Below are 68,753 nucleotides of genomic sequence, written 5' to 3' on the forward strand. Positions count from 1 at the left end.
CGTGTCAGAGTGCACACTTTTGAGTTCTGAGTCTGCTTGGGAGTCAAGCTTCCCGCTCACACACCCCCTGGGAGGCGGCCGCTGACGGCAGCTGGCCTCTCTGCCACAGGGAGGACCTACACCGAGTCCCGGCTCCTGGCTTAGGGCGCGCCCTTCCCCAGCTCTGTGGGCAGTTGGGAAGTGGACCAGCAGACGGAAGAGCTCTCCTTAGCTCTTTTTCTGTCTTTCAGATATAAGCAAACACACACATAAACACAAAATACTGTCTGACTTAAAAGCTACAAATGCGGAACAAATGCATGAAGGCAGAGATTTTAGAGAAAACTCGGGTTACACATCATCTGGCTACAAGGGACCTGCACAAGTTCATGGGAAACAAACATCAGCTGATTTTGGTGCGAAAAGCCTTCAGATCCACTCAAAGTTGCTTCACAGTAAACATCTGTACATGAATTTTTAAAGATTTATTTATTTTCATTGGAAAGTCAGATATACAGAAAGGAGAGACTGAGAGGAAGATCTGTCCACTGACAAGCTCTCCATATGGCTGCAATGGCCAGAGCTCAGCCGACCCGAAGCCAGGAGCAGGAGCCAGGAGCTTTTTCTAGGTCTCCCACGCAGATGCGGGGTCCCAAGGCTTTGGACCATCCTCGTCTGTTTTCCTAGGCTACAAGTAGGGAGCTGAATACGAAGTGGGGCCGCTGGGAAATGAACCTTTGTCCATATGGGATCCTGGTGTGTGCAAGGCAAGGACTTTAGCCAGTAGGCTACTGCGCTGGGCCCTGTACATGAATTTTTAAGGACCCTTTGTATGCAAGGATTTAAAAATGTTTTGGTGCCTGAATGGACTTGTCTTTTATTTTCCATGAACTTGAATGACGACTACCTTACCTGAGATACTTAGAAAAATTCTGTGTGTAAAATGCTTGTGAGCCCAGTCCCTCCTGCAACACTGCTACAGAACACAGGGCGTGCATCTGTGTGGCTCGTCTCAACAGAGACTGCATGCTTGCCTTGTCAAACAAACTCCACTCTTCACCGAGTTTGACCCAATGGCACTGACTTAACATCTGCTAGGGTGGGGGGCACCTGAAACACCTCCATCCTCTCCCAGTAGTAGGCAGACAGCCCAGAGAGCCATGGCTGGTCCCGCGTCGTCTGCCGTCTCACCGCAGCTGGTCCTTTGGGGCCCTGGGGACAGCAGCCACCGTTTACTGCTGGACTTGGTGCACAGCCGTGTCCAGTGGCAGGCACAGGTTCTCTGTTCCCGATGGATGGTGGGCTCACGTCTTCATGCATGGGAGGCAGACACAGTGAAGGTGGCCCTCCTAAGATGCCCAGGTGAAGCCAGGAGCCCATATGGGGGGGGACAGGGACGCGTGGTCTCGCCCGCTACCTCCCTGGGTGTGCACTGGAAGGAGGCTGGAGTCAGGAGCAAGTCCTGCTGGTCAGGCTAAGTACCACCCACCCCTGCTCCTTTGCAGTGATTTAATGGTTTGATTTTAAAATAGTCCGTAAGATGGCACGTTGGCTGGTGTCTGGCCGCATGTCCTAAGGATGCTCCTGAAGGATTGCTGGGAGAAAGGAACTCAGAACGCAGGGTGCAGCCCCCTCCAGCTGGCTGGCCAGCGAGCTGGCCTCCGCTGGGGAAGAGGAAGGTAGAGAGGGCCGCTGGTAAGATGGGCAGGACCAGTAACCATCCCCAAGTAAGGAAAAAAGTAACATTGTAGGTAACAGGAAGAAAAGCAGAGACACAAACAAAATAACTCCCTGGGGATTGCTTTTGATGGAACTGTAGGAAGCTGTTAAGTCTCGGCTTTCTGCCCTTCCCCCACCCCGCCAGGGGTCAAAGTTCTTGCCCATTTACAACCTCTGTATCTTACTTTTAATGTTTACTTACTTATTTTTTATCTCACTGAAAGGCAGAGTCACGGAGAGCTCTTTCTTGAGAAAGCTGAATCCGCGAAGGCCGAGGGGCATGGGAAGCGGCCCGCGACTGCGGGGCCCACGCACTGCGTAATACCCGCTGCCTGCTGGCTGCACCACCCCAAGCAGAGGAGCACTCCGCCCAGCACGCAGGAGGCCCAGGTGGTGGCCGAACCTGTGCAGCCACAGGTCTGTCTCTCCACTTTCTTTTTCTTTTTGCATGTTTGATTTTTAAAACATTTTTATAATTAGTGAGAGACGTTCAGGTCTAGATGGCTTCACTACTAAATCTTTATCAAACCTACAAGGGTTTAAACATTAAATCACTGAAATTTATTTTAAGAATTTTGCTACATAGGCGAGGGGATTGCAGACCCATGCAGGTCTCTGGGTGGGCTGGGGTGGGGGTGAGACGGGTAAGAGGAAGGACCCCGCCCTCCTCCATGCACTAGCCTTGCTGTTGGACCACGCCAGCTCCAGGGCACAGAGCTGGTCCCCAATAGAGAGTCGCATGTCCAGAGGGTGTGTCAGACAAGCCCTTGGTGGCCCCATTCTGATCTGCTCCAAGTCCCTCCCGCCAGCAATGCCTGGTGGCAGCAATGGCAGGGGGGTGGCCTTGCTCGGGTGCACTCCACTCCTTTTCCCTCAGATCTTAAAAAAACGATAGAAAAAACAGGAGGGCAACACTGCAGGCACACTGGTGTCATCACAGAGTTGGCTTTCCCAGCCCAGGATGCCCAGCAGCCTCTGGCTGCTTTGTCCCAGCAGCGTAGCACTTGCCCAGGTGCAGGCGACCGAGGTGGCTGCCCACAGCTGGGGCCTCTACTCTGCAAAGGGGGCACCTTCACATGAACCTACACGCTATGCTACAGGGCAGCCACAAGGGCACTGTGCTAGGTAAAGTGATGCCAACTGCAGAAGCTGAGCTCCTGGGTGACCCACTTCTGCAGATACCGGGGCTCAGGTTCAGGGAGACAAGGCACTGGAGCGGTGGACGCCAGAGGCTGGGAGGGGCGACTGCAGGTGCAGTCCTGGGCACCACGGGAGATCCAGCAGCCGAGTGTGGAGATGGGTGTCCCACTCCGGATGGGACCCATGTTACCAAGCTGTGTCCCTGCCGAGAGCTCAAATGATCCGTTGTCACCCTGTGACTCCTTCCTCCCCAGCATCCTGGTCACGCCCTCCACAGCGACAGGGCAGTGCCTCCCTCACCAGCCGCTGTGAGGGCCGACTCCGGCGTCCCCGGAGCCGTGTGCTGGCGAGATCAGAGCCCGCGCTCGGAGCTCTGTGTTGTGTCCAGTGCACCTCATCTAGCCCGGGGGGCAGGGGTTTTACTTTCAGGTTAGAATGCCTGCATAAGCCTGCACCCTGCGTGGGCTCCGTGCCATGAAAGAGGTCCGACTGGACTGGAGCCGAGGCAGTCCACGGTCTTGTTGCAGGAACAACATGCAGCACTCATAGGCTACACGGCACCTGCTAAGTTCTGACTGCAAGGCAATGCGGAGCAGAGGGGACGACGCAGAGGGGACGAAGCAGAGGGGACGACGCAGGGTCCACTCCCTAATGAGGGAAACCTGCAAGGGGCGTCCTTGCTGGTGCTCTCTGCTCACCCACGGTCTTTGCTAACAGGAATTCTGCCCAAGGCCCAGCTACTGTGCAGTTCTATGGCGGCTCTTTCAAAGTGCCGACCAGCACACCACAGCCGTGGCTTTGTGCTTCCTCCATGTTTCTGCCTCACTGGAGGGGACCTGACAATATCCGTGAATGTACCCAAATTCTGCAGAAGAAAATCTGCATTGAGTGAGGGTGGCGGCGGAGCGACTGTTAGAACTGCTGGTTCCACAGGAAGGTCTGCTAGCGTCTGCCGTGGTGAGAAGTGAGGACATGCATCCTCTGTCACCCGTGGCTACATTGTGCAGCAGAACCCTGGAAGGGGGACTTGTTGATGAAATGGAAGATTCAAGGCTCTGCTGTAGTGAGGGGACACACACGGGCACATGGACAGCGTGCAAGGAGCAGCCAGGACTGAGCCCCGGTGCTGCCAGTCAGACCCCCATGTGATCCAGGGTGGACGGACAGCACAGACACAGTGTGAACGGGTAAGCACGGGGCAGCAGGGTGGGGTGGGCCACCATCGAGGCCACTGCACGCTTCTCCCTGATTCATCACCTTTAATATGAGACTTAGAATTTCAACAAACAGAAACAAGGTGTTTTTATACCGCAGGCTGAACATTTTCTGCTGGCTGGTTCCCGGTCCTGGCAGTCGTTAAGGACTCCACCTAAAACCTGCAGCGCCCACAAGGGGTCAGGATCACCTGTGAAATTCCCTCTCGGTGCACCCACACCCAAAAGTACCTATGCCCTCTTCCAGAGTTTCCAAGTTCTTCAGGGGAGGATGGCTGAGCCCACAGTGACGACCTGGTCTGTGTCCCCTGACACACTAACGGGCGTTCAGTCCGCAGTCCAGGTCCTGCTTCTCACAGCCTGCACCCCTGCCAGCCAACACCAGCCCTGGTCGCTCTCAGGCCAGGATCTTCAAATCTTTCAGAGAACAACAGCCCACCCTTGGCTTGGATGCACTATGCCATCCACCGTCCTCAGCACCAGGGCAGCAGGACCAGCGCTGCATGTCCGGACCAGCAGGGACTCTGCAGCTGCTGCCCTCATGGTCCAAGCTGCACACCTGCACCTGCTTGGTAGATCTCGGCTGCAGCTCGCAGACAGACCGGGCCTTGTGGGGGATTCCATTTTTGTATTTTGCTTCTTGCTCTTTATTTTCATAAGCACCTCCCCTAAACCTCTCCAGCCACTCTACACTGTTTCCAGAAAAACACTGCAAGGGGAGCCCCCAACACTAAACACCGAACCTGTTAAGCAGGAACAAGGGAAGAATGGTCATTTTCTTCCTCATCTACTTGATAAGCCTGAATTATGGTCTATTATCACATAATAAGCATCCAACACTCAAGCTTTAGTGCCGCCAGCTAACAGCACAAACTGATCTGAATTCACCATGGCTACTCGACCTGCTCCAAGACAAGCAGCAGTCACAACTTTGGCCGAGCTACAAACACGACAAGAGTAGTGTAGGATAAGCAGTCAAGGCTTTGTTTTCTACACTGTGCGGAACAAGAGCGTAACAGCGCGTCTCTGGATGAACCAGTGGCTTTGTGTACAACCAACGCCAGGACCCCTGCCCTCGGGGACCTGGCCACGTCCTGGGCGTGCTCCACCAGATTCCTCACCCTCTCGCCCATCTAGCAAGTCACGGTGTCAGCTGCCATACTCCTCGCTTCGTGGAGAGGCTTTGAAGAACGTTAAGTTCTTGAAAAGTGCAGTGTTACTGCAGACACACACAGCCCGGGGTGAGGTCACTGGTGGGCCACATAGGCAGGCTTACCCAGCAGGCTCCAGGCAAGGCAAGCCGCGCACACGACTCGATTTCCTGTGCAGGAGTTGGGAGGTTCTGCTTACCATTCGTGGGAGACTGCCCCGGCTTCTGTCACACGCACACGCTCAGAGCCACAGAGGTCTTCAGGGGAGCCAAGGGCTCAGAGGGATACAGTGGATGGACCACTCACAAACCTCCTTGAGACCCCCGCGTCCCTCCCACCCTCCACGCGGCTCACACCCAGGGACGGCCTGCTCTGGAGCTCTTCCCTGGGCAGGCAAGATGCAGAGACCGTGGTGAGCAAGCCCTTGAGTGGCGGGGCCCCACACTGCCAGGCAGGCTCCCGGCAGAGGTGACCACAGGAGCCGCGCTGCGGACCGGGAAGGCAGCGCCACGCCGTGCGTCCTGGCCAGACTCCACGCGGCCGCTGTACAGCGCTCACGCGCAGAGGCAGACCATGTGGCCTGGAGCCTGGTGGGAGCGGGCAGAGCCTCCCCCTCCCCCCGGGGGCGGGCCGTGGCGTCCCGGCCGCCCCCAGCCCCGCCCCGCCCCTCCCCCACGGTCTCTCCCCTCCGCGGACCCGGGCAGCTTCCCCGAGTTCGATTAGGATTTGCACTCCCGGACCCCACTTACTGCAGCTGGCCGCAGTCCCCTCCCCTCCGCGCATACAGGAGGCGAAGATGAAGTTTTAGAGACCAAGCAATTCGCGTGGAACTTCCAGAAGGTGGGGCCCCAGCAGCAGCCCATATCGCTTCCTGAGCTCCCCACGACCCCCCCACCCCAACTCGGCACCCGGCAAGAGGACAGCCCCCCAAGCCGCTGACCAGGAAGTTGGGTGGCCGGAAGGGGCCGCCCAGCTCGGCACGCAGCCAGCGCGGCGCCCAGGTGCGGGTCGGGGACCTGTACCCTGCGCACGCAGGCACGTGGGGTGCGTGCGTGAGTTCGCGCGGTGGCCGCTTCCTGGCTCGAGCTGCGGCGGCCGGGGGCCGAGGCGCGGGCGACGCGGGCCGCGGTTCGGGGGCCCCCGAGGGGCGGGGAAGCCATCCCAGGTCTGAGTCATCCCAGCGCCAGACTTTCTCCGCGGTAGGGTAGAACTTTGTGCTGATAAGACAATAGTGGATCCTGTGCGTTTCCTACAGGGTCGCCACTCCGGGCTGGGGGAAGCCAGGGGCCTGCACCGCACCGCGGCCGCCGGCCCCCTCCCCGCGCCGCGCGGCCCCCCTCCAGCGGCGCGGGCGCGTTCCGGGCGCGGGCGCGCGCGGCGCGGGGAGGGGGCCGGCGCGTGGCGCGTCTCCCGCGCCCGGGCGCAGCTGGCGCGGTCGGGCGAGTGCCGCGGGCGCTCGCTTTCACCTTCAGATGCGCGGGGCGCGCGCGTCCTCCTCCCTTGGCCGTGGCCACCCGCCAAGGTAGGGTCCGGCGGCCGCCGGGCGCAGGGGGGCCGCAGCGTGGTGGGCGGGCGGGGCGCAGGGGCCCGGGGCCGCGTCCTGCCTCTGCGCCGAGGCTGCGGGGTGTGGGGGGGTGAGCGCTTGGGAGGGGCTCCTGGGTGCGGGCCGGGCGACTTGCAGGGTCTGCTGCCGGGAGTTGCGAGCGCGGGGAGGGGGCTTTTACCGCAGTGGCGGGGCGGGGTGGCAGCGCGGAAGCGCTTTGTACCCTTCGTCACGGCGGCGCAGGCGGAGGGGCGCGGGGTGCGCTCTCCATCCATTAAGAGACAAAGAGCAAATTGCCTTACTTTAAAGTAAAACGCTGGGCTAATGAAGGTGGGTGATGGGGCCGCTTCAATTATTAAGGGTTTGGCAGATGGGATTGATCCCGAGCGCCGCCGCCTGGAGGACGTGTTTTTGTGTGTGTGCGTGTTGCGGGGGGGCTGTGCTTCCCCAGTTTCCTCCCCCAGCTCCTGCCAGGAGCCTTGAAGTGACCCTCAGGAGGAGGAGGAAGGGAGAGGTGGGGGCGGGGAGGCCGGGTGCGCGGCGTGGGGGGAGGCCCGGGTGTGTTTGGGGGAGGGGGGCTTAGGGGCGGCGGGTTGGGCGCACCGACCCCCCCCCCCCAGGGCCGTTAGGATCGGCGTGCCCCGGAAGCTGCGTCGCCCAGTTGTTGGGGAAACTTCGCGAGGACTAAGTTTGTTGGGAGTCGCCCGCTGCGGCACTGGAGGCTGCCGCGCTGTGACCCCCAGGCCGTGCGCCCCCGGCCGCGGGGTCCCTGCGCTCCGGGTCCCGGAGCGACGCGGGTCTGCAAAGTCCTCCCGGGGCTCCGGGGAGCGCGGCCGCGCGGAGACAGAGTCGCCCGGTGCCTGATTGAATGCAGATGCGGGGGCAGCCGCCGGGCGCTTCGCGGGCCGGGTGCTCGTGTTGTGTTTTGGAACAGGCGCCTGGTGTAACCTGTGGAATTTGAAATGCAAAAGCGAGCCCGTGGGAGTCGAGGCAGAACAAATCGGCATTGATAGAGTGGGCAGGACTCCGGGTCCGGGCTCCCCCACCGCGCGGGGCGCGGGCGTGACGTCAGGCCTGCGGGGAGGGAGGCTCCCGGCGAGGTCGCAGCCCGGGCTGGCGGGGGCGCGCGCGGCAGCGGGGATTACGCGGGGCAGCATCTGGTCCGCGGCCCCAAATAGGTCAGCTCGTGTGGGAGGCTTGCAGTGCCAGCCGAGCACTCCCAGTCATCTCCGGCCCGAGGCCGCTGTACCCCCGCAGCCTCCGCGCCCGACGGCCCTGCTCGAGGACGCAGGCTCTCGGCGGACGCGCCTAACTTGGCGAGCCGGGATGTTGTTAGCAGCAGAGCCCGCGGCGGGCAGGAGACCCTGGGAGCCAGCGGGCCGGGGAGGGAGGGCAGAAAGGAAACCGCCGGGCAGCGTCTCCCCGCCTCCCGCGGACCTGAGTGGCGGCCGCGCTGGCCAATCGGCGGCGGCCACCCCCGGCCCGGAGGGAAGGTGGGCGTGAGCGCGGACGCGCGCGGGCGGGCGGGCACGCGCCCGTGTGTCTGCCCGCGCGCTCCCGCTGACTGGCACGGCCGTGCGGCGACCGGCCAGGCACGCCGCAGGCCCGACCCTGGCCCAGCTCCCGAGTCTCCAGGACTGACCCGGGGGCCTGCGGAGTGGCGGGAGGGGGCGCCGCGACCCCGCTGCTCTCCGCCGGGGCGGGCAGAGCGCGCCGGGCTGGGGGCCACCCCCGAGAGGCGAGCGGCGCGCTCTGCCCGGCGCACGGTGACTCCTCCCGCGCCCCGCCAAGTTGGGACGCCCTCTGCCGCGGTCCTTGGACCTAGGGGGAGGCACTCTTGGCGGGCGGAGGGGGTCCCGGGTCCGCGCCCTGGGCTTCGGCCGCTCCCGGGACGGGTTAGGGACCCGCGGTGCGCGGGGTCACCTCCAGGGCATCCAGGCGTCCCCGGGGTTGCCGGCAGGGCTGCGCCTGCGGTGCTACCTCGGGGACCCTCAGCTTCCCGCGCCTCCGGCCGCTGCGGGGGCGCGCGGGCCGGGGGCGGGGCGCTCACCTGCCCGCCCCGGGGCGGGTCGGGGGCGCGGCCGCGGGTCGTCGGGCGCCCAGGGGGGCGGGCCGGGGACGGGGAGGCCCGGCCGCGAGGCGCGGACGTCACACCCGCCTTGGGACGCGAGGAGTGAGGCGGCCGGGGACCCGCAGCCCGACTAAGAAGCGTAACAAAGGCGGGGTCCGTGGGGCTCGCGCGCCGGGGGGCCGCGGGGGCGGGCGGGGCAGGCGCAGGGCCCTGGCGTGGCGCGGCGCGCAGGGTGCGGCGCAGGCTAAGTGCGGGGCTTCTGTTTGTAACTTTACTTTGTTCCGGTGCCCCGGCGCGGGGCAGGCGTGGCCGGCGCCCTTACGTAAGCGCTCGCACCTGAGCGGGGTCCGTGGGGACTCTCTGGGAGGCCCAGACGTACCAGCGGCCCAGGCCCGGCCTCTTCCTCCCCGGGGTGTCCACCATATAACAAAGGAGCAGGCCCGGACCCTCAGGTCCGGTGACTACGACTTGGCCGGCAAGTCACCAAAGGGACTTCCGACGGGGACCCTCGCGCGCGGCGTGTGGCCGCGGGCCTGCTCTGCGCCCTGGCCCAGGGGTGGGGGTCGCGTTGGGCTGGACGCGGGGCGGATAGCCCCGACGGCCGTCCTCCGTGGTATTTTTAACCAGCCTGTGGCTGCGAGGGGGTATTTTGGTGTAGGAATGCGTTCCTTTAAGGAACCAGGCGTGCCTTCAGGGCGACAGGATCCCGCTTCCTCCAGCACCTTTTTCTGACTGCTTTCCGGGTTGTTTGTGTGGGCCCTGCATGGATACTTGCGCCCCTCCCTCGCCGAGTGAGCCTGGAGATGGAGAGGAGGCGGCACGGGGTCCGGGGTCGGGTTCCTGGAGGAGCAGGGGGAGGCGGCGGCGGCTTGGGTTTCAGGGGGTGACCCCATGACCGTGTTGTGTTTGCTGGGCGGCCTGGGCCGGTGGAGGACGCTGCTAGCTGAGTGCGTGGGGGTTCCACTGCGTGCAGGCGGATGCGCGCCCTGTGCTTCTCATGCTGGCTTTTCCCCAGGGCTTGGAGTGTGACACCCGCTGGCGCACGGAAGGGCGGCGCTCTGCCTCTCAGGGCCCGGACCCGAGCATCCCCTGTGGAGCTCCTCGGGCGCTGGGAGGAAGTGGAACTCCGGAGCGGGCGCACGTGTGGTCAGTGGGTGGTACAGGGCTGAGGGCTGTGTGAGTTGTTGCTTCCTGGAGCTTGTGTTGAGTAGTGCCTGCAGTGGAGGGGACGTGTGGATTCTCCTGTTCTGCTCGCTTCTGCAGCAGATACTTGTGAACAAGCTGGGGAGCTCATTCTGAGGTCCCGCGTGGCTGACTTTGCTAGGTTCGCTTCTGGAGGTGGGCCCAGGGCTTGGTCAGGAGGCCAGCGTGTTAGTGCTTGGCCCTCACACCCCCCTGGGAAGGTTACGACTGCCCTTGCCTCGGTGACTCCTGCAAGGACGGGTTAGGGCTTTAGGAGCGAAGGACTGGCTGGGTGCGCTGGGTGGCAGATGGGTGAACATGGAGGGGGTGGTCCTGTGGAGGTCGTGGGTGCCAGCTGTGCCCCCACTGGCGGCTTGAGCTTCTTGGCATGGGCAGTCTTGGCTCCCTGGTCAGCTCTCTGGTTTTCCTTTGTATTCCTGTCCCAGGCTACGTGGTGGTTGTTGGCCGCTTGGGGCAGAGGGAGCTCTCGGAAGAGTCTGGTCGGAGTGGCTGCAGGTCTGGCCTGGGGAGTGTGTCTGGATTCTCACCGGCATTAATGCCGCAGCATTGGGAACCCAGGCGTGAGCCGGTGACCGTTGGCACAGGGAGGCTGGCTGACCTGAGCGCCTGCCTTTTGTGGTTTGCTTGTGTCCAGGGCCCAGATGGGGCCGCCGTTTGACCTTTCATTCCGTGTTCAAGGCAAGGATGTGTGCTAATTATCTAATCACCAGCAGCGTTCTGCTCAGACTGTAGCTGGGTTTATAACTGAGGGACACGCAGCTGGCAGGAGTGCTGGGAGGACCCATCAGCTCTCCCCTGGTTTTCCGTGGGTTGAAATTACCTGGAGATGGCTGAGCTGTTTTGGTGATGGGCAGGTTTTGTGGTGAGCCGCCGAGGTGGTGGGAGCAAGACGGTTTACTTGTCGAGATAGCTGCGCGCCCAGGGCTTGAGCTCAGCCCCAATGGGCTATCTTCAAAGGCAGCTATCCTCCATGCTGTAAATGTTTACGCACATGTTTGGGTAGAGCTAGCTGGATTGTTGCTCCATTCCTCTGGGGGCTACCCCCCGCCCTCCGCTGGGGTGCTGGCCGGAGAACACATCGAGGCCGTGTGGCTGTGGTGTGTGTGGCCGGCCCTTCGCACGTCCCTGGGCTGCATTCACTGCCCAGTGAGCCAGCCTCACAAGAGGCCTTGCCTGGAGCTGTTCGGCGAGGCCCATTGGCTTGCCTTGCAGGACTGAGACCGAATGCAAAGGGCCAGTTTAATGTCTGTGTTCAGCTCGCTGAAAAGTATGGGGCAGCCCTGCCTCTGTTGAGGGGATTTGCATGGCAGTGTGGGGGTGCGGCTTTTGGTTAGGCTGTGTGTGTAGGGGGGAGGATGTTGGGGCCCGTGGAGATCCTGGGAGGTATGTACAACATGTAGACCATGTTCTGGGGAGCTGGAGCCAGGGTTCCCTTTTTGGGCTGGGGGGACCTGACCTTGTGGCTGGCTCCTCCACTCCTGCTCCCCCTCTGCCCTCCCCTGCCCTGGGGGCCAGCAGCCTGGTATGGGTTGGAGTGTCTCTGGGGCCGGGGGAGCTGGTGTTTAGCTGCATCCCTGGCCTGAGTTTGGGCATGGGGGAGGGGCTGCGTTTTTCCTTGATAGGAGGGTGACCTCTGCCCCTGGTTAAGATCGCTGCCCCCCTCCCCCAGCAAGAGAGGTGTGGGGCTGAGCCCTCTTTCTTGCCTGTGACTTTCTGAGGGCCCGCAGGAGTTTGGGAATTATCAGAAACCCAGTTGGAGAAGGGAGCGGGCGAGAGTTGCCGAGTGAAGTTGTCTCGGTGACTGTGGGCTTTGAATCGATCACAGCATGCCGTTTCGTAAGAGTGTCTTTATTTCAAAACTGAATCTTCCCCTGATGAGGAACACTTCTGGGGCTTTGTGGCGGCATGTCTGTGGGGGCCGGGAGGGCCCGGCTGCCGCTGGTGGTGGTGCAGGCAGAGGCAGCAGTGGCAACTGTCCACTCTGTGTGTGGCGCGTCCCCCTCCCGCCCCCCGCATCTGGCTGCACGTGATGGGGACAGCTGACGGCTCTGCTCGCCGGGCCGGGCGCAGCCTGGCATGTCTTGCAGCGGTGGCCCTAAAGAGGCATTTTTCAGGAGGATGCGATGAATCTTTAGCTGCAGTGAGTCTAAAAAGACAGGCCCAGCAATTAGAAGCGTGCGCTATTTTTAGGAGGGAAGGTGTAAGTGAGCAGCTGTTCTGTGCAGTGCACGGGAGACTGGACAGAAGTAAGAGGGCCGCCTCGGGGCCAGCGCTCTGCTCCTCCGTCGTGGGAGACGTCGTTTATTTTTGGCCAGGAATTCGGTCAGGTCGCTGCAGTGCGAGGGGTTGTTGGTGGCAGCGCGTGTGTGGCTGAGGGAGCGCGGGGCCGCGCCCGTGTCGTGCGCTGGTGGCAGCGTGACCAGGTAGGCCTCACCCCGGGGACTGTGTGGCGCATCGCCCGCCCCTTTGGGACGTGGCTGCCCCGAGGAAGATGAGGTGTTGGCTTGCAGGAGGCGGCTGGAGAGTGAGCTGGCCTGTGGGAGCTGCATTTTGGGAGCATGGCTCCGAAGGGCCCCCTCCCGGCCCGGCGTTGTTCAGGCTGGGGAGACCTGCCCGTCTCCAGCCTTACGGTGAGAGGCAGGCATGCTTGCTCAGGAATCCCGGTCCTTTGTCTCGGCAGACGGCAACGTGTGTGTGTGTGTGTGTGCCGTATGGTACTGTTTAACCTACATTGCCGGAGCTGACAAGGCTCGGTGCCTGGGCCCTGATTTATTTCAGCATTCCAGAATATTCTTTGGTGTTTAGTGCACTGGAGGCTGTGCAGAGGGGCTGTTGGCGGCTCCATTAGGTTCTCTTTCAGAGAAGTAAGTAAGTTTTACTCTTTTTTAAATTTCTAAACTAGTTTTTTGTGAAACACAGTGGCTGGGATGGGCTGGGCTGGGTGGCTGTTACTTCAGGGACGTACACTGTTTGGTTCCCACACGGTCAGTGTCCTTCACCTGGAGCTTCAGAAGCACGTGGGGTTCTTTGTCCTCTCCTCCCTGGACGGGTGGGGGTCGGTGGGTACTCCGATCCCAGGCTCCTGCAGAGGTGGGGCTGCTTTGGGGTGTCCAGGGCGGCCCTGTGGTAGTGAGGTTGGCCTGTGTCCTGGGCATGTTGGTGGGGTCGGCCTGTGTCCTGGGCGTGTTGGTGGGGTCGGCCTGTGTGTGGGCGTGTTGGTGGGGATGGCCTGTGTCCTGGGCGTGTTGGTGGGGTCGGCCTGTGTCCTGGGCGTGATGGTGGGGTTGGCCTGTGTCCTGGGCGTGATGGTGGGATGGCCTGTGTCCTGGGCGTGTTGGTGGGGTCGGCCTGTGTCTTGGGTGTGATGGTGGGGTCGGCCTGTGTCCTGGGCGTGATGGTGGGGTCGGCCTGTGTCCTGGGCGTGATGGTGGGGTTGGCCTGTGTCCTGGGCGTGATGGTGGGATGGCCTGTGTCCTGGGCGTGTTGGTGGGGTTGGCTTGTGTCCTGGGCGTGATGGTGGGGATGGCCTGTGTCCTGGGCATGTTGGTGGGGTGGTCTGTGTCCTGGGCGTTTTGCTGGGGTCGGCCTGTGTCCTGGGCGTGTTGGTGGGGTCGGCCTGTGTCCTGGGCGTGATGGTGGGGTCGGCCTGTGTCCTGGACGTGATGGTGGGATGGTCTGTGTCCTGGGCGTGATGGTGGGGTCGGCCTGTGTCCTGGGCATGATGGTGGGGTGGCCTGTGTCCTGGGCGTGATGGTGGGATGGTCTGTGTCCTGGGCGTGTTGGTTTGTCGGCCTGTGTCCTGGGCGTGATGGTGGGGTCGGCCTGTGTCCTGGGCGTGTTGGTGGGGGTGGCCTGTGTCCTGGGCGTGATGGTGGGGTCGGCCTGTGTCCTGGGCGTGTTGGTGGGGGTGGCCTGTGTCCTGGGCGTGATGGTGGGATGGTCTGTGTCCTGGGCGTGTTGGTTTGTCGGCCTGTGTCCTGGGCGTGATGGTGGGGTCGGCCTGTGTCCTGGGCGTGTTGGTGGGGGTGGCCTGTGTCCTGGGCGTGATGGTGGGGTCGGCCTGTGTCCTGGGCGTGTTGGTGGGGGTGGCCTGTGTCCTGGGCGTGATGGTGGGGTCGGCCTGTGTCCTGGGCGTGTTGGTGGGGGTGGCCTGTGTCCTGGGCGTGATGGTGGGGTCGGCCTGTGTCCTGGACGTGATGGTGGGGTCGGCCTGTGTCCTGGACGTGATGGTGGGGATGGTCTGTGTTCTGGGCGTGATGGTGGGGTCGGCCTGTGTCCTGGGCGTGATGGTGGGGTCGGCCTGTGTCCTGGGTGTGTTGGTGGGATGGTCTGTGTCCTGGGCGTGTTGGTGGGGGTGGCCTGTGTCCTGGGCATGATGGTGGGGTCGGCCTGTGTCCTGGGCGTGATGGTGGGGATGGCCTGTGTCCTGGGCATGGTAGAGGGGTCGGCCTGTGTCCTTGGCACGGTAGAGGGGTCGGCCTGTGTTTAATCTACGGGGTGGGTGGAGGTGGGGAGGTGGCTGCCTGTGCTGTCCCCAGGGTTTGTTAAAGGGGATATCACCAACAAGCTGATGCTGATGGTCGCTGTGGAGGTGCCTGCCATGAAGTCAGCACCCCTGGCTGTCCACAGCGTGGACCCAGCCTCACCGGAGGGGGCAGGTGTGTCCTGGGCTGCAGGGCTGCCCCAGGGCCAGGCTCACGTGGATGGTACACAGCGCCCTGATGCGCTCATGGGCACGGAGAGGACGTTCTGCCCATCGGAGACCGTTTCATCGTGTGTTGGTAGTCATATTCCTGCCAGATGAGGACGCATCATCTCCATGTATTTTGTGCCTTTGCCGTTGTTAGTGTAATGGTAACCGTTTGTCCCTTTGACTAGCAGGAAGCCTTAGGTAACGTACTGTCACTGTTACAACTTCAGGGCTCCAATGGTTTCCTTTTATTTTTTTCAAAGATAGCGTTTTACTTGTGACAAGAAGAGGCAAGACAGTTTGAGAAAGTCTCGGTGTGAACAGTGACTTTCCGATGCGGAGTGCTTGCTGTGGCTGTGTGTATTTGGGGCAGTTCTGTGGAGTCGTGGGATTATGGGTTTAGTGGTAGGATTAGAATTAGCCTCAGTCAATGACCCTGGTGGCAGAGGAGCTGGAGCCGGTGGTGGCGTTGCGGAGTGCTGGCCGTGAGTTTGTTCCTGGTGGATGGAAGGCGAGGTCGACTGCATCCTTCGGTGTGAGAAGCGGAGCCCTTGCGGTTGGCACGGTGGGCGCTCGGTGGCTGTGAGCTTGGCTGCAGCTCTGCACGGGGAGTTGGGAGCTTTTGCCTCGTGGAAGGCATGGCCTCTGTGGAGGGTGGGTTCTGGGGTGTCCCGCACAGGTGTGGCACACCTGGGGGTACCAGCGTCCCCTGGGTTTGGTGATTGGTGTTTTTGTGTAAATGTTTTCTCTGTTTGTACTTGCTTTAGAAGGTGAACATGGAGAAGCTGTATGACCTCAGAAAAGTCCTGGAGAAATGGGACAAAGGAGGAGTTTATTTGGGTACAGATTTTTAAAAAAATGCGTGCCTGGTTGGATCGCTTCTGCGAACGTTTGCTGTGAGGAGTGGTATGAACAGGCATCTCATGCTTGGGCTGGGATTACTGAAGGTGCAGACTGGGCTGATGCTCGTGTCATCCCTGCCGTGTCCCGGGTACACTGCATGGAGGTTTGGCAACGGCGCTCGGCCTGAGGACGCAGTGCAGAGCCCACAGCCAGATGCCCTCCTGTGCACCCGTGAGTGCCCAGGGGGTGGATGAGCCAGGGTGGTGGGGCGGGGAGCAGCTGTTCGGGGCTGTGCCTGGACAGCTCTGATGTTCATGTGGTATCCACACGCCTAGCGAGAACCATGTTCCTGGCCATTGCCTTGGCAGGCTCCTGCCGCATCCTGGAACTAGACGAGGCCGAGAGCCTGGCCCCTGAACACTGCATGGGCTGCTGTCCTGCTGTGGACATCAGGAGGCAGATCTCTGTGGGCCCCTGAGTGTGCTGGGAGCTGTCCTGGTGAAGAGCGGGTGTCGGGCAAGGCTGGCTCGGTGGCCAGGTGACCGGCGGTGGTGAGGGCGAGGTGTGGTGAGCTGACTGCCGGGCGTTGAGGGGGTGAGTGGGGGGCACACAGGGAGGGAGTAGTGGTATTCCTGCTTTTCCTCAGGTCTCCCATGAGGGTCCTCCTCTTCCCCCCCCGCCTGGCGGTGGGCCCCTGCCACTCCCCCAGCCCTGTCCCAGTAACGCTGGGCATGCGGCCAGTGCCCAGTTCCTTTTTCTTGCTTGTGCAAGAGCCACTGAGAGGACCTGACCTCCTTTGCATTCTCAGTGTGAGCAAATGCGGCCGAAACTCTAGACTCTGCAGAGGAGAAAGCTGGTCCAGTGAGCCCCACTGTGGATGTTACTTCTGGTGTTTCCTTGTTGCTTGCCTGACCCCATGAGCTTGGGAGTTTTGCCACCTTTGTGGGAATTTCTCAAAACTTGCATTTTTGCCAGGGCCTGCGGAACTACCTCGGTCCGGGTGGCGAATGGGCCTCCCTGTCTGTGCCCTGTGTGGGACCCCCGTGGGCTGTTGGAGGCGCTGCTGGCTGTGGGACATCACTGTTCTTTGTGTCCTGAAGGGGGCAGGTGCCCTTCTATTCACAGAGTACAGGCATGGCCAAGTGCAAACCAGAATAGAGAGAGGTCATGGCTGGGGGAAGACCAAGGTCATGTGTGTGCCATCTGTGGACCTGAGCTGGGATGGCTTCCTTCCTGCAGCTGCCACCCCAAGGGGAGCTCGTTGTGTCCATGAGGTGCGGGCTCACAGTACCTCCTGCTGCAGGAGCCGTGCGCCTTGGCTTTGCTGCTGAGTCTTGGCGTACGGGCTGTGTGTACTGCTCTGCTGAGGGGCAGTGCCGGGGCAGTTGGTGTCTTACAGCCCCTGGTGCAGAAGACAAGAAGCCCGAGGGCCGTTGCCACATGTTGCCGCCTGCCTTGCGGACGTCCGGGCGATGCTGTGTGAGCTGTGGGTCATGCCGGTTTCCCACCAGGAGTGTTGGATAGTAACCTGTAGGCCTGAACCCCAGCTGGCTGAGCACTAGCAAATGCTTGTTTCATCTCAACAGGTGTGTTTGTTGGGTACCTGCCTGTGACCAACGCACTGCTCCAGGTCCTTCTGCATTATATTCAGTGTTGAAAGCTGTCTCGGGAAGTGGTTGCTGGTTTCCTGAGGCCCCCACAGCTCAGTGCCTGGATGGGGCAGGGCTGTCCCAGGCTTTGTGTGTGTGGTTCTCCTCCTGACCGGGTCACCCACTGATCACCCAGGAGTTCCCCTGGTGGGACAGGCTACCTACAACATTGGTCTCCCCGTGCTATGGCCTGGTTTGCTGGGACAGTAAGCGGAGGCCGCAGTCACTGGGCAGGTGTTGCTGCTGGAAAGCCCCAGTGTCTCCTTGGCTAGGTGGCCGTGCCGGTTCCAGCACCCCACCTCGCCGGCTGCGAGGCACAGGCCAGCTGACGTGGTGCCAAAGGCCGGCAGCTCCTTTCAAGTTGCACTGACCACACAGCCCTCGAGGTGGTGGGTCTCCCCTTGCCTGTCACCTAGAGGCCACTAGAGATGATTCTTGAGTCTGTGGACTTGGCATGTGGCTGCCTGGAAGGTGCAGTTCCCTGTGTCCTGGGTCACATGGTCCCGTCTCCTGTTTCCCAGCACAGCAGGCCGGCAGTGGCCGGTCTCAGCCCCAGGGGTGTGCAGAGCAGGTGGCGGGAGGAGGAGGGTTCCGTTGCATGTGGAGCTCTGAGTTTTCTAGGAAGCACACCCAGAAGAGGTGAAATGCCGCCTGTGGAATTGAGGGTAACGCTGTGCCTGACTGGAGAGGGCCAAGGGGGACTTGCAGGTGAGTCGCCCCTGAGGCCTGTTGTGAGTCTGCGAACGCACATGCACTGACATTGCCAGCCCAGCACCGTGTGCACCGGCCCCGGCCACCGTCCGGCGGAGCAGCTCTGGAGGCCCTTGGGGTCGTCCCTCCTCAGCACACTCGTCCTGCTGTGGTCTGAGCCTGGGTTCTGGGCCGGATGTCTCCCATACCTCCCCGTGGCGTGAGGGGAGAAGGGTGCATGTTTGTTAGCACCAGGAGCCACAGCAGGGTCCTGGGCCCTGACGGGTGTCCTGGAGGCCAGGGGCTTGGCCCAGGGACCAGTGCACCTGGTGTCCGCATTTCCCTGGGCAGGTTCCATCACTGCGCTCTGGTGTTGCAGAGGGATACAGCTGCTGGCTGTGCCTCTGACCGCCACAGGCGGCGTGTGCTGTGGTCAGTGTGATGGTTAATGTGCCATGGAGGGCGGGTGGCATGCGCTGTGGAGGGCAGTGTGCGCTGTGGTCAGTGCGCTGTGGATGGTGGGGTGTGCTGTGGTCAGTGTGCCATGGAGGGCAGTGTGCGCTGTGGTCAGTGCGCTGTGCGTGGTGGGGTGTGCTGTGGTCAGTGTGCCATGGAGGGCAGTGTGCGCTGTGGTCAGTGTGATGGTCAGTGTGCCATGGAGGGCAGTGTGCGCTGTGGTCAGTGCGCTGTGCGTGGTGGGGTGTGCTGTGGTCAGTGTGCCATGGAGGGCAGTGTGCGCTGTGGTCAGTGTGCCATGGAGGGCAGTGTGTGCTGTGGTCAGTGTGATGGTTAGAGCGCTGCGGATAACAGCGAGGGCATCCTACACCCCCATGTGGGTATTGCCTGGAGTAGTATGTGGTTGTCACCGCCCGGTGCTGGCACAGCTGGTCACTCCCATGTCCCGTTCCAGACCCCTGGCAGCACTCATCCCGGAGACAGGGGGCTCCGGGACGGGCCAGGTGGAGGCGGCCTGGCATGAGAGCTGGGCTGTGCTTGGCCAGTGCAGTGCTTGTTGCTGTTGTGGCTTCAGTGGGTGCGTGTCCATGATGCCTCTGTTGGTAGTTCTAGTGAATCGTGTCAGGGTTTGACGGCCGGTTCCTATTCTGTGTAGATTCAGAAAAAAAATCACGTTGCCTTTAGGAAACAAATGGGGATTGTAGTCTCACTGATTTTAGGCAAAAGCTATTTCTGTATTTAACCTTAGGCCTTTTATTTTTTTCTCACAATTTGCTGCATTAATGTTTTGTTCACCTCACAAAATGAGAATCAAATTTAGAAGTTAGAAACAGTTGGGTTTGCTGGTGTGTCAAGTGTACTTGGGGCAACCCCAGGCTGGGCAGGTGCGCTGCACGGTGCATCACCTGGTGTGACAGAGAACCAGGTGGCTGTTTCTCCTGTTGTTCTGGGGGCTGGTGGTGTGGCCCCTTGCCTCACATGGCTCTGATGAGCTTGATGCTCTCCTGCCTCTCCCAGGTCCTGCTTGGTCCTGCCTGGTCCTGCCTGGTCCTCCCAGGTCCTGCCTGGTCCTCCCTGGTCCTCCAGGTCCTCCAGGTCCTCCCAGGTCCTGCCTGGTCCTCCCAGGTCCTCTCAGGTCCTGCCTGGTCCTGCCTGGTTCTGCCTGGTCCTCCCAGGTCCTGCCTGGTCCTGCCTGGTTCTGCCTGGTCCTCCAGGTCCTCCCAGGTCCTCCCAGGTCCTGCCTGGTCCTCCCAGGTCCTGCCTGGTTTTGCCTGGTCCTCCAGGTCCTCCAGGTCCTGCCTGGTCTTCCCAGGTCCTACCTGGTCCTCCCAGGTCCTGCCTGGTCCTTCCTGGTCCTCCCAGGTCCTGCCTGGTCCTGCCTGGTCCTGCCTGGTTCTGCCTCGTCCTGCCTGGTCCTGCCTGGTCCTGCCTGGTCTTCCCAGGTCCTACCTGGTCCTCCCAGGTCCTGCCTGGTCCTTCCTGGTCCTCCCAGGTCCTGCCTGGTCCTGCCTGGTTCTGCCTCGTCCTGCCTGGTCCTGCCTGGTCCTGCCTGGTCCTGCCTGGTCCTCCCAGGTCCTCCAGGTCCTCCCAGGTCCTCCCAGGTCCTCCCAGGTGTTTGAGATGTGGTTGCTGGGTTCAAGGTTGCTGGGCACTCTGACCTGTGAAAAGGCCTTTGTTTTGGAGGTCCCTGTGGAAAAGCAGCTCCCCTTGTCCCTTCTCTGCTGAGTGGGTCTGGACCAGTGGTTGTAGATGGTACTGAGGCAGCTGGACAATGGGCAGTGGGTGGGCCCGGGGTGCACGAGGTCAGCAGGAGGCCTCTGGAGAAGATGGAGTTAGCTGCAGGTGCCAAGGCTGCCCCACCCATCATGCTGTCACTTGGAGTGTCACTCTAGTCTGTGTTCGGGTGCCATGCGGGATGCTGCGTCTGTGGATGGGCCGGCTTGGAGTGTGAGACAGCAAGAGGACCGGGCTGGCAGCCCTGGGGCACAAAATATAAAAGACAGGCAGAAAGGCGCTGTGGCCACTTCTAGGGGTGTTGGTGCCCTGGGCCTCGCGTGTGCTGTCTCTCTGTCCCTCTGGAGAAATGGTTTTTTGATGTTTTCAAGGTGAAGACAGTGGCTTCCTCCTCCCGGGGCTCTGGACTCGGAGCCGGCACTTTGTGCACTCCATGCTTCTGGTAAATCCCAGATGTCTGTGTCAACAAGTTTATGATGCGGCCCAAGGGTCAAGGTCCACGGGCTTCCCTGGTGATGGCCCACCTGCTGCTGTGCTTGGGGGAGCGAGCTTGGAGCGGGTGGCTGCCACCTCCCCTCCCAGGCCTGGCTGTGTCTGGGCAGAGAAAACTCTCCCTTCAACACCAGTTCTATGGCACTGGGTGGCACTAAGCCAGACTCGGTCGAGCTGGGACACGGACGCCTGTTTAGGAAAAGAGCTGTTTTCGCTCACTTTAAGAGAAAATTGGTTTACTTATTGGACACAGAGATCTTCCCTTTGCTGGTTCACTCCCCAAGTAGCCAGGGCCGGGCCAGGTCAGAACCTGGGTCTGTAGCCCAGAGGCAGGGCCCAAGCCCTTGGGCCGTGCAGAGCTGCCTTCTGAAGTGCGTTAACAGGAAGTGGAGCATCAGTGCTCTGATTTGTGGGGGTGGCACCCCAAACCACAGCTTGAAGTGTGTTGTGCTCGCTGCTGGTCCCTTGGCGGCAAGCCCACTTCTCACCTTTGTGGAGGTTTTCAGACATGGCCTGGGTGTTCCCAGTGGGCGAGCCTGTGTGCTGTGTGGAGGAGGCCGGTGCTGGGGCTGTCTGCAGAGAAGTCTCCCTCACGCTGCAGCCAGGGTAAAGTGGTGCTGGCTGTTCCAGGGCAGGTTCTCCTCGGGGCACCTCCAGCTGCCGTGCTGGCCCTGTGGTCAGGATATTCAGTCTGAAGCAGACTGTGTGTTGAAGCAAGGGACTGGCTGGACATTTTACAGCATGGATGCTGTTCTGTGCAAACTGCTGTCTCCCGAGGGTGCCCTCTGTGCCAGCCTGGGTCGGGCATTCGGGCCGTCACGGCGTGAATGTATCGATTAAGAATGTGCACAGGCCTCCGTTAGCACGTTAAAAAAACGCTTGTCTCCGCGGCTGGCCTGTGTTCACTGCCTAGGACACCTGTGGGCTGCAGCTCTGCACACGCTGTGTGCCTGCCAGTGGCCAGCGGGGAGGTGGGCTCATCTGCTGATGGTCGTTGGGGTGCCTTTTGTGAATGCCGTTGGGTTTCCCAAGAAGGAGTAGAATGCTTTTTTGTTTTATAAATGTGTATTTGAAAGACAGTTACAGCAAGAGAGACAGATGGAATCTTCTGTCCGCTGGTTCACTCCCCAGATGGTTGGACTGGCCAGCCCTGTGGTGCCTTTCCCAGGCTATCAGGAGGGAGCTGGTGCCACGGGGGTGCTGCGCCCTGGCAGGGGCGTTTGACAGGTGTGTGATGGAGCCCTGGATGTTTTGTGTTCCCATCAGCGTGATGCGCTGTTTCCACAGTGCTGCCACAGGAGCCCAAGGGTGCGCCGTGGGGGAGGGGGGTGGGGGAGGGGGAGGCCGCTTGGGCCCCTGACTGTTTCTGTCTGTCGAGGTAGCTGGCAGATTTACTAACCTAGAGTTTTGAAAGACGTTGTTACTGTTGGTCCTGGTGTGGTTCTCTTGTCCCCAGCCTGGGTCCTCCTGTGGATCCTGGCTGGGGGCTGTACCTAGCCAACGGGCAGCCTATTACTGCGGTTGCGATTTTATTTTTTTCCTGATACTTTCTTAGTGTTAAACATGTAAACTTAAGGATATTTCTTCCTTGTTACTTTTTGGATTGAATGTTTCAGGGATTTATTTTTTGCACAGTACACAACTGATAGCTTTCACTTCTTGATTCGTGCATTTTGATGTGTGGAACTTTCAGGAAAGTGTATGGTTTCACTTTGCTCTATTTAATTACAAAATGTATGGTAACAGTGTATAGAGACTGTCACATAGAGAGGTGAAGATACAATGCAGTGTGAATCTCTACTTCCAAATTAAAGGTGGACTCCGGTGAAACTGTGGACTGTATCTCGACCGTAGGATGCTGGACTCTGCTGTTGTCGACACCTGCAATGTCGGGTTATACTTACGTAGCACAATGGTGGGCTTAGGATGGTACTGTTGTAATGCATCAGGAAATTCCTGGGAGTCGGGGATTTGGGGAGAGGGGAAGGGAAATCCTGGAACCTATGGAACTGTATCATGGAATAATAAATAAATTAATTAATTTAAAAGTTTCTGTGTATCTCAGGTACAGAGAGTGAGCAAGCGAGTGCAAGCTGCTGTCTGTAGATTGATTCCCAAAGATCTGAAAGCACCTGGCTGGGCCAACTTGAAGCTGGGAGCTGGGGTCTCTGAGGGGTGCAGATCTGACTCCCCCAAGCCATCACCTACCTGCTACTTCCCAGGCCACCTGTTGGCAGGAGTTGGGAGCTGGAACGGTATCTGCTTTCCCGGCACTGTGGGATGTGAAGGCGGTGCCCTTCCTGGGCAGACCCTAAGCCTGTGTGCAGACGCTGGTGGTGGTGGTGGTGGTGGTGTGGGGTGTGTGTGTGTTTCACCTGCTGTTACTCTGTGTGGTGTTGGCTGTGGGCTGCCCAACCTACTGGTTCTGGTTGCTGGTGGTTGGTGTTGGCTCCCTGCTTTCCTGGGCAGCCATACGTGCGCTGGGTGCTTAGGCACACCTCGCACTGCGCCCCAGGTCCTCCTCCTCTCTTGCTTTTTCTCAGAGACGCGTCTGCTACCCTGGCCATTCCTCTCTGTTGATCTGTGTGTGCACTGCAGTTTGGCTTCAGGGTCATCTGCATTTTTCTATGTTCTGACTGCAAAGTTTAGGCCATGTGTGGTCTTTGTGGTTTGTTTCTCGATCAGTGTAAGATGGCCTTGGTGTCCCCCAGTCCCTGGTTGCGAATGGCCTTCCCTCTCACCGTTGCTTGGGTTTGCTGCTTAGCCATGATTTTGCCTCTGCCTCTCTCAGTTCCCTGGTCCCATGTGTGCAAAGCAGGTGGCTGGATTTGCGATGCCACCTTCTCTTGGGTGCTTGTCCCGGTTTGTTTGTGTCAGACCTGCTGAGCTCCTCTCTCCTGATGCGAAGCTAAGACGTGTTTGTTTCCGGCTTCCTGGTGACAGAATCCTGTTTCCTTCCGTTCTTGCGCCACAGGCCTGTGGAAGAGCGGCAGGGGTTCCTCACGGTGGGGGACGGCTCACTCTTGAGCACACACCCAGGTGCTGGCCCTGCAGCCACTGCACTTGGTTCTGGGGGAAGGGGAACAGGGACAACTCTGCTTCAGCTCCTGCCCACCCCACCCATGTGGCTCCTTGTGCCCTGATTCTTCTTTTAGTCTGCTGTTCATTTGTGCTTTGTATGGTAGCATAGCTTTAGTTCTGGAGATGTCACAGCTGCAAAGGTTGTTCATGTGTGGATGGCTGTTATTTATGGTCGGCTCTGTGTTTTACTGATTGCCTTGCTTCCTGGATTTAGTAATTTTCCCCCAGGCTTTTCCATTTTTATGTTTTCTGTGTGTGAATTGTTCAACTGGATTCATCTTTCAATTGATTGTATTTTGAAAATCGTTTTTTTCCTTGTTTTTATTTGAAAGGCAGAGGGGCGGAGACCTTGAATCTGCTGGTTCACACCCTGAATGCCGACAGCAGCTGGGGCTGAAAATGGGGCTCGGAGGGTCCCGTGGGGGTGATGACGAAGACCTGCTGTTCCTTGGGGGACAGTTAGCAGGATGCTGGAGTTGGGAGTAGAGCTAGGACTTGAACGCCAGCACTGAGAAGCGGAGCGCAGGCACTGTGGGGCGGCAGTCTCAGCTGCTCTGCTATGTTGAGAAACGCACGCAGATGTTGAGGAACCGGTCAGTGAGGTCTCAGGTCCTGGTGTGGGAGTTGTCCCTGGAGCAGGGAAGGGCGTGAGAAAACTGACAGCAGAAAATGGCTCGGAGCCGGAGCGCATGCAGCATTGTTGGAGCCTGCAGAAGTGTGTGCACAGTTCGCACGGGTGTGCGGTTCCGTGTGCATGTGGGGTTTACATGTGTTCATGGACAGACACATGTGCATCCAAATTCTGCTTGTCGATGCAGGCACACGTTTTTGTGTGTGTGCGTGTATGTGCCAACCGGTGCTTAGGAGGTCACACGCTGCCGGGTCTCCAACAAGCCTGGATTCCACGTCAGTGCAGTGACGCGCTCAGGGCTCCCTGCTCCAGCCTGTACCAGGAGTCCTGGGAGGTAGGGAGCTGCACGTGGGGCTGGTGTGGGCACCGCTGCAGGGAAGAGGCTGTGCTTGGCTCCAGGGAGTGGCTTTGGCTGTGTTGGACACTGCGGTCCACGAGCCCAGGCCGTCGGTGGGTGCAGTGAGAGGAGAGGGTCTGGGACAGTGTGGGATCCCTGCTGCCCCAGGCCAGGTCCTCCTGGCGTGGCCGGAGCTGTGGCCGCTGTGGTCAGGCCAGGCCCTTCTGGCGGGCTGAGACTGGGCTGCTGTGGTCAGGCCAGGCCTGTGGAGTGGTGAGGACCCAGGGAGCACAGAGCCCTGACCTGAGGCTGCACTCAGCCTCCGTCTTCACCAGTGCTGTCTGTCCCTGAGGGTTAGGCCAGCAACTGGGGACCTGCTGCTGGCCATCCCTGTGTGCCTCAGGCCATGGTGGCCTGAGGATTCTCATATTGTGTCGGTTGCTGGTTTGCACCTGCCATAGGTGGGAGAGCTTATGACTGGCCATCTCCTCCTTGGGCTTTGTGAAGCACTCAGCTGACCGAGGGTGCAGGTGAAGGCTCGGGAAAGTCACGAGGAATCCACAACCATGTGTCTGGGTGGAGGGATGTGAGCAGGCCCAGGGACGGAGTCGTGGGTGGCATCAGAGCAGCCACATCCTTGGGGTGGGCATGGATGTGCTGGGCATTGGAACTTGCTGGTTGTACACAACTCCCCGAGGGTTCTAGAAGCTCTTGTCTAAACTCTCCTGGCCTGTAAGTCAGTGAGGGATCCTGCGTGTCATCTCTTGGATGTAGTTGTGCATACGAAAAGTGTGTCTCAGTCAGCTTCCAGCAATCAAGAATGGAAATGACTTGGGTAGGAGAGGAATAGAGAGGGAAGTTTAAGCCTTAGGTTTGTTTAATTTTAGATGTTGATTTCTGAGTATCATGTATGGCCAGTGGTGGGTAGGGGTTTGTGGGAAACATAGGTGAGATGTTCTCGAAGTGAACTAAATCAGAGCTGCACCGGGCTGAGGGTGCCGTGGACTGTGCAGTCAGGAGGGTGTGCCCGGTGTGCAGGGTGCTGTGGACTGTGCAGTCAGGAGGGCGTGCCCGGTGCGCAGGGTGCTGTGGACTGTGCAGTCAGGAGGGCGTGCCCGGTGTGCAGGGTGCTGTGGACTGTGCAGTCAGGAGGGCGTGCCCGGTGTGCAGCGGGCACGTGGATGGGCAGCCGTGGACTGTGCAGTCAGGAGGGCGTGCCCGGTGTGCAGGGTGCTGTGGACTGTGCAGTCAGGAGGGCGTGCCCGGTGTGCAGCGGGCACGTGGATGGGCAGCCGTGGACTGTGCAGTCAGGAGGGCGTGCCCGGTGTGCAGCGGGCACGTGGGTGGGCAGCCGTGGACTGTGCAGTCTAAGGGCTGTCTAACTGGACCCTGGGGCTGTCAGGCAGCTGGAGATGGCGGTGAGCCCCCCTTGAGCCCCTGGGAGGTTGTGCAGTGGGGGAGCTGTCCCTATAAGCCATGACCTGCTCCAGAGTGAAGTGAGAAGTCCTGGGAAGATAGAAATGACAAGGAGGAACTTGTTGGCTCAGAAAATGTGGAGTAGTACTGGTGTAGCGGTTAAAGCTGCCACCTGCTGTGCTGGCAGCCCGTATGGGCACTGGTTCAAGTCCTGGCTGTTCCTCTTGCACTCCATCCAGCTCTCTGATTATGGCCTGGGAAAGCAGCGAGGATGGTCCAAGTGCTTGGGCCCCTGTGCCCAGGTGGGAGCCCTGGAAGATGCCCCTGGCTTTAGCCTTGCCCAGCCCTGGCTAGTGTGGCCACTTGAGGAGTGAGCCAGCAAGTGGAAGATCTCTGTCTGCCACTCAAATAAGAAATAGGAAGAAAGCAAGCAGCTCGAGTGGGCAGCGTGGGTGTACACGCCAGGCTTGGGAATGTGGCATTGGGCACGGAAAGGACTGTCTGGTTTGCTTTTTGCTTCTGAGCAGTCCGTGCATTCTGGTGGTGACCTCTGACCTCTGTAGGTGTGACCCTGATTAGCAAGAACACTATATGAATACAGTTTGTGTATCTGTTGCTCTTAACAGCAGGATGCCACTCAACAGTAACATAGTGTTGAGCGTATTGAATAGTACTTTTTAAAGGGAATATATAATATTGGGTCATTTAAGATGATTGTCAGATTTTAAGACATTTTTGTGTTTTGTGTTTTGTGCTGCTGTGGCTGTGCGTAGGTGTTTGTGCCCCGTGCGTCAGGCTCGCTGTGCTTGGTGGGGCTGGAGGCCAAGGCCGCTGGGTGGGAGGTAAGCAGGCCACTGTACGCCTCAGGTCCCAGGGCACTTTGGTTTTCTTTTAATTGGAATCTGTGTCTTGTGATGTTTTTTCTTTCTTTGTTTTTGATAAAAGTCATTTTCATCAACTTTTAAAAAGAAGTTGTCTGTTTCTCTGAAAGGCAGAATGCAGAGAGAGAAGGAGAGACCTTCCATCTGCTGGTTCAGTCCCCACATGGCTGTAACAGTTGGAGCTGGGTCTTGCATGTGTCATGTGGGCTCCTGGGTCCAGCTCTTGCACCGTCCTCTGCTGCTTCCCTAAGTGTGTTAGTGGGGAGCTGGATGGCAGTTGGAGCAGCTGACGCTCAAACCGGTGCCCACATGGGATGTGGTGCTGCAGGCAGTAGCATTAGCCACTGCACTACAGCGCCGTTGTAATGGAAGGAGAAACTAGAAAGTAGAATTTCTGTTTTGTTTGTGAAAATATTAATCTCCCGTAGCTGCTTTGCCCAAGCCGTGTGGCCCGGCCTGGCCCCGCGGCTTCCCCTGTGTCTCCCCCGAGGGGTACTGTGTTCACCCCGGGTGCAGCCGTGCGGCCCACATGGTTGCTGGTGGCTTTGCAGCAGCAGGGGGCAGCTGGCAGCCCCATGCTGGGCACTTGTAGCTCTCCGTTTGGTGCGTGTGTGGTTTGTGTGGTAATACGGAAGAGAGGGCACCAGTCATTGCGTGACACATTTAGGCGGCAACCTCACATCTGCCCGGCTTACTGGTTTTATGCTTTGCTGGGAGGAAGCCAGTGCAGGGAGCTTTTAGCCCACCGTGATTGGACTGTGTCATTTACGCACACGTGTGTGTATGTATATATATGCCTTGCTCTGTCCTGTCTCTGTTGAGGCCGCAGCTGGAAAGGAACAGGGTGTGTGTGGGACGCTGGCTTGGATTCCTGGGCGCAGGCTGTCCCCAAGTCTTAGGGTCTCCACCGACCAGGATGTGAGGCAGGGCCAGGGTGTGAGAGGCTGGTGCCCCTGTGTGCCCCGGCGGTGGCTGCAGTCTGGCTGGGAGAACATTTGCTCAGCCGCTCCTGGCTTCCGCATTTCTTCTCTGGGGTGGAGGTTGAGGGCAGTTCCCTGAGGTGCCAGTCCCAGGGCTCTGTGCCCTTGGTGCTCCATGAGCTAGTGCTGGCGTGCTCCCTCCACCATGCCGCCTGCCTCTCCTGCAGTCGTTGGCGTGTCTGTTTACCACTCCCAGCTTCTCCCACAGTCCCTGCTCCCAGGCTGGCAGCAGCAGTGTGTGGAGCTCCCAGGCTGGCAGCGTCAGTACATGGAGCTCCCAGCTTCTCCCACAGTCCCTGCTCCCAGGCTGGCAGCGTCAGTGTGTGGAGCTCCCGGGCTGGCAGCGTCAGTGCGTGGAGCTCTCGGCCTGGCAGTGTCAGTGCGTGGAGCCCCCGGCCTGGCAGTGTCAGTGCGTGGAGCCCCTGGCCTGGCAGTGTCAGAGCATGGAGCCCCTGGCCTGGCAGTGTCAGTGCGTGGAGCTCTCGGCCTGGCAATGTCAGTGTGTGGAGCCCCCGGCCTGGCAGTGTCAATGCGTGGAGCTCCCAGGTTGGCAGCGTCAGTGCGTGGAGCTCCCGGCCTGGCAGTGTCAGTGTGTGGAGCTCCCAGGTTGGCAGCGTCAGTGCGTGGAGCCCCCGGCCTGGCAGCGTCAGTGCGTGGAGCTCCCAGGTTGGCAGCGTCAGTGCGTGGAGCTCCCAGGCTGGCAGTGTCAGTGCGTGGAGCCCCCAGCTTCTCCCACAGTCCCTGCTCCCAGGTTGGCAGCAGCAGTGTGTGGAGCTCCCAAGCTCTTCTTGCCTGGTGCTCCTCTGGCAGGAGGACCTTCAAGGGCTACACCTGCTACCATCTGGCCCGAGTGGCCTGGGTCACCTACTGGTTCCCAGTTCCCCCCACACCTCCAGGCTCCTGTGTGCGCATGACCTTGTCCCACGGGACCGGGCACGATCCCTCCCTCAGTTGGCACTTCAGGTGGCCCCAGGGCCTGGTCAGCAGCCTGCTGTTGGCCAAAAGCCTGCCCTGGATGGCTCCGTTGCCAGCCTGACTCTCCGTTGGGATGGGCTGGGTCCAGCCCTTCCAGCACAGCTGGACTCCTGTTTCCCGCGCCCTTTCTGCCTCCTGGACACCTCACATCTGCTTGCTGATGGAAGACACGGAGATGACCAGAGCCTGGTGGGCCGCTGGCTGTGTCTATGCCGGGGTGTGGATAGGGGCTACTGCTGTCAGGTGACAGGAGGTCATGGGCACCCTGAGGCATGGGGAGAGTCAGGCCCCAAGTGTCCTCTCCCTGTCGCCCCGCCCCTCCTGCTAGCTGGTAGGGTTGGTGGAAGCGGTGACCAAAAAATTAAGCAGTGACATGAAAAATTAATGCTGTCAAGAAAGCATCTTTTGGAGCCAGAAGTTAGTATCTGTGCCCGTGGGGACCTGTGATAAGGCCCTGGGGGCGTGAGCCATTGGAGAGCTGTGGCCAGTCCTCAGGAAGCCTGTGCAGTGCCTTGCAACAAGCCCGTGTGTCCGGACACCCTGACCTGAATCAGGGAGGGAGGGAGACAGGGCTTGGGCTGGCAGTGCGTGTGCAGGCCTCTTGCTGTGTGGGGTTGGTCACGTGCCGCTCAGTCTAGCAGTTTCCTCGTATGGAGTCCCCCGCTGGCCTGCCCACCGCGTTGCTGTCACTGTCCCGGTCCTTTAGCTCTGCGGTCTGCCGCTAGGCAGTGTGTTCAGTCTCTCCAGGTGTTTGCTGTGCTCCCAGAGCGCTGGAGCTCTGACGACAGTGGCCTTTCCCGACTCCCTTCTCTGTCTGTCCTGGGGCAGCTTAGTTGTTCAAGCTCTGCCGCCCGTGTCTTGTCGGTCACTGGGGCTGTCCCCTCTGAGCACATAACCCTGGCAGGCCTGGGACTGCCCGCCCCATGTCATTCTGGGAGCCCCAGAGCTGCTCTTTGCTGCTGGAGCCCAGGTCCCTGGGCCTGGGGCTGTGGTATGGCTTCCACGCTCTGCTGAGGACCTTGGCTGAGCCACGTTGACCTGCTGCTGCCCCCGGTAGGACCCACAGAAGCCAGAGGCCTTTTGCAGGGGAATGCTAAGCTAGACATGCAGTAGGTGCTCAGCCAAGGAACCGGAAATGCTGGAGCTGAGGTGTCCAGCGGAGAGAGGGTGCATGGCACCGTGTGGCTCTGCCATCCCTGCGCTGCCCTCCACCGCAGCCTTCCAAGGGGTCAGGGGTGTGTCACAAGATGCATAGAGAGAACAGGGCCACTGCTCACACTGGGGGGTGCAAAACAGATGTGGGGTGCAGTAGAGGCCTCATGTGTCCAAGAGGTTGCTGTCCCCCATCCTGTGGCGCGCCCTACTGCCTCGCACCCTGGGGTCCCCACGATTCTCGGGATTCCCAGCCACTGCCAGCTGGAGCTGCGTAGTGATGCACCTCCCGAGGCCGCAGTAGAGATGTCGTCTGATCGCGAGTGCAGTGGGGGATTTCTGCTTAGGGTACCCATGTGGCTTTCAAGAGCAAGTCACTTCAAGCAGGAGCTGCTTCCTACTCTGGGGGCAGACATGCGTCCTGACACACACGGAAGACGCTCTGCATGCCTCGCGTACCCGGGCATCATCGGTCATGTGCTGTGGTGCTGGAAGATCTCGGGTTTTCAAGTAATTAAATATTAAAAAGTTTGACTGGTTCCATGTTCTTTGGCCTTTTACAGCGAGCTGCACCGGCCTGGATCTGGGCACACTGTAGTCTGACGGTGTTGTGCTCTGGACCCTGGCTTTGGAAGTCCCCTCCCATCCTGTATCATCTCCCTGCTGTGATGGAGAGGCTATGTGGGAACACGGGCCTGGCCTTGGAGAGCAGGCCCCTGCTTGTCCGTCTCTGGGAGGAGTGGGGGGAGCTGCGGGGTGTCTGCACACCCCGAAGCCGGCATCACTGGGCGTGCCTGTGGAGTTGTGCTCCTGGGGGCTGCGTCCTTGAAGGGCTGTACAGGCTTGGTGCTGTTGTCCTCTGCTTCTGGAGCCCAGAACTGTGGCAACACATTGTCCAGCACTTTTCAAAATGCACTGTAATGTGCCATCATGTTGCTGTCCTGTAAACAGTGGCTGATGGATGGCCTGGCAAGCAGCTGCTCTCCGAGGTGCAGCGTCTGGGAGATAAAGTAGGTCAGGTTGCAGTGCGCTGCTTGGCAAGGAGCTGGGGCGTCTTTACAGGAGCCCGGGTGAGATCTGTCCTCTGAGAGCTGGATCCGTGAAGTGACAAGATCTCCACTCCCCTGTGATGTGCCTCCCAGCTGTCCCCCCAGAATGTGTGCGGCTCGGAAACCATAGCAGTGATGACTTCCGGCTCCCGTGTTTGCCCCAGCCCCATGAGCACCGGCCAAGGGGTTTGCAAGCTGGCTTTGGTGCTTGCCAGGCCGCCAGCGATCTCGGGAAGGCTCGTGACTTGTCACAGTCTTCCCGTCTGCATTTGGGGTGCAGCTCTAGGTCGGACTACAGAGGGAAGATGGCGTTGGTCCTCAGCCCCGCAGGGTGGTGCTGCTTTCAGGGAAGGGTTTGGTGAGCAGGGCAGGCTCCCTGGGGGCTGAGGCTGCTGTGTGCATTTGGCTCCGTAAGATGCACAGCCTCTTTGAAGATGCTCACTTCACACTTCGTTTTCTCAGAAGCGGTCAGGCTGCAGGAAGCGTGGCAAGAGAGAAGGCAGGAGTGTCCACACTGTTGGCCTTCACTGCAGAATCTCCAGTGTTCTGTTAGCTGCTGAGTTGCAAATGGCTTCCGAGCTGCCTTTAACTTGGGTGCTGCTGGCCGTGTCCCCAAGGCCCTAAGAATGGAAGCTTGGGAAGGCTAGGCTTGTCCCTGCATTCCGTGTCGTCTCCACTGCTGTGGCGAGCACGCTGGGAGCTTTGCATGGGACCCTGCCCATGGAGACGCTCACGAGGGGCCGACATGGCGCTGTGACCTCCAGGCCCCAGCTGCGGCGCTCTCACCTGTTGGCTCTGATAGCGTTTTCGCCATGATTACTTCCTTAGTCATAGGTGGGTAATGTAACGGCCAGGGGGTGCGCGGAGGAGCTGGGGGCCGCAGCACTCACAGGCGTACACTGCTTCTGCCGAGAAGGGTGTGATGTGGATGTGGGGGGGATGGGCCGCAGTGCCTGCCTTCTCTCCTTGTTGCTTTGTGCAGGTCCCCAGAGCCACTGGGACATGTGACCTGTCGTCCGCGCTGGGGCGGCAGCTCCCTGCCGAGCGGCATTGGGAACCGTGTGTTGTTTTCCGATGCCCGCCTCTGGACGGCATCCTTTCTCTCTCAGCGAAGGGCACTGGGCGGCTTACGAAGTGTGCGGTCCCCTGCGTGAGTGCTGTTTCCCGCACTGTGAGCAAGTGTTGTACTCTGCCAGCTTGCATCAGAAGCTGGCATATCTGTGTCCTCTGGAACTGGGGGTTCTTCGGCTTGGCTGGCAGTTGGTGGTGGCCTGTGGCTTTTCCAGGAGTAGCCCGCGAGCACCCAGGCATGGCATGAGCCATGGGGCTTGAAGCCACACTTGCCATGTGGTTGCCGAGTAAATGACCTCAAGAGTGGACGATATGTTTACTAGGGGACTCGCCCGTGGGCGCCAGCACAGAGCCGTGGGGGGGCCTAGAAGCCTCCAGGAATCCTTGGCTAGGAAGGGGTGGGTGTTGGTCACCCTGGGTGACCTCCCTGCTCTGAACGAAGGTTGGAACCCACCTCTAGGACGAGGTTTGTAGGGGAAGTGGCAACGGCTGTCTCGGGCCCTGGTGCTGCCCCTGTCATGCCTGGGGATAGCGAGCCTGTGTCCTGGTCCCCTTGTGGGACTGAAGAGGGCTTCTGGCAGCCCCATAGTCGCTGCTCCTTACCAGGGTGCAACGCAGCTACTTCATAATGGATTATTGATTGGTTTGAGGCCAGCAGCGGCTGCGAGGCCCAGTGTCCTGGGGGTGAATGCATTGCCTCATGGCTGCCCGGGCCCGGCCTGGGCACTCAGCCTGCCATTGTTGCTCCCGTGCGAAGTGGTGTGCGAGGAGAGGAACTCCTCATTGTCGTGGTGGAATTTCCCCCAGTCATCCCAAGAATAGGCTTTTTGTCTCAGGGCTCCGATAAGCTGGTTGAGGACGTTAATGATGTATTTAGTTGGTACCACAGTGTAGCCAGTGAGGCCCCGCGGCATTGTCCGGAGAACAGCAGGGCCTGTGTGCCGCAGCCCACGCAGGCCAGCCGGCCCTCCCAGCCTCTCCTGCCGAGCTGGCCAGGCCAAGCTGCTCCCTTGGAGTGTGACTGGGAGCCCAGACCCTCCTCGGCAGACAGCGGCATTGAAAATGTCTCTGGAGCTTCCTGGTGTGCACTGGCTGCCGCCTCGCCCCCAGCTTTGGGTGTGCAGGCTGCCCTCGCCCCAGGCCGTCCCCCACCACCTGCTGTTCCCAGCGGGGAGTGGGCATGCCCTCCTGGCCTGGCTGTGCTGGGTCCTGGGCTTCTTGGAGCTGTTTCCTGCTCCAGTGGCGTTCATTGAGGGGTTTTTTTTAAAGTCTTTTTTGAAGAGCCTACAGACTTCATTGAAACGAAGGGTACCCCAAGAGTAGGAACCATCTCGGTGCATTGGCTCCGCTGATTTTCCGTCGGCCTCTGTCCATGTCTGTGTCCCAGGCCAACTGCTTGCAAAAGCAATGGAAACTCGGTGCTATCCAGTGGTGTGTCCATAGTGATGGGGGATGTTCTTGAAGGGCTGCTCAGCAGAGGAGTTCTGAGTTTGTGGAGGACGGTAACACAAATGTTGGTTGTAGGAGATCACCTGTTGTGTGTCTGAGGCCCCGGCATCTCCTCGGTGTCTCCCCATGCCTGAGGCCCCAGCGTGTCTGTGGTTGGTCTAACTCAGCTTCTTGGGCCACTGCTCTTGCGCGCATGTGCCAGATGTTGCCCATGGCCGCTCCCCAGGGTCTTGGGCCACTCCCCTCCCAGGCCATTGCTTGCTGCTCACCCCCCAGATTGTCACCTGTGTAGGAGATGCTGCCGTGTGAGTGGAAGCTACACAGCGGCCTGAGCAACAGGCCTTGAAGGTACGCTCTGCCCCAAGCCTGGCCTGTGGTATCCTGTGGGGTTTGGACTGTTGGTTGTCTGTCTCCTACCCGTCAGTCCACCCAGACAGTTGACAAGGGAAGCCTCGTGGCTGCTGTGGCTGTGTACGTGTGAAGTCTGGGGAGCGTGAGGCTGGGCATGGAGTGAAGGGGCACAGTGTCCAGGCCCCGGCCAGCTGAGCAGAGCTGGGCAGACTGGGCTCTGTGTTGGGCTGACAGATGCCAGAGAAGAGCTGGAGTGTCCTGAGAGCAGCCTTGGCCATGGCAGATGCCAAGGGAGCCAGAGGGCATGGCGTGGGCCCAGCTGGCAGGGTGGGCAGTTCCTGGGGGGCTTGCGGGGATGCCAGGTGGTCCAGGGCCTCACTGGAGTCCACTGCGGACCAGGGAGATTCCGCTGGCACTCTGGAGCCTGGAGGGGCTCTGGGGGTGCTGCTGGCTGCTTGGGCCTGCCCGTGCTCCCTCATCAGACAAGCTCCTGGCAGCCGTGGCCGGGTTGTGGTCACCTCCACTTGTTGCTACTGCTCATGCACCCTTGGCACAAGCGGGACCTGGATGGAGCGTAGTGCGGGGAGGGGGGAAGCATTCACATGCTGCCTGTGCACACGCTGGCACTCATCAAGGGGTTTCCTGCGATGTGTTGGGTGGCTTGCACCCATCCCGTGGGTGATTATCGGGATCACCTGGGGCTCTAGGAGGGGTGAGGTAAGAGCGCAAGTCTCTTACTCACAGTGGGCTTATTTGACACGTTGGTCCTCACGTAGGAAGGCCACTATGTGTCTGCCATAGTGGATGTGTCCCCTGCTGTCACCCCGTCCCCGTGTGTCTGTCATAGTAGATGTGTCCCCTGCCGTCCAACCTATCCTGCTCCTGACACAGATGTGTGGCCTGTTTACCTGGAGGGGCACTGTCCATCCAGTGTAACAGGTGCCCTCTGTCCCGGGGTTCAGGAACTGCCTCTGGGGGCATCTGGCTCAAGGAGAGCTAGGGAAGTGTGGGCACAAGGCCCCGTGGGGTATGTCCTTGGATCTCAGGCCTGTCCCGCACCATGGCGCCGGATGCTCGCTGTGAAGTCGCTGGACTCTTGGAGGTCTGGCCTTACTGTGTAAATGCAGCCGTATTGTCCTTTGCGTCCCTTGCCCCTGGCCTGGCCTGCTCCAGCTCGTTGCTCAGGTCCCTTATAGCTGCTGCGGGTGGTGGGCAGGGCCCCTAGCCTCCTGCACACACCATGCTGTCTTGTGGCGTGTCTTCGTCACGGCTACATGTCCTAGTGCACATGGTGGCGGCCTTTGTCTGGGTCCTCTCTTGTGGGTTGGGCAGCATCCTGGTGGAGTGGGCACTGATCTCTCACCTCTCTGTTCCAGGTGCTAGCTGCCACGAGCCCGGCGCTCCCTGAGGAACATGTCCGTGGGCATTGGTGCAGGCGCCTGCCTTGCCCCGGGCAGCCAGTCGCCACTCTGAGGATGGGGAGATAGAAAGCTGTGGCCGCAGGCTGTGCCAGAGCGCCGACGCTGAGCCAGCCCCACACCCTCGTCCCGATGGATCGCAGTAGAGAGGCGGAAGTGGAGCTGAGGAGGGGCCCCAGCCCTCCCCGGGCAGGCCGGAGCCGTGACGGGGATGGGGACAAGGTGGCGTGCCACAGCTGCTGTCTGTGCGGCAAGAGCTTCGCCTTCCAGAGCTCTCTGTCACAGCACATGCGCAAGCACACAGGCGAGAAGCCCTACAAGTGTCCCTACTGTGACCACAGGGCCTCGCAGAAGGGCAGCCTCAAGGTGCACATCCGTAGCCATCGCACAGGCACCCTGGTCCAGGGCCACGAGCCACACGTGGCAGAGGCCCCGGACGGCTGCGCCAGCCCCACGAAGAGTACGTCTGCCTGCAACGGGGTCCTGAACGGGGCGGCGCCCGCAGATGGCAGAGTCCTGCTGCGCAGCGGCCGGAGGGAGGCCGAGGGGCCCGCTGGTGCTCCTGAGGACACCGGGGCTGTTGTCCAGTGCACCTTCTGCAAGAGCCAGTTTGGGCGGAAGAAGGAGCTGGAGCTGCACGTGCACCAGGCGCACAAGCCCTTCAAGTGCAGGCTGTGTGGCTTTGCCACGTTGCGGGAGGAGTCGCTGCTCAGCCACGTCGAGCGGGACCACATCACGGCGCAGGTGCCCAATGGTGCAGCACGTGTCTGTGTGAATGGCAAGCCTGAGCTGAGCCCTGGCGAGTTTGCCTGTGAGGTGTGCGGCCAGGCCTTCAGCCAGACCTGGTTCCTCAAGGCACACATGAAGAAACACCGTGGTTCCTTGGACCACGGCTGCCATGTCTGTGGTCGCCGGTTCAAGGAGCCATGGTTCCTGAAGAACCACATGAAGGCGCATGGCCCCCGGGCAGGCGGCAAGAACCGGCCCCGCAGTGAGCTGGATGCCGTGGCCACTATCAACGACGTGGTTCAGGAAGAGGTCATTGTGGCTGGCCTGTCGCTCTACGAGGTATGCGCCAAGTGTGGCAACCTGTTTACCAACCTGGACAGCTTGAACGCCCACAATGCCATCCACCGGCAGGTTGAGGCCGGACACGCTTGGGCCACTGCTGAGGAGGGCCCGGCCAGCACTAAGCAGCTCTTCCTCCGGTGCCTGTGCCTGAGACCCTCTGCGGCCAGTGATGTGCTGCCTGGCGGGCAGGCTGGGAGGCGGGTGGCTGAACTGGACCCTGTCAACAGCTACCAGGCCTGGCAACTGGCCACCCGGGGTAGGGTGGCCCAGCCAGCTGAGTACCTCAAGTACGGGGCCTGGGACGAGGCGCTGGCTGGAGACGTGGCCTTTGACAAGGACCGGCGCGAGTACATCCTGGTGAGCCAGGAGAAGCGCAGGCGAGAGCAGGATGTGCCGGCTTCCCAGGGTCCCCCCCGGAAGAGGGCTGGCGTGCTGGGAGACCCAGTGCTGCCCGGCCCTCTGGATCCACGGCCCGTGGTGCGCCCCAGCCGCAGAGCCACGGCCCCCGTGGGCCAGGGCAAGTCCTCCGAGTGCTTCGAGTGTGGGAAGATCTTTCGCACATACCACCAGATGGTACTGCACTCGCGGGTACACCGCCGCGCCCGCCGTGCCCGGGAAGGCGACCAGACTGCTCGCGCCCGCTGCAGTTCCCTCAGTGAGGGTGACTCAGTCTCCCAGCCCAGCAGCCCAGCCTCTGTGTGTGCCACCGCCGACTCCCCAGCCTCCGGCCTGGCTGATGAGGCTGGTGACGACAGCAGTGAGGAGGCTGCCGCTGATCACGCGCCAGGTGAGCCGGTGTCTGTCACCAGGTGGTCCTGGTCCCAGTGCCTTGGGGCGTCTGTGCCTGCATGCCCCCCAAGGATTTCACACCTGCGTGTCCTTGTGCTCAGATACCGCTTGTCCAGGGTGTCTGTCCAGGTACCCTGCATCTGGGGTGTGTTTGGAGCCCATGCTGGTGGGCACAGACACAGGCACCTGTCGCGGTATTTCTTTGCTAGCGACCCGTATGCACTGGCATTGGCTGGTGCCTTTGGCCTCCTGAGGTGATGGGCTTTCCTGGTCATCAGAAAGTCGTAAGCAAGGAAAACAAGGGCCCCTCTTAGAGGTGTTCACCCTGTGACGCAAGCTTGCACCAGCTTGCACGTATCCCACACACACTGCGTGGGTGTGCACATCACAATGCGTGCACAGTACAGTGTAGTGTGCAGGTGTACCACAGACATGTACCATAGAGATAGGCACGCAGACGGACATACACATGTGTGTGCGTGTACCACAGTCAGTATGCAGTTGTGATTAATCTTGGCTAGGACAGGTAGCGCAACAGGGGGTTTGCAAGTAGCAGCCAGCAGAGCTTTGCACCTCTCGGCCCACGTTGCTTTTGTAATTGTCCTGCTGTCTGTAAACCTTCAACTCTGCTCGTCCTTTGTTCTTCTGCCATGGGTGGTGGTTTTTCATGGGAGGCGAGGTTTCGGTTAAGGACCTTGTTGCTGTCCCTATAAAACCTTGCACCCTCCTCTCTTCTCCCAGCAAGCCAGGTGGCCGTGTTGCTTTTACTGGAAGGTTCCAGAATGATAGACAGCCTGTGGTCAGGGCCATGGTGTTGTGCCGTGAGGAGGATGGGCCGCATGTCTCTGGAAGACAAGCGGAGATTGCTTCCGTCTCTGGAACAGAGTTCCTGGACAGGTCCTACAGCACTTAGCATGGGGCAGCAGAGCTGTGGCCACAGGGGCCCGTCTCCGACCTGCTTTGGTAGACGCACCGTCCAGTACGCATCATGACCACTTCCCTTCTCTCTGGTCCTGCCGGGGAAGGTGGAGTACCTGACTCGGGAAATGCGGGGTTCGCTCTAAGTTCTTCTGGAAGCTTCTGACTGCTCAGCCCGTACAGCCTCATCTGGTGTCACTGCTGGTTGGCCTTTTCCTGGGTGTAGCTGTGGGTGTTGCTGGTGATGCTGTTGGCATCTCCCGGGGACTCCTGCCACAGTGCCGAGGGGGAGCTGTGGGTGGGGTGGTGGGACAGACAGCACACATGGCTCAGGCCGCGACAACCGGCGGCTACGCCTGGCTGCTGGGCAGGTCTGCTGCTTTCCGCAGTCCTGGAGTGTGCCCGAGGGCCCAGCCTAGGTGGCAAGGAAGGTCTCACGGTCACAGCTGTCCCCTCACTCTGCAGTTAGACTCTGGGTCTGGGCTCAGCACTTGGAGGACTGTTTATTTAAGAGAATGTTTGAAAGGCTGAGTTAGATGGAGAGAGCTGTCATCCCCCGGCTGGCTCGCCAGATGGCTGCAGCTGCCGGGACTTGCACGCCTGAGCCGTGCTCTGCTGCCTGTCCGGGTGCATTAGCAGGAGCAGAGCAGCCAGAACCTGGACCAGCACCGGTCTGGGATGCAGGCATTGTGGGCAGTGGCTTAACTGGCCATGCCACAGCACTGGCCTGGGACTGAAGCTGTTTTCCCCAAGTCTGCACGTGCTTTTGAGGTTGCCACAGCCGTTTCGCAAAGGCCCCTGCTCCAGGGCAAACCATCGACATGGAGGAAGTTCTTTTTGTTGATGAGCAGGAGGTGGGCTGGCCAAGCTGGGAGAGGTGGGTGCTGCTGAGGGTGGGTGCTACGAGGTCCTGTTGGCTCAGGACAACTGCTGTGCCCAAGGTGCTGTACAAAGCCAGTGGGAGAAGACATGGTGGCCTTCCTGTGGATGGTCACTATGTACCTGCCTCCGGTGTCAGGCTGTGAGAACGGCAGCTGGTCCTGCAGTCAGGTGGCTCGTGTGCCATGTGCCAGCCATGGCTCCCACACCCGTGCTGGAAGGATGGGCATGTTCCTAGATTGTTCTGGATGGTTGGAGAACGTTTTGATACTGGAATGATGATCAGGTTTCTAGTCTGAGTTGAAATTGATCTGTGATATTATTGTTGCGACAGTGGACCATTAAAGGATTCCTAAGAATTTGTGCAATGAAGATGACACACGGACTTCAGGTCGAGAGGTCTGGGTGGACTGGGCTTTGTCAGTGCCTGTCTGTTGTAGTGACTTGAGAGAGCGAGCTCTCCTGTCTGCTGGTTCACTCGCCTGCACGCAGCAGCTGGGCTGGGACACACTCCTGCTCTCCTACAAGGGTGCTAGCGACCTGCATGCTCAGACGTCCCCAGGTGCACACTAGCAGGAAGCGCCAGTCCCGCGGGGAGAGGGAGCTGGAACCTGACTCTGCAGCATGGGCTGCCAGTGTCCCACACAGTGGGTGTCTCGGCTGTTGCACCCACTCTAGCCTTTTTCAGGTGCAGAAGTGTCACTGGGTGTTGAAGGCAGGGCTGTGAGGTTACAGTTGGGGATAGCAGCTGGGAGAGCCCTGAGGTGCAGGGGGATATGTCTCCTGGGGAGGATGTGTGGGGGTCCAAGGAAAGCTGTTATGGAACCCTGGCCTTGGGAGCAGTGTTGACATTTTCTGTGCCTGTAGCCTGCCCTTGGCTTGCTGATGTTTCCAGCCTGGCACACGAAAGTCCTAGAACCGGAGAGGTCGGCAGGACCACGGACAGCTGCGGACACAGCCAGGCCTTGGTGCAGAATTCGTGTGAAAGGCAGCGATCTCCCACACACTGGTTCACTCCCCAGAGGCCTGCCAGATTTAGGACTGGGCTGGGCTGAAGCCAGCGGCCGGTATGCACATGTGGCTGTCCCACAGGGTACAGGGGCCCAAGCACTTGGTTTGTCTGCCTCTGCTTTCCTGGGCGTGTTAGCAGGGAGCTGGGACTCACGCTGCTGCTCGTGGCAGATGTTGCTGGCTTCACCTGCCCCATGGTGCCAGCCCCCGTTTTCATGCCCTGTGGTGTGTTTTAATGCTTTGGTTTGTGTCCTAGGTTTCCGAGTGAGCCTGCTTCCATCTTGATGATGCTTTTGTGTCTCTGGCATGGCTTGCTTGCTCATGTTTTCCTGATGGGCCTTGATTTGCAGGGACTCTAGGTTGCGGTTTGGACCATTCATTGTGTGCTTTGAGACTCTTTCTCGTACCCCTGTTGACTTGATGGAGACTTTGCTTGTAGAAGTCCTGGAGCACCAGGCCTGCCATCTGCCTCGTGGCTCCTGGGCTGTCATTGGTGCTCTGTGCTTCCACAGGGCATCCAGTTTGCAGAATTCCACACTGTGTGAGGTGTTTTCAGGAGGTGACCACACTGGCACCCTGGTCTTCCGTCTAATCCCTGGAGCCACCAGCTCTCCCCTTGCCGTTCGGACACGCTTGTCTCAGCCTGTGTCTGGTGCGAAGCCCCAGCATGCGCCCTGGGGTCAGGGTCTGAGGAGGCATTCTTGGGGTCACTCCGGAGGTGGGAGGTCAACACAGCTGAGATGAGATCAGGCACCTGCTCTGTGCGTCAGGGTGGGCCTGCTCTGTCTTTGCTGGACCCCACGCCCCATCCTGTGCAGCTCCTGTCAGGCTGGGCCAGAGGCGGAGTGTCCCCTGGGAACCATGGGGAGGTGGCTGCGTGGGCTCCAGGGCCTGTGTGCCCAATGGGTGCTCTGGGAGGTGGTCACAGCTGGGCAGGACTGGCCCGTGCAGGGGCGTGGTCCCCAGGGACTGACACATCTCTCTCCCCAGCTTCTGTCCAACCGCTGTGACGTGTCTCTTTGCTGAGAGAGGCTATCCCTGCCCTGTCCTGCTGCTGACTTCCGTGGATGGACACCCTGGGGCCTGTGTGCCCCTTGCTGGGGTGCCTTAAGTGGAGTAGTTCAAGCCAGTGATGGGTATGTTGGAGGATTTGGCCATCTGGTTCCAGCTGGACTTCAGACAATGAACGGTGTCTGACGTGTGTGTGTTCCCATGCAGGATGGGGTGGTGTGCACGACAAAGCTTGATGATGGAGGCTGTGTGGTGTGTGATGTATGTATTGTGTATGTTGCATGTGTGCTGTGTGGAATGTGTAGCACGCTTGTAGCATGTGTGGCATGTGTATTTTATGTGGTGGGTACACACACGTGTAGGGCTTGGGTGCAGGGCACTTTGAGCAGGTCCTGGTGCTGCTCTGGCAGCCTGGCTCGTCTCCAGCCAGGGTCCGAGGGCCCAGGACTTGGCCGCGGGGACTTGGGGTGAATGGCCTCAACACCCCAGTCCTCCCTGCGTGCTGGGCTGAGGCTTCCTTCTGGCCTGGCCCTCTGGTTTCAACTCATGCTCATTTCCTCAGCAGGCCTCTTCTTGGGGACAGTTGCTTCAGGGACACTGGGGTTTGCTTAAGGTGTTGCAGGGCCCCCCAGTTCCCACACTGTAAATGGGGGTCCTGACCACTGCAACTGCCTTGGCCTTGTACTGCCAGGGAGCTCCTGCTCTGGGGACTGTTGTGTTGATCCACATTTCTGAGCCTGTCTGGAGCTCCCGGATGGTCCGCTGCCTGCAGCTTAACATCCCAGCTCCCACCCCCTGAGGTGCAGCCTGGTGTCCTTGCCCTGCTGTGGGGAGCTGTGCTGGGCCTGCTGCATGGCTCCCCTGCACCCCACCCGCAGGAGCCACAGGCACGCCATGTGGCTGAGGGTGAGCTGTCCCCTGCCCTCCAGGCTGGGCCTTTGTCCGGGAAGGATGGCCTTTGTCTTATGCAGCACTCTTTCACTTCAAATCCCAGCCGTGCCCGTCTTGGACCGTCTGCTATGTGCTTGGCTTCCTAGGCTGAGTGCGTGGTGGTTCCGGGGCAGCCTAGCTGTGGTGTCTTGGGTGCTGGCCGGGCGGTGTCTCCGCAGGCTCAGCTGCTGGGAGCTTGGCCATTGCGAGGCTTGGACAGTCTGGGTGGCTGCCTCTTTCAGCCAAGCTGTCGGGGGACAGCTGCATTAATGCAGGAAAGCCTTGTGGCTCATGGAACTGTCTTGGGGGCCTCTGGGTCCCTGCAGGTTGCAGTGGGGTGTCTGTCAGCAGGATGGGGCACAAGAGGCTGGGATGGGAGGGTGCCTGCCTGCCCAGGAACAGGCACTAGTGAAGTCCCCTTGATGTGGTTATGGAGTAAAGCTGTGTGTGTTGTGGGGGGTCGGCAAGTTTTGGGGTACATGTGCTGGTGCAAAGTTTGAAGAATATTTTCTTGATGTATCACTCGTGCACAGTGGAATCGCGGAGAATCCAGTGAGGAGAGGGGTCCTTGGAATTGCAAGGTTGGAGGTAATTCCTGGCCCTCTTTCTGGCCGTTGCTCTGGGGGCATTTCGCCTGTGTGCTCGATCGACATCCATTTCCAGGTGGTGTGCTGCTGTCTGTGTGTGCACACACCCACACAGCTGGTTTTGTGGGCACTGTGGTGTCTGCCTGCGCACCCAGGTGCAGTTTGGGGCTAGTGCCCTAGGAGTCCTGTCTCCTTGCCGTGCAGCCACCCGGGGTGCGGGCCTAGGCTTTACATCCTGACCACTTCCTTTTGTTGCCGAGCCTCGGAGCTTGTCACAGCCTGCCTGTGCCCCCACTGTCCATCTGGGCCGTGAGGGTCGGAGCCGCTGCCAGGAGCCCTGCTTCTGGTGCCACTGGCTGTGTCTTGTTCTCCCCAAGAAGGAGGGCATTTTACTCCACCCCCTTGCTCACTGGCTGTGTCTTGTTCTCCCCAAGAAGGAGGGCATTTTACTCCACCCCCTTGCTCACTGGCTGTGTCCGCTCTTTTGCACACTGGTTGTGCCCATTCCTTCACACACTGGCTGTGTCCACTCCTTCACACACTGGCTGTGTCCACTCCTTCACACACTGGCTGTGTCCACTCCTTCACACACTGGCTGTGTCCACTCCTTCACACACTGGCTGTGTCCACTCCTTCACACACTGGCTGTGTCCATTCCTTCGCATACTGGCTGTGTCTACTCTCTTGCACACTGGCTGTGTCCACTCCTTTGTGCCCTGGCTGTGGCTTTCTTGGGTTTGGCTTCAGGTCTGACAGTGCTTGAATGTCCGTCTTTTTCACGTCTCCGTCCAGGCTTGGTCCTCACACCTGGTGACCTGGTTCTCTGCTGCCTGTTCATGTGGTGAGGGTGCAGGAAAGCCGCGTGCCCTGGGAAAGGGTCACGGAGAGCTGTGAGCTGTGTGCGTGGGCTGCCTTTCCCCGCACTGTGCTGTGTGCGTGGGTTGCCTTGCCCGGATATCTGATCCTGTGGTGGTTCCTTCAGCACTCAGCTGTATTTGTCTGCAACATGAGGAACTTGCCTCCACCTCCCGGCTTGGGGGACTGGCCCCCGTGTGTGGGATGTGGGGGTGTTGATAGTTTAGAGGTTCGCTTGCTTTGAGGATAGCAGCAATCCTATCTGAGGGCTCGGGCATTGCCGAAGCAGGAGACACAGCAAAGGCTGCCCGGCTCATGAGGTTTCCGGAGGAGGATGCCCCTCGCCCGTGGGTACCCAGAGCTGCCGTCTGGGGGTCAGGACGTGGGCTTGGGTGCTGGAGTCCAGCTCCAGCTGAGTTTGGAACTTGCGAAGGGTGCGTGGATGAGGCGCAAAGAAGAAAGAGATGGACCACTAGGATTCCTTGGTCATAATGGACTATGCGGGAAAGCTGTCCGCTTTATTTATACAAAACAGACAAACTCTGGCTCAGACATTTTACGTCATGGTCAAGTGGGTGTTTCTAAGGATAATTCTGCCATTTGTTTTACCTTAAAACAATAGAAGTTCCTGCTACAATTCTTATTCTACAACTTAATCTTGTATCACAAAGAAAAGGAGAACCTAAAGATCAAGGAAAGAATGAAACCCTAAATACAGGTCCCTTGATTGGCATAAGGTCAATGGGGACAGCCAAGACAGTAGGAATAATAGAAGGCCCTTTTGTAAGACATTATTATTGGGCCCGGCAGCGTGGCCTAGTGGCTAAAGTCCTCGCCTTGAAAGCCCCGGGATCCCATATGGGCGCCGGTTCTAATCCCGGCAGTTCCCCTGGGAAAGCAGGAGAGGATGGCCCAAAGCTTTGGGACCCTGCACCCGCATGGGAGACCCGGAAGAGGTTCCTGGTTCTCGGCTTTGGATTGGCGCGCACCGGCCCGTTGCAGCTCACTTGGGGAGTGAGACATCGGATGGAAGATCTTCCTCTCTGTCTCTCCTCCTCTCTGTATATCTGGCTTTCCAATAATAATAAATCTAAAAAAAAAAAAAGACATTATTATTGACATTAACCTCCAAGCTCACATTGTGTAAAAAGCCAGCCTCACAGTAGCAAACAGTGCCTGGATGGATTAGAATTCTTCCGCAGGGTGGAGCTGCATTCAGGTGGTTGTAGAGGCATCTGCCCCAGCCCTGCCTACAATGGAACAATACTCTTCACACCATCCTGTCCCCCACATCCACTGCACGGACCCCAACTCTTGGGGGCCAGTTTCCCCTTGCAGTGTGTCAGAGGAAGAACACGCTGGAGGCATGGGCCCCTTTTGAACAGCTTACAGAGGGTGAGTTGGGAATGTGGAGGCAGCTTGTGCAGCCGTTGCTGACAGAGAGCAGCGTGGGTGAACGCGGCCCCGTGGCCGTGGCACAGGAGCAGCTCACCCGCAGTTCGTCCAGACTTCTGCACCTGGGGCGAGTGTATTGCAGGAGCTGGTGGCTGGGCAGGGTGGCTTGCCCGTGGCTGCCCTGGTGTGTGCAGGTGGATGTGGTGACCCGTCACGGCCACGGTGCTGACCTGACCGCTGCGCCTTTGCCACGTCTCACCCAGTGTGCTGAGATCTGCAAGTTGGTGACTGACATGGTTCAGTCCAGGCGCAGGAAACCCTGCTTGGCAGGGTGGAAGGGCGAAGGGCTAGGTGGATTCCAGCCTCTGAGATTGGCTGTGGGGGAGGATCTGGGGGCCGATTGGCACTGCTGGGATCCCAGAGGCCGTGCCATGAATGAGACCTCTGCTCCCCTCACTCTCCAGGCAGGCCTTCCCTGTGGGGCTGAGACCCTGGCTGTTGCCATGAGGGGGTCACACACAGGCCAGGAGCGTCCACCCACAGTGCCTGGGGCACACACAGCTTGTGCCACTTGAGGCGGGAGCCAGCGCTGGGAGCTGGGAAGGCAGGTGTAGTTCTGTCTTGTGTCTCACGATCAAGCTGTTCTACACGCTGAAGCCCTTGGGGAGCTCCTGGTGCCCACGGGGGCGGCCTTGCTTGGGCCTGCGCACTGTCCAGTGTTCGAGCAGTGGCCCGAGTCACAGCTGCTCTGCTTCCGATCCAGCTTCCTGCTGGGCCCCTTCTGCAGAAGGCAGTAGGAATCGGCTTCAGTTCTCGGGGGTCTGGGAGGGCTCCTGGTCTGCTGACTGTGGCTGACACAGCCCTGGTTGTTGGGAGCATTCGGGGAGTGGGCCAGTGGTTATGTTTCCCTTTCTTTCTCCGTGTGTGTGTGTGTGTAACTGTCAGTCTGCCTTTCAGTGAAAATAAATTAAAAAAGAAGTTAAAGACGATAAGACCAACATATAGAATTTTCCGGGTTATTTTCCCTCATGTATTTCATGTAGCCCCTAGGAGCAGAACTGTCCTTTAAATGTTGACGCCCATGCTGTGAAGCGGGCAGGCTGTTTCAGGTGGCCCTCGCATGTGTGAGGACCCGTGTGTGTCCTCAGCTGTGGCCACGGTGGCCCTCGCGTGTGTGAGGACCCGTGTGTGTCCTCAGCGGTGTCCAGAGTGGCCCTCGCGTGTGTGAGGACCCGTGTGTGTCCTCAGCGGTGTCCAGAGTGGCCCTCGCGTGTGTGAGGACCAGCGTGTGTCCTCAGCTGTGGCCACGGTGGCCCTTGTGTGTGTGAGGACCCGTGTGTGTCCTTAGCGGTGGCCGCTCCCTGGAGCAGGCTGATTGCATGTGGGCCCGTCATACTCAAGGCTGTGGGGTCCTTCAGTGCTCACGTCAGACTGGGCCTATCAACTGGTGCTGGAGCCCCGAGTCGTGGATGCCCCCTGACCTGAAGGCACTGAGGGTGGCAGGTGCTCCCTGTCCCTGAAGGCACCCGGTTTGGGCTGGGCCGTGCTGGGGTGGTGTGTGTGAAGTCTTCCCTCACTCCCTGATAGTATTTTCCACTACCCTTGTTCTGAAGACCTGGGCGAATCTTGGTTTCCCGCGCACCCGTGGGCTGGAGTGAGCCATGCGGTGAGGCTGTGCGCGGGCCAGGCGCTGTGCAGCTCACGGTTTTCAGGCGCATGAACTCGCATTAATGTCATCGTACCAAGTGACTGTCCCACGGAAGTGACAGTGGAGGAAGTGTGAGTCCGTGCTGCTTGCTGTCCTGGTGTGTGTGTGTGTGTGTGTGTGTGTCCAGGTGACCAGGCTGGGCCAGGCTGGGCCAGGCTCACGTGGCAGGGGTGCAGGGAGACCGCGTGGGGAGCCTGCTGGGCGGGGGAACTGTCAGTGTTTGCATTGGCACTCAGGAGCATGTGTGTGTTCACACACCTGATGGCGCTGCACAGCATGTGTGTGCATGGCGTGTGTGAGGTGTGTGGCTGCATTTTCCACACCAGCGGGGAGATGTCATGATACCAGCGGGTACCCAAGTCTCTTGGGGAGTGTCCCTTGTGACCCTGGCCAGGCCTCAGGAGGTGCCCTGAGTGGGCAGCTGCTGTCCGTCCATCCTGTGTGGCCCCAGAGAGTCTCTGGTCTTTGTCTCCTGAGCCGGGCTGTCCAGGTCTCTTACCAGTGCCATGGCCTCGGCGGTAGCCTCACTCTGCCCTCAGACCCAGCAGGGCCAGGTAGAGTGGGCAGATCCTGTGGCCCCTCCCCCTTACCCATTGGGGCGTCCCCAGCAGACACTGGAGCGTCCTTCCCAGGAATCCCAGGTGGGGCTTCATGTCTGTTGATGCCGGACAGCCAAGTCCATGTGAGCAGGGCACAGGGGCACCGTTGCTGTCGCCACCAGCCAGTGGGGTCACCCCAGGCTGCTCGCCTACACGGGCTGACGTGAGGCAGGTGGCCAGGCCCTCTGCCTTAAGGTGGTCCTCCAGCTTGAGGGGCCCCTGTCTTGTTTTCTGATTGAAGGTTGTTTCTGTGTTTCCAGGTGAACACGACAACACACATTGCTCGATTTCATGTTGGAGTGATAAGCGTGTGTATTCATTTGTTTGAGTGACACTGAGTTGGTTCCCTGCCCAGACCCTGACCACACCTGGGCCTGGGCATTCAGCCTGGGTTTCCTGCTGAGTGGCAGGGCCGATGCCCTGAGTCCTTGCCTGCCACCTTTGGCTCCAGTGTGTGGTGTTGGGTGGCAGGGGTTGGGAGGGAACTGGCTCCACATTGGCTAACAGGAGGGCCGGCCTGTGTCGAGTGCTGTGCCTCCGGATCATTCTCAGACACAGAAAGAGGACAGAGCCTGGATGACTCCAGGGGGCTCCCGGGTAGTGATGTCAGGGTGGTGACGTCAGGGGGCTGGTGATGTCAGAGGGCTGGTGACCTCCAAGGAAGCGGTTGCTGAAACCATCCTGGTTCTACGTCCTGTGGTGCCAGGGTGACTGCTCGCTGAGAACAGGGAGGTGACGCAGCTGTGCCCTCCTCTCCTGAGGGGCGTGTCCCGCGGCTGTCCCCTCTAGGCGCTGTGGGAGAGGGCGGGGTGCTGGGGACTCAGGCATCTGCACCGGTGTGGTGTGTCCACGGATGGAAGCTCACGTGACTGTGTGCACAGCTGAGCACACACAGTGACCGTGTTACACTTGTGTGACTGTGCATGGGCGGCTGCACATGTGACTGGACGACTGCGTTCATGATTGGTTCTACACACGTGACTGCATACAGTTGTCCACACGTGATGATACATGGCCGGGTCTACACACGACTGTGTACAAAGCTGGTTACACACATGACTGCACATGACTGCAGGGTCTAAACACGTGTCCATGTACAAGGCTGATTTCACACATGACTATACATGGTCATTCACACAGATGACTGTGTGCATGGTCCTACACACATGACTGTGTACACAGCTGGCTGTACACATGTGACTATATACAGTCGGCCACACACGACAGAGTACACAGCTGGTTACACACATGACTGTGTACACCGTCATGTCTGTGCATATGACCGTCTACACTGGTGACTGTACACACATGTGACCATGTACAAGGCTGGCCCCACAGATGTGGCCGTCTACACTGATGATTGTACACGTGTGACTGTGTACACGGCTGGCCCCACTCATGTGGCCGTCTACACTGGTGATTTGTACACGTGTGACCGTGTACACGGCTGGCCCCACTCATGTGGCCATCTACACTGGTGACTGCACACACATGTGACCATATACAAGGCTGGCCCCACTCATGTGGCCGTCTACACTGATGATTGTACACGTGTGACCGTGTACACGGCTGGCCCCACTCATGTGACCATCTACACTGGTGACTGCACACACGTGACCGTCTACACTGGTGACTGCACACGTGTGACCGTTTACGCTGGTGACTGCACACGTGTGACCGTCTACACTGGTGACTGCACACACGTGTGACTGTCTACGCTGGTGACTGCACACATGTGACCGTCTACGCTGGTGACTGCACACACGTGTGACCGTCTACGCTGGTGATTGTACACGTGTGACCGTGTACACGGCTGGCCCCACTCATGTGACCATCTACACTGGTGACTGCACACACGTGACAGTCTACGCTGGTGACTGCACACACGTGACCATCTACGCTGGTGACTGCACACACGTGGCCGTCTACGCTGGTGACTGCACACGTGTGACCGTCTACGCTGGTGACTGCACACACGTGTGACCGTCTACGCTGGTGACTGCACACACGTGTGACCGTCTACGCTGGTGACTGCACACGTGTGACCGTCTACGCTGGTGACTGCACACACGTGACCGTCTACGCTGGTGACTGCACACACGTGACCGTCTACGCTGGTGATTGCACACACGTGACAGTCTACGCTGGTGACTGCACATGTGACCGTCTACGCTGGTGACTGCACATGTGACCGTCTACGCTGGTGACTGCACACGTGTGACCGTCTACGCTGGTGACTGCACACGTGTGACCGTCTACACTGGTGACTGCACACGTGTGACCGTCTACACTGGTGATTGCACATGTGACCGTCTACACTGGTGATTGCACATGTGACCGTCTACACTGGTGACTGCACACGTGTGACCGTCTACACTGGTGACTGCACATGTGACCGTCTACACTGGTGATTGCACATGTGACCGTCTACGCTGGTGACTGCACACGTGTGACCGTCTACACTGGTGACTGCACATGTGACCGTCTACACTGGTGACTGCACACGTGTGACCGTCTACACTGGTGACTGCACACACAGGTGCAGCTTGGGTGTGAGCACGTGCATTCCTGGCTGCAGATGTTGCTGCACACTTGCGGGTGCACATGTGTGTAAGTTTCTGCATGTGACCTGTGTTTGGGTAGGAGTCACGGAGTACATGGACACTGTGGCCCCAGGACAGCTGGGTGCAGCAGCCGTGTGGCCAGTGAGCGCATGTGGGTTCTCTGGTTGTATGGCAGGAGCGGGGGCCTATGTGTGCCGTGTGGACACTGCGCCACCAGCGTTGTGGGTGAAGGCAGTGTGGGTCAGGGACTGAGAGGGGATTTTGGCTGGGAGGACTGGGAGGTGTCGGGCATGTGTGTTTGCTGCTGACGCTTGTCCTGGTGGCGGGGCTAGTGTCCATGTTCGTTGTGTGGTTACAGGGTGGACCACCTGTCCCTGTCCCCTCCTGGGGGTGGCAGTGACGACCGGGAGGAGCTGGATGCGTGCACTGCCCTGCACACTCGACACCCTGGCCTGGTGCGGTCCCCAGCAGCACCTCCTTTGGGGAGGTGGACTCCCATGGAGTCTTATGGAGACAATTTTGAATGAGGCTGGGCTCAGCCTGGTGACTGCTGCCTGGCTGATGAGGGCTGGGGGCTCTGCTGCCTCCTGGGAGCCTGGGGGTGAGCAAGTGGCCAGCAACACTCTGGCGCTGGGTGATGGCTCCAATTCTTGGCTGTTCACCTCAGGGTACTGCGTTGGACGCCAGCTTAGAGGAGGATCAAAATTGGAGGTCTGGGTGTGCCGGGAGGCGAGGCATGTGGCCTGCAGCAGGAGCCCGTCTGGAACTCGGGGGCCCGGGACCTGGCCCAAGCGTGGGAAGCCCTGTGGCCTGCATGAGCATTGGGAGACGTTCGTGTGAAGCCAGGCCGTGCTGCAGATGCCTTGGCTGGGCCAGCTTGCCAGGGCTGCCCCCGGCTTCTGCTTGGCCCTCCTGCTGGCTGCTCTCTAGCAGCTGTGGCCATGTGCTCAGCAGACATACACACCCCCTGAGCAGTGAAGACGAGGTTGCAAGCTAGTTTTCAGAAGTGGACTTGCTTGTATTACACGCTTGGATTACACTGTGGTGGAGCGCGGTGTGGACGCTGGAGTGGCCCAGTGGGGGAGTCCCCTGTGCTGACGGCATGCCCTGCCCCCTCACGCCATGGGATTGTGCTGTGTGACACTGGGGGGCTCTGGAAACAGCCCGACGGGGGGGGGTCCTTGTGCAGGGGACACTGCCCACGTGCCCGGACCCTGTGGACCCTCTGTCCTGGTTCCCAAGTTTGTCCCCTGAACTGCCCTTCTCTGCTCCTCTCTCATTTTTTTAAAAATTTTATTGGAAAGGCAGATGTACAGAGAGGAGGAGAGACAGAGAGGAAGATCTCCCATCCGATGATTCACTCCCTAAGTGACTGCAATGGTCAGTGCTTTGCTGATCCGAAGCCAGGAGCCAGAAACTTCTTTCTGGGTTTCCCACGCGGGTGCAGGGTCCGAATGCCCTGGGTCGTCCTCTACTGCTTTCCCAGGCCACAGGCAGGGAGCTGGATGGGAAGTGGAGCTGCCAGGGTTAGAACCGGCGCCCATATGGGATCCTGGCGTGTAAAAGGCGAGGACCTTAACTGCTATGCTGTCTCGCCAGGCCCTCCTCTCATTCTGTTCCCCGCAGTCCCCTTCCTTGCTGCTTTGGTTGGCCGAGGTGGGAATGTAGGAGACACTTGTCCACCAAGCGCTCCGCACGAGGAGCCTCCCTGGGCACTGCCCACCCTAGCCCCGCTGAGGGTTTAGCGTGGCCCAGGCTTGGGACAGCATCCATGGCCTCAGGGCCAGCTGTTGGGAGTGCTGGCTTCTGGTGAAGGCAGTCCGTGCCCATGTGTGACCAACCACAGGGACTGAATAGAAGAGGAGGTTTTAGATGATGGACAGCGTGGGGCAGTGGGTCTCACCACGCTGGCCTGGGAAGCAGGGAAGGGAGGGAAGGCCATATGTTGGGCACCGGCGCCATCTAGTGGCCATGCCCACACATGGCTCCGGTGGCCTGGACCTGAGCCCAGGTGGGGGGGTCTGGGGATGGCCTGTGTTTGCAGGTGCCACGGCGCCTGGAGCCCTAAGACAGGCTGCTACAGTTGCTTTGTAATGTTTTTGGAGAATGCCATGTGGCACCATTGCCACTTTGGAGCCTAATCAGTGGTGCTGACTGGACTGCACCTGCTCTGGGCTGCAGACAGTACCACCATGCCTGTGGGAGAAGCCACAGGTGGGGCAGGGGGGCCCCGTGACGCTGTGAGTCTTCCCATCAAAGAAACAGCAAGGAATGGCAGTGAAAGGGAGTTTGCCGGCTGCTGGAGGTGGCAGGTGCAGGTCCTGGGATAGCTGAGCATTGCTGCGTGGGGTCAGCAGCACACCTGGGCTTCAGCCGTGAGAGGGGCTTCCTGCCATGGCTGGAGCTTGCTGCTGTGTGTGGCTCGCCTTTGGGGGCAGGGGGAGGGACCCAGGCGACTCAGCTTTGTACTTGGGGAGCTCGGGGACACAGGCTCCGAGCCGGGTGGCTGCTCTGGAGCCCTGGGTACCGGGAGGTGGCTGGCAAGCCTCATCCTTGGCTGTGGCATTTCCTTTGCAGGTGAGCAGTTTAGGGAGTGTGTTGTCTCTGTTGTCCCAGTGTTGGGGCAGCCTGCACCAGGCTGGCATCGGGTGACTGTGATGGGCGGCGGTCCCCACGATTTTGTCACTGGTGGCCTGGTGGGGAGTCACACCGTGTGCTTGGTCCCCATCCTGTGCTGCCATGCGTGGGCAGTGCAGTGTACGAGGCTGCGCCGGGCAGCCGGGCGTCGTGCAGGGCCACGCTGGGAGTACAGCTGTGTGCTGGTGCCGGGGCCATCACCCTTAGCCCTGCCGTGCCTTCTGTGGCCAAGCGATCTCTCAGTTTTTACTGGGGGGGATCTACTACCAGGAGTCACGAAGGCCTGGAACATCACACCTGCCAGGCCCGGCTGTCCACAGCTAAGGGGAGGGACGGTGGCTGCTGCGGCAGTGGAACCTTTTTCGGCCATACCTGAGGGGGTCCCCAGCTTTGGCTTTGTTCCCTCCTGGGGAAACCCGATCTTGTGTTACCAGAAAGTGCTTGTTCCCCGTGAAGGCCGCGGAGCCCACCACTGGCTGGGGCTCCTGTGTACAAGGACACCCTCACCCCCGGGGGCAGGTGGGCAGCTGGGTTGTCCTTTGTCCACCTCTGCCGTCCCTCAGCTCCGGCCATCCTGTGTGTGATGGGATGGCCCCAGCCGGTCCCATGCTGGCCTCTCTCGGGCCTGGCTGCTGGCGGGGTACAACCACAGGGACTCCGTGCCAGTGGCAGCTTCTGCTCCCAGCAGCGGAGCCAGGGGCAGCTGCCATGCCTGCCCTGGGGGCCTGACTCCTTGTCCGTCCACTGGCTCTGCACGAATATGGCTGACAGCTGTAGTGTGGCTGCTTTTCCTCCTCCCTGCCCACCGAGGCCTAGTCCTGCCCACACTGGGTGGGCTTGGTCCAGGGTTGTTGAGCCCAGCCACTCCCCAGGCTGGCCTGTGTCACCGGAGACCCACCTTGGGTGCCGAGTGCACCTGGCCTTGGGCCTCTGCACCTGTCAGCCCCCTCATCCCCACCACGTCTGGGACCTCCCGCTGAGCTATGGTAACTTCCCGTCTCCTCTGCACCTGTCAGCCCCCTCATCCCCACCACGTCTGGGACCTCCCGCTGAGCTATGGTAACTTCCCGTCTCACGTTTTACCTCCTCCAGGGGGACGGCCGCGTGGCTGCTGCTTTGCTGATGAGGTGGCGTCCTCTCTGCTCTCCAACGGGGACCCGGCTCGCGCCCTCAGAGCCAGCCCGTCCGAGAGAGAGGCTAGCGCGTCCACAGCCCGGAGCACACTGGACAGCCACGGTAGAGAGACGTCCGCGAGGCCTGAGCCGTGCCGGCCTGCTGCCGACTCCGGAAGGTCAGCGACTCACGCTGGTGCCGGCGCTGCCGGGGACCCTGCTCCGGGTGTGGATGGAGCTGACCCGCCGCTCTCGCCGGAGGGCCGTGCTGGCCACCCTGGGGAAAAGCCTGCGGACAGTCCCCGCGGAGAGCTCCCCGTGGGAGGAAGAAGGGCGCCGGCCGCAGACCTGATCCCGCTGGACCTGAGTGCCAGGTCGAGCCGGGCCGATCCCAGCCGGAAGGAGGCGGCCGCGTCCTTGCAGGCCTCGCTCGTCATTCACCCGTGTCCTTACTGTGACCACAAGACCTACTACCCGGAAGTCCTGTGGGTGCACACACGCGTCTGGCACCGGGTCAGCTGCAGCACCACGGCTCCACAGTGGACCCAGCCCAGCGGCCCCCGCGGGGTGAGGAGCAACCTGGTGTTTCTGGCCCGGAGTGGGCGCACGGGGCCCCCGCCCGCCCTGGGTGGCAAGGAGTGCCAGCCCCTGCTCCTGGCCCGCTTCACCCGCACCCAGGTGCCAGGTGGGGCGCCAGGCTCCAAGGGTGGTAGTTCTGCCCCCCTGGCTGCAGGCGCCAGAGCTGCCAGTTTGCCTAGGGGCAAGGAGGGCGCTGCCAGCAGCCCATGTGCCTCGTGGACATCTGGCACTGATGGCTGCCGACAGCCCAAACCTGGCCATGACCAAGAGCCGCCCCTGCCGAAAGCCAGGCTAGAGGCCGGCTCCAGAGCTGCGCCTGTCCCGGGCGGTGGCAGCGGGGGCTTTAGCAGAAGCGCCACCCCCACCGTCATCACCCGAGTGGGCCCCCAACCTCCGGCCAGCAGCAAGCCACTGGAGAAGTCTGGGCCGTCCCCAAGTAAGCACATGGGCCCTGATGCCTTGAAAGCCAAATCCAGCCCTCAATGTCGGGGCCAGCTGCCCGTGGACACTGATGGAGGCCCTTCTCTACCTCCCCGGGAGCCGTCTCTCAAGGCTGTCCAGGAGTTGAGGACGCTGGCCAGCTGTGCCCCGGCTTCCCGAGGGGACACGGCCCCGCAGTCCCCGCCTGGAGTGGCCGGGGCGCCCTCCGGCCTGCATGCCGTCCAGCAGGAGCCGGCTGCCGAGGGCCCCGAGACGCGCCTGGACGCCCTCAAGCTCGTGCAGCCCTACATTGCAAAGGACTTGGCCACTCTCTGCCAGGGCTGGGGTGCCGGCAGCCCCGGGCCAGAGCACAGAGGTAAGACGCAGCCACAGGCAGGCCCTCATGCCCCACCTGCTGGGGCCCGTGGGGTGGGCAAGGTTGGCGTCTCTCTGTCTCTGGCAAAGCACTATCCCCCCTTGTCATGGTGGGGCTGGAGGACGTGGGCAGCTGAGCCAGCCTGGGGTCCTGCTGTGTGAGGGGCTGTGTGCCTGGGCCCACAGGTGGCTGCCTTGCTGGCCTGGGAGGAGGGCAGTGAGGCCAGGGTGCCCAGGGATGTCTCCCCACTCTGACACTTCTTGGAAGCGGGCAGCTCTGTACTTGGTCATGTTGAACTGTCGGCGGACGCCAGGTCTCTGAGGGTGAGAATGTTTGCCACGTGTGTGGCCAGTGCTCTCCAGGCCTGGGGACCCGCACCACGTTGTATCCTTTGTGCCTGCTCACACCCCAGGCAGGAAGCAGGGGTGCCGCTGCAGCTCCTGGCCCCTTGTCCCGTCGCCCAGCACCGGAATGCCGTGGCTCTGGGAGTTTTGCCGTATCTGCATGGATGTGATGGAATGTCTAGGGGACACAGAACGCATCCTGTTCCCTGCGCGCTTTGGGGCCATTCCACGCCCCGTGGAGGTGGTGTTCCGGTGAGGCCGGGCTGGTGCTCACGGCCCCGCTGAGGGCAGGCTTGCATTGGCTGCCCGCGGGGTCAGTGTGAGGAAGTCCTGGATCGTGGAGTGTTTGGGGTTTTGTCTGCCTGGTGCGGGGGAGAGTGCCCCGCTAGGCAGATGCGCAGGGCACAGTGACATCAGCAGCTACTCCCTCCCGAGCCCATGGACCTGTGTGGTCCATGAGACTTGTCTTTCTTGTGCCCTGGCAGTCTCGGCCTTCGGGGGAGCTGCCCGTCACGGACCCGCCTTGTCCTGCGGTGGGTTTCGTGGGGAGTGGCCTCGAGGGCGGGCGGTCATCTCACCAGCCTGAGGGGTGATGTTCCGGGCTGACAGGCCCTGTGTCCCCAGAGAGGGACCCCTTCGTCCTGTGCTCGTCGCTGGGGCCACCACCGGTTCTCTGTGGCTGCGCAGCTTAAGTACCAGAGCCTTGGTGGCTTGCAGTGATGCCTCTGGTCAGGGCTTTCTGAGCAGGAACGGCCTCAGGTGCCCTGCGTTGTGCAGTCCCAGTGGACTCTGCCCCAGGGAGCTGAGGAGCCGCGAGGGGTGCACTGTGTGGGGGGCTGGCCTCTGTGCCCTGTAGGGCAGGGGTGCCCTGCAGGGAGTCTGCCCTTGGGCAGGCCGAATGCTTGCCTGCCTGTGCGGGCCTGGAGGGGAACACAAACACGCAACTGGCCTTTGGACAGGGCCGACCCCAGACCTTCTGACAGCTCGCCGTGGCCGTAGATGCTTGGTAGCACCGAGTGGGAGCTGTGTGCTGTGCTGGGACCTGTGTATCAGGAGACAGCAGCTCCATCACACACCTGTGACCACGTGCCCCACCCAGGGCCTGTGTCTGGCCCTGACCTCCTTGAAAAAGTAGAAATGTGAAGGTTTTGAGAACGTCCTTTGACAAAATGTGAAGTTGGAGCCGTCTTCCTCGTCCATGACCCGTTACCTTCCTGGGGGTTCTCTGCTGTGTCGAGAGAGGTTGGGGTCCATTGATCCAAATGGCATCTGCTCGCCCGTCCTCCAGAGGGCAGGCTGGCCGGCCATGGCCTCGGGCTCCTGTTGGGTGCAGGGTGGGAGTCTCAGGCCTGGGCTCAGCAGTGCCAGGGCCTGGAAGGGCTTGTGTCTCTGGTCGTCTGCTCCATGCGGACTGGCGTGGCTGGCTGTGGGGACCATGCCCGCTGCTATGTGGGCAGCCCTGGCCGTCATCAGATACCTCTCCCATGCTTGGCCGTCTGTCTACTGGCGTGGCATGTTTGTGACGTTCACCCAGGGTTGCCGGTGGAAAGAAGCCTCCCCGACTGGCTGTGGTCTCGTTGCCTTCGGGACTTGTGTCTGTGCCGGGGAGGCTGCCCTTGTCTTGCTGTGGTCACCCGCTGTGGCTGGGCACATGGGGACCTGAGCCGGCCGAGGTGAAGCTGCTGTTTCCTTGCAGTCCTTTGTAAGCTGACATCACCAGCCTGAAGGCAAGTTCACCCTTGGCCAATGTCACGGGACTTGTCCTGTGCCTTGTAGATGCGCCCCACACATGTGGTGAGCCTCTCGTTGGGACCACCTGTAGGGCAGAGGGGCCGGCTGCTGGCCCAGAACCCCTGGGGCCAGGGGTCGCCACGCTGTGCCTGGGGAGCAGTCCGCTGTCCTCTGAGTGTGGGAGGTGACCGTGGTGCTTGACCTGTGGGCTTACAGGGAGAAGGTCGCCACGAGCTGCTGGGGAGGTCACTTCATGGGAATTCTGCTCACCCGTGTCAGCCGGGCTGGTGTGTCTAGGAAGGAACCTTCCAGAAACTATTGGGCAAGGAAGAAGAAGGCACTGGTGGGCTCACATACTCCCCTGAGGAGGCAGCCTGGGGCCTGAGACTGCCAACCATGTGCTTGGGGGAAAAGGGTCTCAGCGTATCTCAGGCTCTCTGTGTCCCCAGTCCCTGCAGCCTGGCAGACCCTGTGGGGACATTGGATGTGAAGTGTGTGGGGAGTGATAGTTCTAGAACAAAGAAGTGCGAGGATTTCCTTAGAGGAACTTAGTTGCGCACACCGGGTGTCTTCCTGCAACAAGGAGTTTGCCAGCTTGCTGTGTGTGGCGTCCGGTAGCCTCCTGCCCCACCCTGTAGGACGTGCAGCAGGTGGTGCAGGAGGCAGTGACAAAATAGTCCTTACAGGTAGAGCTGTGTGATGGACACAGCCAGCATGGTCCCTGTGCCAGAGGTGGGAGACACAGGGCTGGGTCCCCACTCAGCACACAGCCAGCGTGGTCTCTGCACCAGGAGGGGTGTTGGGGCTAGGGTCCTCTTAGAGCACACCCTGGGCCGGAAGTTGTAACGGCTTGTGGCTGTGTGCCCCTCAGGTGCAGAGCCTGCCATCACATGGCCTAGTTGTACTTTCACTGCCTGTGCTTTTGGCGTCACAGGGCCCCCCAGTTCGCAGGCCCCAGAAACACTGCCCCGACTGAAATCCGGGGAAGGGAAGGTGTCCCCGTGGGTCCGCAGCACACCATGCGCTGTGCCGTGGTCGGGCTTGGTGATTTTTGTGGGTGTGGCTGCACGTTGACTCCTGCTTGTCCTGTGCACCTGCCTGGAGGCCTTGCCTGGAGCCAGGCTGTGGCTCAGGGTCCAGTCAGTTCCTGTGTCCTTTCACACCTGGTGCTCGTCCTTTACACGCCGCAGCGTGGCCATCTGGGGAGCCGTTGAGTGGGAGCTCCCGGATGTGGTTTGCTAAGACCCTGTAGGCGTTCCTCCCCTGACCTCAGCACGCCTGTCAGTGTGGGCAGGTGTGAACCATGGTGTGCTCCCCAAGCATCACTGACAGGTGGAAGGGGCCGTGGCTCTGATGAGGTGTGAGATGGGGAAGGCTCTGAGCTGGCATGCGGCCCAGGCCCGTGTGCCCGCTCTCTGCTTCCACTCCCTGCCCGTCTGGCCTTGATGGTTTGCGTAGTCTAGGGCTGGGCTTTTGGTGAGGGAAGCGGCCTTCAGAGAAACTGGGCTGGCCACCTACTGCTGCCCGCCAGGGGTTGCCGCTGTGGCCTGTTGCCTAGTGGGCTGGTCTCAGGTGTCCTGGGTCCAGGCCAGGCCGTGGGCAGAGCAGCCAGGGCAGCTGGTGCTCAGCGGAAGGCTGCTGTACTCACTGTCACTCCACGTGCCAGTTGCCATCACGTTGGTGTCATTTGATTTGCCTGGAAGAGGCAGCTGCTCACAGCCACAGCCCAGGCATGAATTTGAATTTGCTGTGGTCTCCTTGTCCTCACAGGCCTCAGTATGCCTGGCTGGACACCTGTTGCCAGGGTCTGGGGGTGGCCTGGTGCAGTGACTCAACAGGCTAATGGTGTTTTCCTCTTGCCCCCGCCACCTCGCCTCTGCGCTGCCACCCACCACTGTCACCGTCATCTCAGGGACGCTCCGGTCGCAGCCCCGCCCTGGAGACTTCATCTGTGCCGAGTGCGGGAAGAGCTTCCTCCAGCCTGGCCACCTCAGGGCCCACATGCGGGCGCACACAGGTACCGCCACTCCCGGGAGCCACCTGCCCCTGGGGATTGGGATGAGGGGGGGCGGGAAGAGAGGAAGGGGACGCTGGCCAGCTTGAGCCAGGAGGCCACACCACCTACCCAGGTGCTGTTAGACAAGGAGAGGGAGCAGGCGTCCGGGGGCAGAGCACCCCTCAGTGTAACTGGCACTTGGCCAGCCTTGGGCCCCACGGGGCAGTGCTGGGTCAGCCCCACACCCCATGGGGCAGTACTGGACCTGCTTTGGACCCCTCGGGACAATGCTGGGCCAGCCTCGGACCCCACGGGCACCTGTTCTGGACCCCACGGGGCAGTGCTAGGCCGGCCTCAGACCCCATGGGGCACCTGTTCCAAACCCCACAGGGCAGTGCTGGGCCGGCCGTGGACCCCATGGGATGGAAGGCAGTGTTCTGCAGGCTCCCCCACCGCTCATAAGCCCTCCGGGGACCCCATGCGGCTGAGCCCAGAACCTGTGTGTTGTGGCCGTGCTCTGGGCAGCTGCCTGAGAAGCGCTGGGGCACCTGTGTGGGCCCAGCTGCAAACGCTGTGGGATGAGGTCTCACTGCTTACGGCCCTCGGTTCTGTCAGAACTGCCACCCTAAAACAGGCTGAGTATGCAAGGGCCATGTCCCCATGGAGCATGTGACAGTAAAGTGGCCTCCCCTGCCCCAGGCCAGCTGGCTGTGCCCACCTGTGTGCCCATCTGTGGGGGCCTTGAGCGCAGGTGCTGCTGTGTGAGCCCTGCCCCCTCAGCTCTCGCAGTAGGTGTGGCTGACACTGGGGGTTCTCACGCCTACACCTGCCCCCCTCCACACCAGCAGAATCAGAGGTCCTGTGGGGCATAGGGCTTGGGTCTCACGGTCACTGAGGTCACGGCATGTTTCCCTAGCTGTGTGAGTGGCTCTGTGTGTCTTTGATCTTGACTCTGCTCTGGGCTCCCCGCGGGGGAGTCCTGAAGCGTAAGGCCATGGCAGGCGTGAGCAGTGTGTGGTGACAGGCACGTGTCAGACACACGTGGTGACTTCCAGGACAGCACGGCTGGCCTGGCTGCGGCTGCTGCACCTGTCAGGGTGTGTACCAGGGACACGAGCATTAGGGCTGCCTGGTGTGGCAGAGCCCTGGCCCTCGCCATCCCAGCGCTTGGCACTCCTCCCGCCCTGCCACCCCAGCGCTTGGCACTCCTCCCCACGGTCTGGTTCTGCCAGTCTGTCCCTACCCAGGTGGCTTTCTTGCCACTGTGAGGTAGAGTCCCATGCTGCAGCACCTGTTTCTGTGCCCTGGGAGTCCTCGGAGGCATGGACCCGTGCCAACAGCCCACTCTGTCGTGCCAGCTCATTCCTGTGAGACTCGTGGTGGCAGAAACGACTTCGGTTGCTGTCCCCTGTGCAGCCTTGGGGGAGTCAGACACTGCTGGTGCGTTTCACTGGGGATTAAGCAGAGATGAATCGGCTGTGCCTGGGATGTGCCCTGCCTCGCAGTGCCTGCGGGGACCCTGGCTACGTGGTCAGCGTGTTTGGTGGAGTAGGGGTTGAAGAAGGCCCAGGCAGGGAGTGTCATTGAAGTCTTGGCCCTGTATGGGGACTCAAGTCGCCCTGAGAGCTGATAGAAGGTGTCTTCAGCGCTGGGGTGGAGTGGCTTGTTTATGATGCAGCCTGACCTGTGACTTGTGGGACCTGCTGCCTGCTCCCCAGGGACTGTCCTGTTGGCTCCTGGGGCAAGCACATTGGTACCACCCGTGTTCAGAACCCCAGGCTCCGACGGCACCTGTGCTGTGGAGCGGAGAAGCGTGGATGTCCCTGCGCGGGCAGTCTGCTGGACGGCTTTGGGAACCGCAGCTTGAAGAGTCCGTAGAACCACCGCAGCGCTCGGCACTCCTCCCACCCCGCATTGTCAGGCGGTGTGTCTGAGGAGCACCTCCCGGGGCGCAGGAGCCCCATGCAGGTCTCCCACGTGGGTTTGGCCGGCCGGGCACTTGGGCCAGCTGCTTTCCCAGGTGCAGTAGTAAGGAACTGGATTGGAAGTGGAGCAGCTGGGCCTCCAGGTGGCGACAGAGCATCCCCCAGCCCCTCTGCTGCGCCGCTTAACCCAGATGGTCCAGATCCACACAGCACGTTGGGTTGCCCTTTCAGCCTCGCACGTAGCCTGTGGTGTGCATTGTCTGAGCGTCTGGCTTGAGCAGATGAGTCAGGCTCTGCCCGAGGGAGCTGGCTCTAGGTCAGGTGCTCCACTTGATGCAGGGAGTCAGTGGGCGCCTGCTGACGCGCGCAGTGGGTGCTGGGTTACAGGCATGGGCCAGCATTGGGCTTTCCCGCCCTCATGCCTGCTGAATCCCAGGGTCTGCTGGGCCCTTGGAGGACACGGGGAGGGCTGTGCAGGGAGCCGGCGGATGTGTGCTGTCCGCTCGCTTGGCCATTGGCGTCCATGAGCTGCCAGCTCATCACAGGGACACAGGAAAGCCAGGGGAAGAAAGGGCGTCAGCTTACATGGTGTCCCCTTGTCCCCGTCTCTGCCCTTGGGGGGGTTTTGTGTACGCGAATCCTTGAAACTGTGGGATAAAGGGAGTCCAAAGATAAGTTTATTCTTTGCAGAAGTGAAACGCTGCCCTGCACGCAGCTCCCCCTGGTGTGGAGGCCTGGAGCCACCCCTCCGCTTTCCACCCGCGTCTGTCTGGTCCCCATGGGCTCCCTGGAGTGAGCTCAGCAGTCCGGAGTCCAGGCGGGCCCCTGCGTGGTGTCTCTCTGGGGTCCTCATGGGCTGTTGGGGAGCCAGCTCAGTAGCCCTGAGCCCACGTGAGCCCTGGAGCTCTTGGATTGCTCGGGACCTCAATGGCGAGTTTTGTGGGGAGGTGATGGCGTCGTGTCTGCCTGTATGTGCTGCCTGTGTCTGTGGGGTCTTGGCCATGACGGGCCTTGGGGCCTTGGGCTTGCAGGGGGTCCTCCGGCAGTGGAACCTTCTCACTCGGCTTCTGCTCCCATGCACTTCCTGGCTTGCCAGCTTAGGGTGCCCACGGCTGGGAGCGACTGTGTGTCCTGTTCCTGTAGGGCTGTGTCGGGGAGGCGTGAGGGGCCTGGCTCTGCAGACGCCCCTGCACCCTGTGGAGTGCCCAGCTCCTGACCCAGCACTGAGTCTGCCTGCAGCTTCCTGACTATGGTGGCCATTTGGAGGATGGACCACCTGGTGGTGGATTTTATTTCATTTTGTTTTTAGCAAGCTGTTTTGTCAACAAACGAACAAATGTTTAGAGTCTAGTAATTGTGAATACGCATAGCCAGAAAGAATGCTTTTTGAAAATAGTATGCTGAAGTGTGGCCATTCCCGTGCTGTGGGTATTGTGTAGAGTTGTTGCTGTTTGTTTTTTGCTATTAGCTTGTTAAACATCCCATGTTAGGTAATTATTGAAACCCCCTTCCCTCTGGGCCTCTGTGTCTGGGTTGTTAAGCTCCCTAGCCAGAAGGCAAGTACCGTGGGTAATAGTTGATTTCTCGTCATTCTGGGTGAGACTACTGAAACAGTGATGCTGGAGGAATAATTTCATTCATCAGAACAGCAGGAAATGAAGAGGCGAGCGGCAGCCCAGCTTGCCTGCATCTCGGCTGTGGGTACTGCCGGCAGGTCCGGAGTGCCCAGCCTGGGGCATCTCGTATGCAGATCCAGTTTCCATGGTCAGCCAGTATTTCTTGTTCAGGATTGTTTTTTAAATTTTTATTTATTTGGAAAGTTAGAGGGAGAGAGGGAGAGAAAATTTTGTCTGCTGGTTCGTTCATTCCCCAAGACTCTGCTCCTGCCAGGGCCGGCCTAGGAGCCTGGGGCCCCGACCAGGGCTCCCCTTTGGGTGGCAGGGGTGCAGGCACGCGGCCCGGGCTGTCTGCTGCTTTCTCAGCTGCGTTAGCAAAGCGCTGGATCGAAGTGGGGCAGCCGGGCTGTGAAGCTGACCTGTGCTGCAGCGTTGGATGGGGCGTCGCAGGCTGCTGCTTAACTCGATGCACTGCCCATTCTGTTCCTTCACACTGCTGTGTTGAGTAGTTACAGTAACCCCGAAGCAGTGCTGGGAGCGGTGATCATGGAAGGAGACTGCGAGCCCACAGCTGTCGTGGCAGGAGGAAGAGGCCCCGCATCGGGATCTGTGTGCACAGCCGAGCATCCAGCTGCTTGGGGTGTTTGCACTTGCCAGGTCCTTCTGAAACAGGTGTTTTACAAGCCTTCTGAGCCAGGCAGCTCAAAACTTCAATCTCTTGGGCCTGACGCAATAGTCTAGTGGCTGAAGTCCTTGCCTGGTGTGCACTAGGATCCTATTATAGGTGCCAGTTTGTGTCCTGGCTGCTCCACTTCCCATCCAGCTCCCTGCCTGTGGCCTGGGAAAGCAGTCGAAGATGGCCGAAAGCCTTGGGACCCTGCACCTGCATGGGAGACCCAGAAGAGGCTCCTGGTTCCTACAAAAAATGGGCTCAGCTCTGGCTGTTGTGGTCACTTTGGGAGTGACTCAGAGAATGGAGGTTCTGTCTCCTTCTCTCTGTAAGTCAGGTTTTCTAATAAAAATAAGTAAACCCAAACAAAAAACAAACAGAAAACAAAGCAACCCTTCAACCGCTTATGTAGATGAGGCATGTGCTCTGAGCCCTGTGTGGGGCCTGCTGTTCGGCGGCCGAGGCCAGTGGTGTGCTCTGAGCCCTGTGCGGGGCCTCCGGCTGCTCGGCGGCCGAGGCCAGTGGTGTGCTCTGAGCCCTGTGCGGGGCCTCCGGCTGCTCGGCGGCCGAGGCCAGTGGTGTGCTCTGAGCCCTGTGCGGGGCCTCCGGCTGCTCGGCGGCCGAGGCCAGTGGTGTGCTCTGTACAAATTCAGAGCTGGCAGGTGTGCGACAGTGGACCTCAGTGCAGACATACACCCCTCGCAGAGCGAGCTCTGCCTCTTGGAGTCAACTCGTAAGCCCGCCTTGCACGTCAGGGCTTCCTGGAGATAGTGAGGTTCGGCCCTGTGCACCAGCCAGTAGCTCCCGGTTCCGGTGTGGGACCTTGACAACAACTAGTCCCATGGAGAGGGTCCTCTGTTGCTCACACCCTGGCTTCTCGGGTGACTGCGGGGCCTTTGCCACCTCCGCCTTCTCCACATTTGAGATGATTAGCTGGCCGTGCCACTGCCCGTCCTCCTCCGCCCCCAGCATGTCGCTGGGTCTCCTGACTTCCGTCGTGTGTCTAGGCCGACCAGTGCCACTGGAGGTTGTTGAGAGGCTAGCTAGAGCAGCCTGTCACCCACGCCAGACCTTGTCTCCTCTTGGTCTTGGGGTTCCTCTGGGTGCAGCTAAAACCAGGGCGTCTTTGCGGGGCCTCCTGTGTGCACATGTGTGGGTTCCTGGTGGGCTTCAGCGCCGTGGGAGATCCACTGAACGCGAATGCGCTGCAGTAAGATTCTTCCTGTGTATGGTTACGGCCCTCGAGCTGTGGATGCTGTTGCTCGGGCTGTGCCAGCACCACTCAGACATGGCCTCTGCAAACCACAGGCACGGCAGGCGTGCCCTGTGTCTGCCTCACAGCTTGCTCAAGAGCACCCCCTCTGCACTTCCAACTCAGCCATTGCATCCGGAGCTCTGCTGGCCGAGCCGGCGGGTGAGATCCGTGAGATCCGCGCGCTTCGCACTGACGCATTTGCTCCTACCGGGTGGCATCTTCTCACCTCTTCTCACCTCCAGGGCTGGTTCCGACGTGGCGAGAGCTCCCGCAGTTGTCAGTGAGCTCGCGTGGCCTGTTGGGCGGCGGGGACTGTCAGCCCTGGCCATGGGGGTCAGCAGGAATAAAACACGGAAGTGATCCTGTCTGTTGTTTCTCACTCAGGGGACAGACCACTGTAACTCGGAGCGGAGATCAGGGCTCCATCGGAGCAGCCCCGGCCCGCACGCCCCTGCCCTGCTGAGGAGCCGCTGCAGCTGTCTGCCCTCCCTGCTTCCCGGAGCCACGTGCCAGGGCGGGCACCTGAGGACGACACCTCTTCCTGGTCCACGCCAAGAGAAAGGGAAAGTGCTGTCTCCCGGGATCCCGTGGCGATGCCGCTGGGCTCACGGCGCTCGCCGACTGACGCATCTGCCGCTGCCTGTGACCGGCGTGGTCCGGCAGGTGCAGCGGCAGCCCTGTATCTGTGCTGCTCAGGATGGGTTGGAGACGCTGGAGGAGGACCTGGTGGTGTGATGTGCTGGGCAGAGCGGCCGGCCTGTGGACTGGCGCACCCTGCTGATGCTCAGTGGCCTGGCAGAGGGGACCAGGCCGCCGCAGTGTCCCCACAACTGTGTCTCTTGCCCTAGCGGGTGTGTTGGAAGGTCAGAGAAGGAAGCGCCCTGGGAATCGGGCTTGAGCCAGGGTGGTGACGAGACCAGTCCTCGGTGGCGGCTCAGAGGCCGTGTTCTGGCTGACCGCCTGTGGCGTTGAGCGAGGCTGCCAAGGTGTGCCTGACTGACCTAGCTGTGTGTCTTCTGCTTCGGGAAGTGAGGGCTACTTGAACACTAACAAAAGGAAAAAACAAAGCGGCTTCTCGCTCAGTTCATTCTCAGGACATTTTTGTAACAGGGCTACACTGCAGACTGCTCACGAAGGAAGAACCTGTGTTCCGCCCAACCGTTCAGCCACTGAGTCCCCGACTGGCACCTGTTGCGCTGGCGGAATCTAGGGGCGTGCGTGGGGCCCTGGGTGCTGGTGCTCTGGGGCCCGTGGCCCCCTGCCCGGCTCCCCGCGGGACGGGCAGCCGGCCGTGGGCAGCGGCTTTATATACCTCTTCCTCAGCAATGCAGACGCACGTTCTTGGGGCAGGGGTCCTGGCCCGCCCACGCCTGCGGCCCCTTCCCCGTGGCCGTGACATTTCTGAGAATTTCAGATCTTTGCACATAACAATGTTATGCATTATCAAAAGTTACTGCTGCCTTGAATGAAAAAGATGTTCTGTGAAATTTTTTGCAAAAGCTTTACTAGGTTTTTTTTAATTGAAATTTTATAAAGGCAGGAAATGGATTAGAACGAGCATGCTAAGTATATTTTTCAAAAAAAGCAATAATTTTACATGTACAGAAATGATCCTAACCTTTAATATTGATGCAAGCAACAGTTTACTTACTCCAGTAATGGATCAGCGCAGCTTTTATAGAAAATGGGCTTCTGGTGCGAGGACTTGTAGCAGACACACACAAACCCCAAGTGTGGCTTCCTGTTCTAATGACTTGTTGAATTATTATTATTATTATTATTGGTTTCGTTATTAGTTCACGTTTTGCTCTGGATTCTAGTTGTTACTGCGTCTCAGTTACTTGACGGTTCAGGTTGCTTTGCAGCCGAGATTGCAATGTAACTGGCTAGCATACAGCCTATAAATATCTATTGTTATTATTATTTTATTATTATTATCTTGTACTTCCTTCCTGGCATTCTCATGCCAGGCCCGTACGAGGACAGCCTGCCGCGAGCGTGTCATCGGGGTGTGCCTGCAGGTGTGTCGGGGGCGGCTGGGCTTGTCCTGGGTGGTTGCAGCATGCTGCCCCGTCCACCGCAGAAGGCCTGTGTCCGTTGCCACGTCACCGTCTCCACGGTCTCCCCCCATTGGCCGTTTCTGCACTTTCTGTGTCTGTTTCCTGGGCTGGAAAGTCATGGTGACAGCAAGGAGCGTGCAGGGACCGGCGAAGCGGTGCTGTCTGTCTCTCTCTGTCTTAGTTATTAAAGCAACTTAACGTACCCAAAGGGATGCCACCGTGTCCTTGTTGCCCTTCTGCTATCCCAGGAAGCGCTCAGAGTTGTCCTCCTGAGCCACAAGTGTCCTTCCCGGCCAGCCTCCTGGCCAGAAAGTGGTCTGGTGGTGCAAGGAGGGCTGCTCACCAGGGTTCTGCACACCAGGCTACCTCAGAGGGGTCTGCTGTGTGTGTGTGCGTGTGTGTGCACATGCGTGCGGGTCCCCACAGGCAGGGCCTGGGCGTCGCCCCTGCTGCGCAGGCCGTCAGCGTTGTACTTCTGTTCATGTCCGTCCAGTTGTATCGTCTGCTTTGTGTTCTCTTAGCCCCCGTGCCGGGGCCGCCCTCCCGCGTGCTGCCCTCTGCTGTGAGCTGGGCACTAGGACCTCTTCCGCCTTCTGGTTGCCTGTTTCCTAACAGGAAGTTTCCAGCGTTGCCTCTGCTGTAACTGCAATAAAGGCGCTGGTTGTCTGCACCACAGCTCCTCTGTACGTCCGCCCTCCTCGCCTTGCCCTGTGTGCCTGCTGCTGGCTCAGCTGGCGGCTCACTCTGCCTGCCTTATGCTCTCCCTCCGCTCCCTACTCCCTTTGCTCTGTGGCTCCAGAGAATGCGCCTGCAGACCCCGTGGGACCCCACTTGCATTCCAGCTCTGTGCACTCTTCAGATGCGGTCTCTCTCCCCGCCCAGGGGTCGCCCTGTCCTGCAGTGTCCCGGACAGGCCCTCACGGGTGAGCATGTCTTCACGGCCGCTCGGTTTGCAGTTCAGGTGCCCAGACAGGACCCCAGGAGCCAGAGGTGTGCTGCTCCAGAAGGGGAGGCTGGGGCCCTGTGGGCTGAGTGCACATCCCAGCCCTGCCGCCGTCCCTGGTGCACCATGCGTGTCCACCTCCGTGAAGGAGTGAAGTTGCCATGGGTCCAGTCCTGGGGTGTCAGAGGGTAGGGAGGCAGTGCCTCCTGCCGTCCTGCACAAGGAGTGCCACCCTGAGCCACGTGGAGACCCTGGCACTTGCTGAGCGTCGGATGTGGCTGTGCTGCCTTCATGTGCATGAATTCCCCTGGAAGAATATTTTACTCATACAGCAGAGAAACAGAAAGAGCACCCCGGGTGAGGACTTGGGGGGACACAGGCCGAGCACCCCAGGTCCCTGTCTGCCTCACCATGGCCACCCCAGCCTTGCTGATCAGACACGGATGAAAGAACACAGATCTGTACTTTTTTTTAAAGAAATACAGTTTGTAATATATTTTGTGCTCCTCCTATTGGAGTTTGTAATTAGGTTGATATATTTAAGTCTACTGCTAAGAAAGTAACTCAGTGTTTCAGTAGTATGATAAAAATACTGAGATGAAACATAGTCGTTTTATTGAAATTTGAAATAAAAATGTACTGGGCGTTGGGCTGTTTCTAAGCCATGCCCCCAATCCAGAGGTGCTGTCTTTACCTGGCGTGGTTTAGTTTTCTCTGACACAGTGGAAGAGTTTGAAGATGATGCTCCCGGGAGGGTTCAGCTTCAAAGGTGCCCTGTTTGATATTTTTTGGGGGAAGATAGATTTACAGAGAGAAGGAGGACAAAAAATCTTCCTTCTGCTGGTTCACTCCCCAGGTGGCCAGAGCTGAGCTGATCTGAAGCCAGGAGCCAGGATCTTCTTCCAGGTCTCCCAGGCAGGGGCAGGGTCCCAAGGCCTTGGGCTGTCCTTGACTGCTTTCCCAGGCTACAGGCAGGGAGCTGGATGGGAAGTGGAGCAGCCAGGACACCAGCCGGCACACACAAGGGGACGATTCAACCGCTGGGCCATCATGCTGGGCCCACAACATTTTTGTTTTTTCAAAAGGATTTTTTAAAAACATATTTGAAAGAATGACAGCTCTAATTTGCAGGTTCACTGCCCAGCTACCATGGCTGGGCCAGGCTGACGCAAACCAAGAACTCCCTCCATGTCTCCCGTGTGCTGGTCGGGGACCGGATCCCTGGAGTATCCAGTGCCTCCCAGGTGCACTAGCAGGTGTTGGATCGGGTGTGGGCGAGCAGGTCGTGAGCCAGGGCTGCAGCGTGGGTGAGGCACTCCCCAGCTGTGCTGCCGCCCACCACCCGCTCTTCCCACAGCACTGTACCTCTGGAGTTCGGGAGCTCCGTGCTTTGGTTTGATGGAGAAC

At 60.0% G+C, this 68,753-nt stretch overlaps 1 protein-coding gene across 1 annotated transcript; it reads left to right on the top strand.

Moving 5' to 3' along the window:
• The first annotated feature begins 6,185 nt into the window (after positions 1–6,185).
• Positions 6,186–59,749, top strand: ZNF516 (zinc finger protein 516). The gene is made up of 5 exons (XM_058676761.1): positions 6,186–6,204; positions 35,324–37,223; positions 53,412–54,806; positions 58,794–58,898; positions 59,658–59,749. Exons 2-5 carry the CDS (start codon positions 35,498–35,500, stop codon positions 59,747–59,749), a joined length of 3,318 nt encoding a protein of 1,105 aa, XP_058532744.1. The 5' UTR covers positions 6,186–6,204; positions 35,324–35,497.
• Positions 59,750–68,753: the final 9,004 nt, after the last annotated feature.

Source organism: Ochotona princeps, chromosome 18, assembly GCF_030435755.1.
Source record: "Ochotona princeps isolate mOchPri1 chromosome 18, mOchPri1.hap1, whole genome shotgun sequence".
NCBI classification, from domain to species: Eukaryota; Metazoa; Chordata; class Mammalia; order Lagomorpha; family Ochotonidae; genus Ochotona; species Ochotona princeps.

Excerpts from the sequence above, each read along its gene's own strand:
- ZNF516 (XM_058676761.1), top strand. The coding sequence starts at position 35,498 with ATGGATCGCAGTAGAGAGGCGGAAGTGGAGCTGAGGAGGGGCCCCAGC. Across the intron at positions 54,807-58,793 it reads CCCCGGGCCAGAGCACAGAG|GGACGCTCCGGTCGCAGCCC; the intron begins GTAAGACGCAGC and ends CCGTCATCTCAG. Across the intron at positions 58,899-59,657 it reads CCACATGCGGGCGCACACAG|CTCTCGCAGTAGGTGTGGCT; the intron begins GTACCGCCACTC and ends CTGCCCCCTCAG.